At 46.4% G+C, this 72,089-nt stretch overlaps 1 protein-coding gene across 4 annotated transcripts; it reads left to right on the forward strand.

Annotated features, from left to right (window-relative positions):
• The first annotated feature begins 27,574 nt into the window (after nt 1-27,574).
• On the forward strand, nt 27,575-43,741 carry LOC132387115 (natural killer cells antigen CD94-like). Of its 4 annotated transcripts, none has more exons than XM_059959466.1 (9): nt 27,575-27,647; nt 32,990-33,138; nt 33,414-33,485; nt 34,887-35,006; nt 38,287-38,403; nt 38,968-39,045; nt 39,464-39,606; nt 42,454-42,518; nt 42,839-43,741. In XM_059959466.1, exons 2-9 carry the CDS (start codon nt 33,072-33,074, stop codon nt 43,026-43,028), a joined length of 852 nt encoding a protein of 283 aa, XP_059815449.1. In that variant the 5' UTR covers nt 27,575-27,647; nt 32,990-33,071; the 3' UTR covers nt 43,029-43,741. The 4 variants fall into 4 exon arrangements, with proteins under 4 accessions (XP_059815449.1, XP_059815452.1, XP_059815450.1 ...); XM_059959467.1 differs by lacking the exon at nt 27,575-27,647 and adding an exon at nt 28,566-28,662; XM_059959468.1 differs by lacking the exon at nt 27,575-27,647 and adding an exon at nt 30,992-31,088.
• Nucleotides 43,742-72,089: the final 28,348 nt, after the last annotated feature.

Raw genomic sequence — 72,089 nt, forward strand, 5'->3', positions numbered from 1 at the left:
TTTAGGAAAGATGTCAACAAAATAGAGAGAGTGCAGAGGAGATTTACTGGAATATTAACAGGATTTCAGCACCTAAGTTACAGAGAAAGGTTGAGCAAGTTAGGTATTTTTTATTCTTAGCGTAGAAGGTTGAGGCGGGTCTTGATAGAGGTATTTACAATTATGAAGGGGATAGATAGCGTTGACGTGGATAGGCATTTTCCTTTGAGAGTAGGGGAGATTCAAATAAGAGGACATAAATTAAGAGGTAAGGGGCAAAAGTGAGTTGGTATCACGAGAGGGGACTTGTTTACACAAAGAGTGGTAGCTGTATGGAACTAACATCCTGTAGAAGTGGTGGAAGCAGATTCATTATTGTTGCCTAAAAAACTGGACATGAAAGGAATGGAGCGATATGGGCAGAGTGCCGGTCTGTGGGAATAGGTGAGTGTAATCGTTCGGCAAGGACTAGAAGGGCCGTGGTGGCCTGTTTCCGTGTTGTAACTGTTACATGGTTATACATATAAACGACCTGAATGACAATATAGGTGGGTGGTTTGGTATGTTTGCTGATGATAGGTTGATGCGTGTTGTGGATCGCTTAGAGGACCTGCAAAGAATTGCATCAGTTTCTGATATGGGATGGATGAATATCAGATGGTGTTTAACCCGGACAAACGTAAAATGTTGCACGCTGTTAGTCGAAATGCTCAGAGGTAGCACTCTACTAAAGCCAAAACACTAAATGTGTTTTTAGCAGAGATGTTCTTATACTCCAATGTCACTGTTCATGCCATGGTTTATGATAGGATGGCTCAGAATGCCATTCCTGCCATTATTAGTTGGGGTACTGAGTTATAAAACAACTTTACAAAAATTTCTAGTCAGCATGAATCAGGCGTATTGAATAGAGTTCTGATCAGCCCGTTATCGGAAGGATGACAAGGCCTTTGCTGTCATCCGGAGAGGATAAACGGGCTGCTGCCTGGTTTCGATGGCTTGGGCACGGGGTTGTTTCCCCTGGTGCGGAGAAAAATGAGGTTGATCAGATCATAAGAGTTACAGGCGGTGTCATTCACAAATGTGAAATGTCTGACACCAGAGGGAATGCATCCTGGACAGCACTGCCGGCCGAGGGGCCTGTTCCTCTGCTGTACTGGCTGGTCTACGATGCAGGATGTTCGAAACACACAAATCCTTGTTAAATCTCCAGGTTCTCACAGGTCTTGGCCACAGACATTAGAGGTCCCGTGGGTAACACCACCAGTCACGGACGTCCGCCGGCCTCTGGAATCTGTGGACAGGCCAGTACGGAAACTCAGTTCCCAATTCACTGTGAATCCCAGTCATCACAATCTTGTGAATGGATCTCCCATGAGAGAGACTTTGTCAAAGGCCCATCTGCAGTCAAATCTTTATCTCTCCATTGAACCGCGTAATCAACCCAAGATTCCTTTCCCCGTCGAGAATTAAGGGTTCTGTCGTGAACAGTCTCCTGCCCCTTCACATTTAACGCGCCAAAGGAAAATACCTCACATTTAGCTGAGCTAAACTCCGTTTGCCATTTTCCACCCAGATCAACAACTGATCGATTCCCCACCGAATCTATTGGTGATATTCTGTTCTGTCCACAACATCACCAATCTTTGTGTCGTCTGAGATTTTACAACAATCCATCCCTATTTTCATCCAGGTCAATCACACCCATCACAAAGACCAGATGATCCAGTTGTAGTTGTATACCATTTCCCACCATCTTTTCCCTTTTTTACTCAAAATATATTTTGTTTTACTTTTTATTGAAAAACATTTCGGAGCAGGCACTTCCGGCCATGCAGACCTCGCTGCTCAGCAATTCTCCGATGTATTCCGTTTTCTAATGACTGTTCAATTTACAATAACCAATTAACCAACCTACCGGTATGTCTTTGTAATGTGGGAGGAAACCAGAGCACTCGGAGGAAATCCACTCGCTCCTGGGGAGAAATTGGAAACTCCTTACAGGCAGCGGCGGGAATTGAACCCGTGTCCCTGGTACTGGAAAGCGCTGCGCTCACCATCACGTGCCCGTACCGCCCTTCTTCTTGTCAGCAGCCACAAAACAAAGAAACTAATGGAGTTCTCGAAAATCCCCACAGCATGTTCATCCCCACAAGTCCGTCAACGATCTCATGCGTGAAAAAGGAACAAAGCGGGCATTGTGTCTTCCCCCTCCCACTTTTTCTCCCCTCCTCATCTCTTTCCCACTCTTTCCCTGTCTCTGTCACATCCCACTCCTCATTCACACAGAACATCGCTTCCTTTTCTCACGCGGCTATTTCCCCTCCCCTTTCTCTTCTCGTTTTCTTTCCCCCATTCTCTCACATTATCGCTCCCCTCCCATCATCCCCTTTCCTCTCCCTCTGTTTATCTGAATGGTCTCTCCACAGGTCCGCATAAACAGGAGCCGAACGAGAACATCGGAAAGAGACCGGACCGTAAGATCTGTGTACTCTGCCTAGTTACGTTCGTCCTCTTCGCAACAATGATCGGGCTGTCGATCTATGGTGAGTCGAACGGACTCCGGTTGGAGTCAAAACGTAAAATAACAGAGTGGAATAAAACGTGATTGTAAAACCTCACAGTGCCCGGACTCGACTCAAAACGTGTACCTCACCACGTACATCACCATAACACTGACACATACCGTTCCGTGACGCTGTCAAGTACCTCACCGTGACACTATCACGCCCTTCACCGTGGAACTGACACTACCCTTCCTGGGCAGGGACATAACTCCCACCATGACACAGTTACGTCCACACCGTGATACCGAAAAAAAGCAACTCTGTATCCAGACGGCCAATTCTATGTGCATTCCATGTATCATAATCTTCTTGATAAGCCTTCCGTGAGAGATCTGTCAAACACCAACGGCTCTAAATTAATCGATCACATTCGGGAGAGGTGACAAAATCTCTGGAATCAGAGAGACACTTGTCGTCCCGGGGAAGTAAAGGGATTGGACTCTCAGTGATGAGGCTCAATGTAACTGAGATTGAGAGAGGGAGGGGTGATCGTGGTGGAAGGAGAGACCGCGGCTGGAGGGTGGAAGGGAGTCCCAGTGAAAGAGATCATAGGAAATAGATCGAACCGTAGGATCGGCCTACTCAGCCTCTTTACGTCCGCCGTTATCGTGATTATTTCCGGGCTCTCGACCAATGGTGAGCCGAACAGGGTCCGAATGTAAATAAATTGTTATTGTAAAACAGCACAGGGGCACCGAAACGCCCTTCACCGTGACCCTGAGGCACCACTCACTGTGACACCAATACACTCCTCAACCCGACCGGCCCAGCTCCACACCGTGACAAAGACTCACTCGTCACTGTAACATCCCTTACCGAGACAATATCACCCCTCATCATCGATGCACAACCTAGATTGTACACCCCGTGACATTATCCACACCTCAGCGTGACGCTGCCACACCCAACGTAGCCATGACATGCCTCTCACCGTGACACAGATACACCTCTCTCCGTGAGACCAGCGCATCACAGACCATGACACAGATACTCTACACACCGGGACACCCACAAGCCCCTGACTCTGAGATTTCCCTCGCAGTGACATCGAGAAACACTTCATTATGAACCGCCTCAACTCTCGACAGTGCACCTAAACTCCTATCACAGTGACACCGACACCTTCCTCAGAGCAACTCGAACATGTCCCGCACGATACTGACGCAGACCCCCGTTGTAACAGCAACAGAATCTTCACCGGGGCATTGATATACCCCTAAGCGTGACACAGATATCCCTCTCAATGTGGCGCTGACGCCTCTCACTGTGCCACCAGCACATCCTTCACTGTGACACCCTTCACCGTGACACTGACACCACACTCTCTGTGATCCGTTCGGTACCGTGACGCTGACTCACATGTTACTGTAAACGCTAAACATCCTTCACCATCTCTTTCAGTATTACAGATTCATCAGTCTAATATCACATCCGACAGGCATTACCATGAGTTAAACTCAACCCTTCAGTCCACATGCGACCAAAATTACCTGCTCCTTCGGGAAGAGTATCGCGAGATGAACAGGACCCAGAGCCAATGTCGACTTCAAGTCCTTGAGTTACACACAACCATTGAATCCTCAATATCCGATAATTCCCTCCTGAATCTGTCCCAGAGAAGCTGTCTCAACAATCTTTCTGCGCTCAAATCTAATCTGTCCGATCTTAAACGAATGCACAACGATCTCCGTCACCAGTTCACTGAGATGGAAACGAAGTACAGATCCGTCAACGAAACCAAGGCTCAAATCTGTGAATTGTTGACCAGCAGAAGAGGTGAGGCATCATCCCCCTTTATTCACCCGCTCCACATCGCAGGGCATGCATGGAGAGAAGAAGCGTCACTCTGTGCTTGATATCAGGACTGTGTGAAGAGGTGGTATGGAGGGTGATTCACTCTGTGTTTGACCTCGGTGAGTGTGTGATAGGGCTGAGTGGAGAAGGTTTCACTCTATCACTGAACCCAGGAGAGTGTGAATGGACGTTGCGGAGGTGGAGGTCTGACCTCGGGATTGTCAGACGTAACATTACAGCTTCACTCTATGTCTGACTCCGGGAATGTCTGAAGCGTCTGTATGTATCCAGCTTCTCTCTGTGTCTGACAGTGCAATTGTGTGATGACACACTGCCCAGAGAGATTCGCCCCATGTCTAATCCCTGAAGTGTGTTATTCACCGTGGAGAGAGAGTTTCACTCTGAATCCGGGAGTGTGTGACCTGACGGTGCAGCTGGGGCTTCACTCTGTGTCTGAATCAGGGAGGGTGTGATGAGACGGTGTGGAAGGAGTTAGCATTAAAAAACAATGACTTAAAGGAAGAAAGCAGAGTGTAGTTGTGGAAGGAAAGTATTTTGCCTGGAGGTCGGTGACTCGTGGTGTGCCGCAGGGATCTGTCCTTGGACCACTGCTATTTGTGATTTTTATTACTGATCAGAATGTGGAGGAAGAAAGATGGGTGAGTAAGTTTGTGGATGACACGTAGATTGGAGGAGCTGTGAATAGGGCTGTATGTTGTCGAAGGTTACAAGAGGATATAGACAGGCTGACGAGCTGGGCATATAAATGGCAGATGGAGTTCAATCCGGACAAGTGTGAGGTGATGTATTTTGGAAGGACAAACCAGAAGACTGAGTACAGGATTAATGGTCAGTTTCATAAGAGTGTGGATGAAGAAATGGACCTTGGGGTTCAAATCCGTAGATCCCTCAATGTCGTTGCGCAGGTTGATAGGGTAATTAAGAAGGCCCATGGGATCCTAGGCTTGATTAACAGGGGGATTGTTTTCAAGAGCAGAGAGGTCATGTTACAGCTCTACAAATCTCAGGTGAAACCGCACTTAGAGTATTGTGTTCAATTCTTGTCACCTCATTATAGGAAGGCTGTGGAGGATATGGACAGGGTGCAAAGGAGATTTACAAGGATGGTGCCTGATTGGCTAACAAGTCATATGAAGCAAGGTTAACAGAGCTGGGACATTTCTCTTTGGAGAGCAGAAGAATGAGAGGGGAATGGATAGAGTTGTACAAGATTATAAGAGACATAGATAGGGTGGTTAGTCAGTACCTGTTTCCCATTGCACCAATAGAAACAGACACCAGAGAACATAGGTACAAAGTTAAGGGAGGGAAGTTTCGGGGAGAAATGAGAGGTAAGTGTTTTTTACACAGAGGGTTGTGAGTGCCTGCAATGACTTGCCAGGGAAGTTGGTGGAGGCTAAAAGGGGTTCGGGTATTTAAGAGCCTATTGGACAGGCACATGGATGAAAGAAAAATGGAGGGTTATGGGGTAGTGTTTGTTTAGTACATTTTAAGGATTATATGGGTCAGCACAACATGGAGGTCTGAAGGGCCTGTACTGTGGTGTAGTGTTCCATGGTTTTATGGTACTAAGGAGTAACACAGAGAAACAGATCCCGGAGGAGTGCGACAGGACGGCGTGCAGGAAATTTCACACCACGTCTGAACGCTGGAATGAGTGATGAGGCCATGGCGAAAGAAATTCACTTTATGTCTGATCCAGGCAGTGCGTGACGAAACGTTGTAGAGGGAGAAAACTATATGTCTCTCTCCGGGAGTGTGTCATCGGACAGTGTGCAGGGAACTTAAAGCTTGTCTCACCCCATGTGTGTTTGATGGGACTCTGTGTTCGACCCAGTTGCGTGTGATGAGAAGCTACTGAGGAAAGGAGCGAGGGTAGGTGAGAACCTTTGGTGCGGTGGGGGGGGGGACGTTATGTGTTTGCCTCACACCTGGAACGGTGACGCGTGCCTGAATGGTGTCCCGCTTTGTGTCAGATATCTCTGTGATAGGACGGTTCGGAGGGAACTTCTCTCGTTTACTGACCCCTGTCATATCACAGGGTGGAAGGGAGCATCATCCTATGGCTGACCACGGGAGGTATGCGGTGGGATGAAGCAGAGAGTGTTTCATTACCTATCTGACTACGGGAGGTTGTTTTGGGGTAGTATGGAGGAAGATCTACTCTGTGTTTGTCCCCAAGACCGTGTGATGGGAGAATGTGCAGGGAGATTCACTCCATGTCTGGCCCAAGCAGTGTGCAAAATTGTGGATCAGGGTTAGGTTCGTGGTGATGGGACAGTGCGGAAGGAGCATACACTGTGTCTGACACCGGGAGGAGTGTGATGGGTCAGTGAGACAAGAGATTAATACTTCTTATGACCCCGAGAGTGTGTGACGGGTATTTGTGTGTGGAACCTAAATTTGTGCCTGACCGGTCAGAAGTGTGTGTTTGAATAGTCTGCAGGGACTTTGACTCTATAACTGATTGGACGGTGCAGAGGTAGTTTCATTGCATCTCTAATCTCTGGAATGTATGAAGATACGTGTGTGGCGGGAGATTCACTCTGTGTCTGATCCAGAGAGAGTGTGATGAGACGGTGCGGACGGTACCACACTGTTTATCACCCGCTCGTGTGTCGTGGGAAAGTGAAAAAGACCTTCACTCCATGCCTTTCTCCGGGTGTCCGTAATCGACGGTGCTGAATGAGCTGCGCTGTGTCTGATCGATGGAGTGTGCGATTGGACACTGTGACAGTAGCTTAACTCTATGTCTCACTCCGGGAATGAGTGATGGCACGGTGTGGAGGGAGCTTCACTCTGTGTCTGTCGTCCGCCAAGAGCGCGTTTTGATTTGACAGTGGACAGCGTGCAGTCTGAACCCATGTGTGTGTAAATCGACTGTGGAGAGAGAGAGAGAGGAGAGAGGGAGAGAGAGAGAGAGAGAGAGAGAGAGAGAGAGAGAGAGAGAGAGAGAGAGAGAGAGAGAGAGAGAGAGAGAGAGAGGAGAGAGTGAGAGAGAGAGAGAGAGAGAGGAGAGAGAGAGAGAGAGAGAGAGAGAGAGAGAGAGAGAGAGAGAGAGAGAGAGAGAGAGAGAGAGAGAGAGAGAGAGAGGAGAGAGAGGAGAGAGAGAGAGAGAGAGAGAGAGAGAGAGAGAGAGAGAGAGAGAGAGAGAGAGAGAGAGAGAGAGAGACGCTCTGTGTCTGTCCCCGGGAGTTTGCGCTGGACGGTGCGGAGGGAGGTTCACTTTCTGTCTGGCCGGAGGAGTGGCGTGAGGAGTGCGTGATGGGACGCTGTAAAAGCAGCGGCACCTGTCTCTAAATCCGATATGGGACGTTGTGGAGGGAGGTTAACAATTTCTGATCACAGTCGGTGCAATGGGAGTCATAGACGAAGAATCACTGTCTTTTGTTCCTGATTTGTAGGGCTGAAGTGTCCTCAGAACTGGATCGAAAACGAAAATCGGTGTTATTTCATATCCTCCTTAGAGAAATCTTATTACGGAGCCAGTGAACATTGTTCAAACTTTGATGCAAGTATCCTCGAAATAAATTCAAAAGAGGAAGAGGTAAGTGATACCCGGGGTCGAACACAGATCCAAACATTCCACATTCTCCCATCCCACATTCCCGGTCTCAGACATAGACTGAATCTCCCTCCACACCATCACATCACACACTCCCGGGGTCAGAATCAGAGTGAATCTCCCTCCACACCGTCCCATCACACACTGCCGGAGTCAGACACAGTGTGAATCCCCCTTCACACCGCCCCATCACACACTCGCGCGATCAGACAGAGTGAATCTCCCTCCACACCGTCCCATCCCACAGTCCCGGGGTCAGACACAGACTGAATCTCCCTCCACAACGTCCCATCACACATCCCGGGTCAGAGACAGAGTGAATCTCCCTGCACACTGTCCCATCACACACCACCGGGTCAGACACAGAGTGAATCTCCCTTCAAACAGACACATCACACGCTATCGGGGTCAGACACAGAGTGAATCTCCCTCCACACTGTCAAATAACACACAGCCCGGTCAGACACAAGATTGAATGAAACCCCACACCGTCCCATCGCAAACTCCAGGGGCAGACAGAGTGAATCTCCCTCCGCACTGTCCTATAACACACTCCCGGGGACAGACACAGCGCGAATCTCCCTCCGCACAGTCCCATCACTCAAATGCGGGGTGAGACACAGTTTGAGTGTTTTTGCATAACATCGCTTCAATCATTCCTTGGTTCAGCCACAGAGGGAATCTGCAGTGTCCCATCACACGCTAACAACATCAGACACAGAGTGAATTCAACACCACACCGTCCGGTCACCAAAATCCCCGCGAAGAGGCATTGTGTGAAGCTTCTTCTGCTGTCCTATCACGCACTAACAACATCAAACACAGAGTGAACTACACGCCACATCGTCCCGTCACCAAAATCCCGTGGAGGCATTGTGTGAAGCTCCCTCCACTGCCCCATCACACGCTAACGGCATCAGAGACAAGAATGAATTTCACACCGTCCCATCACCAAAATCCCCGCGGAGGCATTTTGTGAAGCTCCCTCCACATCGGCCAATGACAGCCTGCCAGTGTCAGGCAGAGAGTGAAGCTCCCTCTACCCTATTCCCTCGCACAATCCCTGAGGTACATGCAGAGAGAAAATTCTTCCACACCTTCCCGTCACACTCCATCACAACTCACACTCCCGGAGTGTGTCACCGAGTGAAGGTCCAGTACAAACACGCTGGGTGAACTCAGCAGGTCGGGCAGCATCCGTGGAAACTAGCAGTCAGCTTTCCAGGCCGGGTCCCTTCGTCAGGACTGCAGAGGGAGGGGGCAGGGACCCTGTAAAGAAGCCGGGGGTGAGGGTTGGAAGCTGCCAGGTGAATAACCTATCAGAGGAAAGATCAAGGGGTGAGGGAGTGAAAGCAGGGAGGGGATAGTCAGGAATGGTGAAAAAGGAATGTAAGGGGAAGGCACTATGGGTAGCAGAAGAAAGACTCATCAGAGAGGTGATAGGCAGTTGGAAGAGGAGGCAGAGTGAAAGTGGGATGGGGGAAGTGAGAGGGCGGGAATTGCCGGAGGTTGGAGAATTCGCGTTGCATATCAAAGGGCTGGAGATTACCCAGACGGTAAATGAGGAGTTTTTCCTCCAACCTGAATTTGGCCTCATCATGGCAGTAGAAGAGGCCATGTATGGACAAGTCCGAATGAGATTGTGAAGGGGTGTTGAAGTCGGTGACAAATGGGAGATCCTGTCTGTTGTGGCGGACGGAGCGGAAGTGCTCGACGAAGCGGTCTCCCAATCTGCGTCGGGTTTCGCCAATGTAGAGAATGCCGCACCGGGATCACCGGATGCAATAGATGACCGGAGCAGTCTCACAACTGAAGTATTGCCTCACCTGAAAGGACTGCCTGGGGCCCTGTATAGTGTTACGAGAGGAGGTGTTGTGACAGGTGTAGCACCTGCGCTTGCAGGGATACGTACCAGTTGAGGGATCTGTGAAGAGGGACGTGTGGTCCAGGCAGTCACGGAGGGAACGATCCTTGCTGAAAGCTGATAGGGGTAGAAAGGGAAAGATGTGCTTAGTGGTGGGGTCCTGCTGAAGGTGGTGGAAGTTGCTGAGGATAATATGCTGGATCCGGAGGCTGTTGGGTTGGTAGGTGAGGGCAAGGGTAACACGGTTCCTGTTGTGGTGCCGGGAGGATAGGGTGAGGGCCAAAGTGCGGGAAATGGAGGAGATGCCGCTGAGAGTATCATTGATGACGGCTGAAGGGAAACCACGGTTCGTAAAGAAAGAGGATATTTGGGATTTTCTGGAACAGAAAGCGTCCTCTTGGGAGCAGATGCGGCGGAGACGGAGGAACTGGGAATAGGGATTAGCATTTTTGCATTTGGCTGGGTGGGAATACATATAATCAAGGTAGTTATGGGAGTCAGTGTGATTATAGAAGATGTCAGTGGACAGTATGTCTCCAGAGATGGAGATCGAAAGATCGAGAAAGATGAGATAAAGTGTCCGAGAAGGGCCACGTGAATCTGAGTGCTGGGTAAAGTCGATGAAGTTGACGAGCTGAGCCGCACCAATGTAGTCGTCAATGTAGCGAAAGAAAAGTTAGGGAGCAGCACCGGTAGAGATTTGGAGCACCGACTGTTCCACATAACCCACGAAGAGCAGGCATATCTGGGGCCCATGCTGGTGTCCATAGCTGCACCCTTGTTCTGAATAAAGTGGGACGAGCCAACAGAGAAGTGATTAATTGTGGTACCAGTTCCGGCAACCGGAGGAGTGTGGTGGTGTTGGGGAACTGGTGAGGTCTATGGTAAAGCTCGCGGCCCGATATTCGTTCGTAAACTTCTGGTTTCTGACAGTGCATGAAACTCCTGTTATAGAGTTCCGTTACACAGTCCCTGGGATTTACCCTGAGTGAAACACACTCCACACCGTTCGATCACACGCTAACGGGTTTATGCAGCTTGAAACTTTCATTGCACCATAGCATTGCACATTCCCGAGGGCAGATAGGGAGTGGCCTTGCCTCAGCACCGACCCGTCACACACTTCAGGGTTCATTCACATTGAATCACACTCCACACCGCCTCCTCACACACTCCAGGGATCAGACACAGACTGAAGCCTCCTCGCTCCCAGTGTCAGACACAGAGTGAATCTCCCTCCTCACCGTCCCATCACACACTCCCGGGGTCAGACACAGATTGAATCACACTGCACACCGCCTCCTCACACACTCCAGGGATCAGGCACAGACTGAAGCTTCCTCGCTTCCTCTACATCCTCCCAATTCTCTCTCCCGGGGTCAGACACAGAGTGAATCTCCCTCCACACCGTTCCATCACACACTCCCGGCGTCAGACACAGAGTGAATCTCCCCCATACCGACCCATCACACACTCCCGGGATCAGACACAGAGTGAATCTCCCTCCACACCGTCCCATCACACACTCCCGGGGTCAGACAGAGAGTGAATCTTCCTCCGCACCGCCCATCACACACTCCTAAGGTCAGACGCAGAGTAAATCTCCATCTCTCTCTAGACCCACATTCCTCACACACCCAGATTCAGACATTAAGAGAGGGTCCTTCTTAATATTAATAAAATAAGTTTCATTTCGCAGAATGTTGTTTCAAATGCTCTCGTTCATCAAGACAGAACATACTGGATTGGAAAATGCGATGACGGGTGAGATTCTGAATTTTACTGGCCTGTGGCTTGGGACCGGGTCAGGGGGATTCGTTTGGAGACATACTGGAACTGCGGGAAGCGAGGGGCTCACAGTCGAGGTTCAGATTCTGACCCGGGGCTGTGGGGTACAGTGTGGGGCAGTAGTGTTTGTTTGGGGGACAATACGGTTCTGTGGGGATATAGTCGGTCAGGGGGTTTTGTTTGGCGTCCGACACGGGGCTGTGTTATAAGTGCGATGCAGTTGCGTTAGTTTTGTGACGGTCTCGGGTGACCTCCTGGAGCTGTTTCGACCCTGCTGAAATTATTTAACCTTCTTTGATAGGGAAGCGGTTTCCAGTCTGATGTACAAGCATGGGAATGGAAAGTCCGTCTGCGGTAACTGCGATTCGGAACTATGGAGGAACTATTGCAATCGTCAACACCATTTCATCTGCGAGAAGTCTGAACATTTGTTCAAGGATATTCCAGAAAAGATCCAGGATCTCTGTCAACAGACCCTAAGGCCAACTTGAATCACATTACAATCCGTTTTCCTTCTCCGTCTCTCTTCCCACTCTTATCGTCTTCATCCTCACATTCGCTCTATTCCCACTCTGTCCATCCCCCAACCATTCTCCTCCACAACTCACATCACCTTCCCCCAACACTCTCCTACATACCTCTTTCCCCACCAATGTCCTTCTTTCTCGCCAACTCTCCCACTCTTCTCTCCCTCTGCATTGTTCTCCACACCTCCTTCTCTGTTACATCTCTCCCTCCTCTACACCAACTTTCACCCTCAATCCCTTGCACTTTGGTTCACAGATCCCCCACCCTGGGATAAACGACTGTGTGTATTCACTCTATCTATGCCCCTCGGGGATTTATAGTCATCTATAATGTCACCCGTGCTCCCCAAAGAATAAACTCCTCACGCCAGCCCGGTCTCCATAACTCATCCACTAGAATCCCAGCAACATCCTCGTAAATCTCTCTCTGCACTCTTTCCAGCTCATCTTTCTTGCAGCAGGGCGACCAGAACCGAACACATTACTCCAGGTGTGGCCTCACCGATGTCCTGTACAACTGCAATGTGACCTCCCGACTCCTGTACTCAGTGAAGACCAGCGTGCCACATGTCCTGTCTATCCGTAACACGTGTTTGCCACCGGAATCACCATCTGATTTATTGTCTGTGACTTATACCGCCCGAGAGTTGATCATTTGCACGATCAGTATTGCGCAAAGATGTAACTTTAATGTAAGTTCCAAAAATTAATAAATACACCAGATAGGGGAATTTCGAGGTTGCTCATGGATTCAGGAAACGTTTAGTAACGTGCTGCTGGAAGGGAAGTAACTTGTTTTAAATCGTCGCCAGGCTCCTGTACCTCCTCCCCGATGGTACAAATGATGACAGGGCATTTCCCGGGTGGTGAGGGTCCTCAGTAATGGATGCGGTTCCTCTTGAAGATGTCCTCATTGTGGGGGGTGGGGGCTGCGGTTTTCCCACGATTGAGTTGGCTGAGTCTCGAACACTCTGCACCCTCTGGCGACCCTGTGCATCGCAACCTCCACACTAGGCGGCGATGCGACAAGTCAGAATACTCATCCGGAGAAACTCGTGAGTTTTCAATGACAGACCACATCATCTCAAACTCCTGACGTTGTAATCCCTTCTGTAAAGAGAGAGATATGGACGGTGGTGAAGGTACGTGCAGAGTCAGGTCTAGAATACACTCAGGCGCAGATTAGAAATAACCAAGACTAGAATAAATAAATCCAAAGATGAATTGAAACTCCTACGGTTGTGCACTGTGCTCAACACGAGTATTTAAACTACACATTCCACTGAGGAATGTGTAGGCAATGAATGGCAGTCACAGTCTCAAATGGAAAGTAACAGATCTCCATACTCCGGCGAATGGGACTGCCGAACTTGGATGCACGTTCCCTTGTAGGAACATGCTGTTCCGGAAAGCCATTACGGCTACAAACCATGAAGTCCTCCTCAAGAATGCTTCGAACAAATTCATTGTGCAAGTTAAAGTCCCCCATGATAACTGCGGTTCCATTCTCACATGCCTCAGATATTCCTCTGTTTCCTGTCTGTGACACTGTAATGATATTTTTCGCCGTTCAATTGACAACTCACAGCAGTAAGCTTTTCCCTTTACTATCCGTTATCTCGACCGAGATGGATTCAATATTCCGCTCCTTAGATCTTATATCGTCTCTCACAATCGCCCTGATCTCAGCCTTAATGAAGAGCGCTACCCGGCCACCTCGACCTTCCTGTCTGCCCTTGTATTACCTGATACAATTGGATATTTGCAATATTCTCCACGTTGAAACCACTTCTCTGCAATGCCCACTCAATCATTCCCCTTTGTGCCACAAGTTCACTGACCTTATGTGGAAAACTACGGGCATTCGGATAAAGTGCTTTTACACCCATTGTGCTTTTATTTCTCTCTTTACACTTCAATTCTCTTCGCTTCACTACAGTCCACTCTTAATTTTCTCTTTTTTATCTTTTGATTTTATTTCATCTTTCTCCACACCTTTCTCTTTTGTTTTATCCATACTCAGCCAATCTGTTGAACCGACCACCTAATTTTTAGTTTAAATCCACAGCTCGCGGGATCCAGGACCCATCACGGTTCAGTTGTAGCCTGTCCCATTGGAACAGCTCCCTCCTTCCCCAATGCTGGTGTCAATTTCTCATAAATTGAAACCCACTTGTCCCAAGCCAGTTCTTGAGCCATGCATTGAAGTCTCGAATATTCATTACCCTGTGCCAATTTGCTCGTGGCTCGGGCAGTATTCCTTTTCCGTTCTGCTTTTCAGGTTAGGCCCCAGCTGCTCAAATTCCCTCAGCAGAACCCCTACCTTCGCTCTTCCCTCTTAAATATTTGCAGTGATTTGGCCTCCACTGACGCCCGCTGCTGAGAATTCCAGAAATCCATTCCTAGTTTGCTGAAGAAATACCTCCCAATTTCCGCTCTAAATTGGAATCCTTCAATTCTGAATCTCCCCTGCAGGTATTAGTCTCCCTCAATAGAGAAAACCTCTCCCAGTCCTTCCACCGAGTACCATTAACATTCGATAGGTTTCAATGAGGTAAATTACTTAAATATTTTGTGTACGAAATGTCTAATTTGAAGGTATTGTAAAACAGTATTAGTGTGAAAGAGAATATTTATCAACTAATTGCTCAGAAAGACATCAGTCTATCTTTTATAAAATATCTAAAAAGAATACCTTTTTATTCAAAATAAAAATGGGTCAAAGAAGGCTTAAATATAATTTCGATGAATCAAACTACAACGTTTTTTTTAGGATTAATAAAAATACGGAACTGGAGCCAAATTTGTAAAGAAGATTTAATCACAGGATAAAATTTGAATTAAAAACTTTAGCTAAATGTATAGGTAGAGCAGCTCCTAATAACGAGGTTAAAGAAAACCTGTTTCACAACTTTCAATTCCAAATCTACCCAATTTGGCCGCTGGTTCTTATCAACCATGTGTAACCAAATGGACATATATCGCACATTAACAGCCCAGTAATACATTCTTAAATTAAGCAAAACAAGACCTCCATCCTTTTTTCAATTTTTGTAAGCGACATTTACAAATTATTTGTCTTTTATCCCAAATATTTATGTAATTTTCATTAGAAATCGTCTCCCGACATTTTAGATACTATTACGTGCAAGAACCCTTTGATGAAGGGTTCCATTGGAAGAATTTATAATTTACTATTACAATAGCATAAGCGTCCTTTATGTAAGGGTTACTTAAAATTGGGAAAAGGAACGTAATATTACTTTTATGACGGAGGACTGGATGCGGATTCAGAAGTTGGTTAACATTTGTTCGATTTGTGCTAGTCATTCGCTGAAACAATTTAAAATTGTACTTAGTTATACTTGTCTTTCTTGTCTATGAATTTTTAAAAGGAGCTGTGTTTCATTTTATATCAGCTCAATATTATACAATACATGATTTTGATAGTGTGCATTCTTTTCTTTTTTGTACTTTTATTGAAATAGGTATTTGAGATAATTTCTCCCCTGACTTGTATCTATCCCGTTTTTGTTTTCAAAATCAATAAAAGAAAGATTGAAAATGAAAATCTTTCCTATTGTTGATTGTCATTGTGAAGGACGTACAACAGAGACAGCTCCACTGACACACATGTTTTGGTCTGGTTCTATACTGGAACAGTTTGGAAGTCTATTTTTACCTACCATTTCTAAAGCAGTTAAAATTAATTTACAACCTAACAGTTTAACTGTGCTCTTTGGTAGAATTCCTCAAAATATCCGCGATATGTGTAAATCTTCCGTCAACCATTTTAGCCCTGGGAAAAATCCTCTGACTATCCACACGATCAATGACTCTCCTCATCTTATACACCTCTATCATGGCACGACTCATCCTCCGTCGCTCCGAGGAGAAAAGGCCGAGATCACTCAAACTATCGACAAAAGTTATGCTGCACAATCCAGGGAACATCCTTGTAAATCTCCTTTGCACCTTTTTTTATGGCTTCCACATCGTTCCTGCAGTGAGGCGACCAGAACTGAGCACAGTACTCCAGGTGGTGTCTGACCAGGGCCTTATAGAGCTGCAACATTACCTCTTGGCGCCAAAATTCAATTGCATGATTGCTGAAGGTCAATACACCATACGCCTTCTTAACCACTGAGTCATCCTGCGCAGCTGCTTTTCGCGTCTGATGGAATCGGACCCCATGATCGCTCTGATCCTCCACACTGCCAAGAGTCTCACGATTAATATATTATTCTGCCATCATAATTGACCTACCAAAGTGCCCTCTGTGGGCAAAGCAGTTCTGGATCCACAAAGCAAAGTCCCCTGGGATCCCATCCCTCCTTACTTTCTCAATAAGCCTTGCCTGGGGTGCCTTATGTAATGCCTTGCTGAAATCCATATACACCACCTCTACTGTTCCTCCTTCATCAATAAGTTTACTCACATCCTCAAAAAAATCAATCGGGCTCGTAAGGCACGATATGCGCTTGACAACCCCATGTTGACTGTTCCTAATCATATTATACTCTCCAAATGCTCATAGATCCTGCCACTCAGGATCTTCTCCATCAACTTACCAACCACTGAGGTAAGACTCACTGGTCTATAATTTCCTGGTCTATTTGTCCTCCTTTTCTTGAATAAAGGAAATCATTCGGAACACTCCAATACTCTATAACCTTTCCTGTTTCCCTACTGATGATGCAAATATCATCGCCAGCTGCTCAGCAATCTCCTCCCTCGCCTCCCACAGTAGACTGGGGTACATCTCATCCGGGCCCGGCGACTGGTGGTAACACTCATGGTACAGGACCGAGGAAACTGGGTGACAGCCAGGAAGGGGTAAGCGGTTAAGCAGCCAGTGCATAGTTCTCCTGTGGCTATCCTCCTGAACAACAGATATATCACTGTTGGATACTGGCAGGGTGTGAGCGGAGGACCACCTAACAGAGGAAAGTTCCGGTAGTCAGGTCCCTGGCAGTGAGTCAGGATTTCTAATTGTGAGAGTGAACAGCTGGAAGTCCTTTAACTGAAAGGGAGGATTGGACTCACACTTCACTCTGAGATGCAGAAGCATAAGTCACGGGTATCATACCACATGGAACAAAGGGAATTACTGAGGCATGAGAGAGGAGCTTGGACAGGTGGATTGGAGGGGGCTACTGGGGACGATCACGGCAGGGCTGAGGTGGCTGGAGTTCCTGGGAATAGTTCACAAGGCGCAGGAGAGATAAGCGCCATCGGAATAAGAAATTCTCATTTTGCACGGATAACTCATCGTGGCTGACGTGGGAAATTAAGTACTGAATTAAAGTCAAGGGCAGATACGTGGGGCATCAAATGTGAACGGGAATTCGGATGACGGAGACTTTCGTAAAAAATGGTAAGAGCTCAGTGGCTGCTAAAATATCCGTGTCTAATTTTAAGGCGAAGGTTTGCGCCCTTTTGAATGGAATGATCAAATTCTTCCTACAGTGGGAGGGAGAACAGCCAGAGGTCGCGGTACACATTGGTACCAATGACGTAGGTAGGATGAATATTAGAATGAGGTGGAGGATAAAAACGTAGCTGAGGGATTGGAGCAGGGGACAGAGATCATTCAGTGATTTCTTTTTTACCATATGCCAATTTCACGTAGCTCAGGCAGTAACCAGGAGATTACCTGTTTTTTTCCTTCTGCTTTTTACGTCCGTAGCTGCTAATTTCCCTCAGCAGAAGCATTTTCCTCGATCTGCCGATGTGTTAAATATACCCGGAGACTTGACCTACACCGCCGCCTGCTGGAAGGAATTCCTGAAATTCCCACCTCTTTTGCAGAAGAAATTCCTCCTAATTTGCGTTCAAAATTGTCACCCTCTCTGCGGAGGGATGTCCCCACTGACCTCAGTCTCCCCACCATCGGAAGCCTTCTCTCCCCATCCACTCTATAGAGGACTTTCAACACTCGATAGGTTTCAATGAGATCACCTCTCATTCTTCTGAATTCCATAGAGTACAAACCCAGATTCTTCAGATGCCTCTCATGTGGTAAGCGTTTCAATCCCGGAATCATTTTCGTGAACCCCCATTGTACCCTTCACTATATCAACACATCCTTTCCTGCATAAGGGAGCAAAAACTGTGCATAATACCATAGATTAGGCTTCGGAAATGCCTTGTATGCCTTGGAGTTAAACGATTGCCTTCGTATTCCAGTTCTCTGGAAAGGAATGCTACCATTGTAATTGTCTTCCTCATCACCGACTCCATCTGTAAATTAGCCTTCAGGGAATCCTGCACGAGTACTCCCAAATCCCTTTCGTATATTAATGAATTGTCTCTCCATTTAAAAAAAGAAATAACACGCACTTTTATTTCTTCTAACATAGTGCATGAGCACACACTTCCCGGCATTTTATCCCATCAGCCACTGCTTTTCCCAGTTCCCCAGTCGGTCCAAGCCCTTCGGTAGCATCTCTGCTACTCCAACACTACCTGTAGCTTGGAAATGTTATCAGCGAACTGCACTGACTGGATTCCCCGTGAGGAATTCAAACATTCTGTTGCAGAGGGAGATACATCGACCCAGGATGTCTAGGTTGTTGATTAGAGGTGAGGAAATGATTGTGTTGAGCTGTTGTCAGCCTGACGTAGCCTGACGTAGGTTTTGCTGTTGTCTAGACGGTCCAAGGCCCAGTGGAGAGCGAGAGAGTTTGTACCCGCCGCAGACCTGCTGTGGAGAGACACAAAACGCAGAGGGTCAACGTTTTGCGCTCAGTACGGTGTAGGACAGAGGAAACTGGGTGACAGCCAGGGAGGAGTAAGCGGTTAAGGAGCCAATGCAAAGTAACAGTTATTTCACTTTAGGTTCTACCGGGGTGGGAGGCGGGTGGACCAGCTAACAGAGGAAAGTCCCGGTGGTCCGGTCGCTGGCAGAGAATCAGCATTCTGAATTGTGAGGGTGAACAGCTGGGGTCTGTTCACTGAAAGGTAGGATTGAATTCATACGTCACTCTGAGATGTTAAAGTATAAGTCACAGGTATCAGTATCACAATGGAATAAAGGGAATTACACAGGCATGAGAGAAAAGCTTGCCCAGGTGGATTGGAGGAGGTCACTGGGGTCGAGCACGGCAGAGCTGAGATAGCTGGAGTTTCCGGGAATAGTTCACAAGGCGCCACAGAATGAGAATTTCTTATTTGACAGGGGTAACTAATCGTGGCTGACGTGGTAAGTTAAGGACTGAATTAAAGTCAAGGAAAGACATGTATGCTAGCAAATGCCAACGGAAAATCAGCTGAAGAAAACTTTCGGAAAAAAACGGCCTTAACTCAGTGGCTGCTAAAATATCCGTGTCTAATTTTAAGGCTCAAGTTTAGGCCCCTTTGAACGGAATGATCAAATTCTGCCGACTGTGGGAGGGAGAACAGCCAGAGGTCGCGGTACGCATTGGTACCAATGACGTAAGTAGGATAAATAATAGAATGTGGTGGAGGATAAAAACGTGGCTGAGGGATTGGAGGAGAGGCCAGAGATTTACATTTCTGGTTCATTCTTGTGGGGCAGGTGTGACCTGTACAAAAAGGACTGTTTGCATCTGAATCCCAGGGGGATAAATATCCCGGCGGTGAGATGTTTAAGGCTACTGGGTTTAAATTAGAATGGTCGGGGGGTGGCAACCGATCAGAAGAGACTGGGGAAGAGGAGGTTGGCTCACAAATAGAGAAAGCTTGTAGTCCGTGCGAGTGGCAGGATAGGCAGGCGATAGAGAAGGGGCGCTGACAGACCGAAGGCTTGAGATGAATCTATTTTAATGCAAGGAGTGTTGTGAACAAAGCGGATGATCTTAGAACGTGGATCAATACTTGGAGATATGATGTGCTGGCCTTTAGAGACTTGGATGGCTCAGGGACAGGAATGGTTACTTCAAGTGCCGGGTTTTAGATGTTTCCGAAAGGACAGGGTTTGAAGGCAAACGAGGTGTGGGCGTGGCACTGTTGATCAGAGATGGTGTCACGGTAGATGTCGTGGAGGGATTGTCTACCGATCCTCTATGGGTGGAGGCTAGGAACAGGAAGGAGTCAATAAATTTACTGGGTGTTTTTTTTACAGGCTGCACAATAATATCAGTGATAACGTGGAGCCCATAACGATACATATCCTGGAAAGGTGTAATAATAACAAATATGTGGTGTGGGAGATTTCGTCGATATCGATTTTCATCTCACTAGAGCGAGGGGTTTAGCTGGGGTGGAGTTTGTTATGTGAGTTAAGAAAGATTTCTTGACGGAATAAGTAGGTAACTCTACAAGAGGAGAGGCTGTACTTGATTTGGCATAGGGTAATGGCTCGCTGCAAACAGTTTTGCATCCCACTCCTCACTATCCGCAACACCTCCAAACTCGGTGTCATCAGCAAACTTACTAACCCAGCACTACACTTCCTCATTCAGGTCATTTATAAAGTTCACGTAGATTACGGGTGCAAGAACACCACTGAGGCACATCACTGGTCACCGGTCATTATGTAGAATATGACCCGTCTACTAACACTCTTCCCCTTCTGTGGGCGACAGGATCTTTGTATCCCTTGCCTCCTTACTTTCTCAATAAGCCTTGCATGGACCACCTTATCAAGTGCCTTGCTGAAATCCATATGCATAAAATCTACAGTTTAACAATCTACTGTTCCTCCTTCATCAGTATGTTTAGTCACGTCCACAAAAAATACATTGGGATCGTATGGAAAAACGTGCCGTTGACAAAGCCATGCTGACTATTCCTAATCATGTTATTCCTCTCCAAATGTTCATCAGTTCTGCCTCTCTGGATCTTCTCCATCAACTTGCGAACCAGTACAGTAAGACTCACTGGTCTATAGTTTCCTGGGCTATCTCCACCTTTTACTTGAATAAGGGAGATTCTTCGACAGAGGTTCAGCAATCTCCGCCCTCGCATCCCACAGTAGCCTACGGTACATCCCATTAGGTCCTGGCGACTTATCTGGCTCTCTTAATCTCCTTCGTAACCTGCAGAATAACAGGAAAGCTTAAGAAGGACATTAGGGGAGACGGATGGGGCTAGGAGAAGCCCTTGTCGGTAGGATTAAGGAAAACACCAATGCATTCGACAAGTATGTGAATATGTGAATAAGCTTGAGTGACCCATCGTTTTCAACGGATATTGGAAACTTGGAAAGGAAGAAGAGAGATGTCTGCAATAAGTGTAGGCAGCATGGAGTAAATGAGGCGTTCGAGTTATATTAAGGATGTAAGAAGAATCTTAATAAAGAAATTTGAAAAGCTAAAAGAAGATACGAGGTTGTTTTGGCATGTAAGTTGAAAATAAATCCGAAGGGTTTCTACAGTTATATTAATAGTAAAAGGTTGAGGGGGGATTTGATCGAGGTATTTAAAGTTTTGAGAGGGATAGATAGAGTTGACGTAAATAGGCTATTTCCATTGGGAGTAGTCGAGATTCAAACGAGAGGACATGATTTGAGAGTTAGGGGGTAGGTTTAAGGGAAACACGAGTGGGTATTTCTTTACTCGGAGAGTGATAGCTGTGTGGAATGAGCTTCCTGTAGAAGTAGTAGAGGCCAGTTCAGTTGTGTCATTTAAGGTAAAATTGGATAGGTATATGGACAGGAAGGGGGTGGAGGGTTATGGGCTGAGTGCGGGTAGGTGGGACTAGGTGAGATTAAGAATTCGACGCTGACTAGAAGGGCCGAGATGGCCTGTTTCCGTGCTGTGATTGTTATATGGTTATATCAAAGGATAGTGACGGATAACATTGGTCTCTTAGAGAATTAAATTGGACAGTCATCTGTGGAGCAGAAAGAGATAGGAGGGATTTTGAACTATTTCTTCCACTCTCACAAAGGAGAAGGATATTGAATTGTGTAAGGTAAGGGAAACAAGTAAGGAAGTTATGGAAACCATGACGATTAAAGTGGAAGAAGTACTGACGCTTTTAAGGAATAGAAACGTGAACCTTGAGGGAAGTAAGTATAGAAATGGCAGGGACTCTGACAGAAATATTTCAAATGTCATTAGAAACGGGGATGGTGGCGGAGGCTTGGCGTATTCCTCATGTGGTTCCTTTGTTTAAAAAGGGTTCTAAGATTAAACCTAGCAATTATAGGCCTGTCCGTTTGACGTCAGTGGTGTTTAAATTAATGGAAAGTATTCATAGAGATGGTATATATAATTATCTCGATAGACAAGGTATGATTAGGAACAGTCAACATGGATTTGTGCGTGCAAAGTTATGTTTGGCAAATCTTATTGAATTTTTTTATGAGGTTACGAGGAAAGGCGACGAGGGTAAAGCAGTGGATGTTTTCTCTATAGACTTCAGTAAAGCTTTTGAAAAGGTTGCGCCAGAAGGTTAGTTAGGAAGGTACAATCGTTAGGTATTAATATTGAAGTAGTAAAATGGATTCAACAGTGGCTGGATGGGAGATGCCAGAGAGTAGTGGCGGATAACTGTTTGTCAGGTTGGAGGCCGGTGACTAGTGGTGTAACCCAGGGATCTGTACTGGGTCCAATGTTGTTTGTCACATACATTAAAGATCTGGATGATTGGATGGTTAATTGGATTAGTTAGTATGCAGATGATATAAGGGAGGTGGCGTGGTGGATAATGAAGACGGTTTTCAAAGTTTGCAGAAATATTCAGGCCAGTTAGAAGAGTGAGCTGAGCGATAGTAGATTCAATTAATGCTGATAAGTGTGAGGTGCTACATTTTGGTTGGAATAATCTAAATGGGATATAAATGGTAAATGGCAGGGCATTGCAGAATGCAGTAGAACAGAGTGATCAATGAATAATGATGCATAGTTCCCTGAAGGTGGAATCTCATATGGATAGGATGGTGAAGAAAGCTTTTGGTATGTTGTCCTTTATAAATCAAAGCATTGAGTATAGGAGTTTGGATGTTAAAATTGTACAAGGCTTTGGTGAGGCGGAATTTGGAGTATCGTGTACAGTTCTGGTCACCGAATTATAGGAAAGATGAGAAATAGGAAATTATAGGAAATAGAGAGAGTACAGAGAAAATTTAGTAGAATGTTACTAGGGTTTCAACGCTTAAGTTACAGGAAAAGATTGGACAAGTTTGGTCTTATTTTTTAGAACGTACACGGTTGAGGGGGCACTTGTTAGAGGTATTTAAAGTTATGGGGATAGAATGCATTTACGTGGATAAGCTTTTTCCCTTAAGTGTAGGGGAGATTCAAGCAAGAGGACATGTGTTGAGACTTATGGGTAAAAGTTTAAGGGTAACATGAGGGGAAATTGCTGTTAGCAGAGAGTGGTAGCTGTGTGGAATGAACTTGAAATGGTTGAGACAGGTACGGTATTGGCATTGAAAGCAAAATTGGATAGGTAAATAGACAGGAAAGGAATGGAGGTTTATGCGCTGAAAGCGGTCAGTGAGACAGGCGAGAGTAAGCTTTCGGCACGGACTGTTTCCGTGTGTAATTGTTCTATGTTAATACAGTTATATACATATCAAGAGAATAAGCCGGAAATAATAAGACCTGTCTAGTGAGACAGTGGGAAAGTGTGTATGGAACCGGAGGAAATAGCAGAGGTACTCATGAATGCTTCGCTTCAGTGTTCACTATGGAAAAGGATCTTGGAGATAGTGACATGCAGCGGACTGAAAAGCTTGACTATGCAGATATTAAGAAAGAGGACTTGCGGGAGCTTTTGGACACAATGGTTGGAGGTGTTGTGGACAGTGTGGAGGACTGTCAGAGTTTACAGCGGGAAATCGATAGGATGCAAAACTGGGCTGGAAAGTGACAGATGGAGTTCAATCCAGATAGAGTTCAATCAGGATAAGTGTGAAATGGTTCATTTTTGTAGGTCAAATATCATTGGATAATATAGTATTAATGATAACACACTTGGTAGAGTTGAGTATCAGGGGTGTCTTGGGGTTCGAGTCCTCAGGACGCTGAAAGCATCTGTGCCTGTGGACTCTCTAGTTAACTAGGCTTTCATCAATCGTCGAATTAAATTTAGGAGCCGAGAGGTACTGTTGCAGCGAGATAGGAATCTGGCTAGACCCCACTTGGAGAACTGTGCTCAGTTCTGGTCGCCTCACTACAGGAAGGATGTGGAAGCCATAGAAAGGGTGCAGAGGAGATTTACAAGGGTGTGGCCTGGATTGGGGAGAATGCCTTATGAATCTAGTCTGAGTGGTCTCGGCCTTTTCTCCTTAGAGCGAATGAGGATGCGGCGTGACCTGATGGAAGTGTGCAAGATAATGAGAGACATTGATCGTGTAGATGGTGTGTGCCTTTTTCCCAGGGCTGAAATGGCTGCCACGAGAGGGCACCCTTTTAAGGTTCTGCGGTATAGGTACAGAGGGATGTCAGGGATATTTTTTTATTTACTCAGAGAGTGCTGAGTGCGTGGAAATGGCTGCCGGCAAAGGTCGCGGAGGCGGATACGATAATGTCTTTTAAAAGAATTCTGTATAGGTGCATGGAGCTCAGAAAAAAGAGGGCTACTGGTAACTGTAGTAATTTCTAAGGTCGAGACATGTTCATAACAGCTTTGTAGCCGAGATGCCTGTATTATGCTGCAGAGTTTTATTTTTATGTTTCTATGTTTCCAAGTCAGATCTTGTTGCATTTGGCTACCAATGGCATGGCTAGGACGTGTCACGAGAGAGTAGAGGGAGTTTGGTTAAAGGGCAGGATCAGCAGAGTAGTGATCCCAGTATTAAAACCAGAGCCACGTGCTAGTCAGGCGAGAACCTATGCTTGCTATTGATACCCAGAAGGAACACGATTTCACTTGCTCTGCACTGGGCCTTGGACCATCAGGACAATAGCAATGCTTACGTCAAGCTGCCGTTGACTGGCAACAGCTCAGCGTTCAGCACAGTCATTTCCTCATTTCTAAAAAAAGCAAGCTCCAAACCCCGAGCCGTTGCATCTCCCTTTGCGAAATAATGTTTGACTTCCGCATGGTGAAACCACAGTCCGTGCAGATTGGTCATAACATTTCCGATCCACAGTTAGTTTGCTGTGCTGAACGCTGAGCTGTTGCCATTAAACCGCAGTCTGACGTCAGCACCGCTGTTGTCCAGATGGTCGAAGGCCCAGATCAGAGCAAGTGAAATCGTGTTCCTTGTGGGTACCAATGCCATGGGTAGGACGTATGAGGAGGGGGTACAGGGATTTAGATTCTAAATTAAAGGGCAGGAGCGACCAATAGCTGGTGGGAAAGTGAGTAAAACCCGCATCAACTCTTCCCCATCCTCCTGATAAATGCCGCTGAACACAGAGAGGGAGATTTATGGAGGAGGGGTTTTGGTTGGGGACAGTGATGTGGATTGCTGCTCGTGCCGCGTGCCTGTGAGCCCAGAAACAGGAAACTGTACAGCTGACAGTTTCGGTTCGAACTGGTTGCAGAGGGATGGGAGCCAGATTGCCAGAACAGTTCATGCATAATTTTTGGAGGCAGGTGGTTGTACGACCTCAGAAGGTATTCAGAATCACATGATTGAGCTCAGTGCAACTTGTGTCCTGACCTGCATACATTTCAATACAAAAGAATTCTATGAAAGGCCGATAATAGTGCTGACGACTAGGTAACTGTTTTACAAATAGAGGCAATGTTTACTGAGGAGAGATTGGTGACTGGGGCAGAATGGCAGTCAATGGGCTGCACTACAAATTAAAAGGTGGACAAAATCGTAAAATGATAAAAGAAAAAAAATGAAAAGGGTGAATAAGGTACTGAATGTGTGGATTTTGAATGTACACTGTAACCAAAACAGACAGCTGAAGTTGCAGCACAGTTGCAGATTGGCAGGTCTGATGTTTCAGGCATCACTGAATCATGGCTGAAAGATTGCAGCTGGGCACTTAATGCCCAAGGAGACACATTCTGTCCAAGACACAGCCGGGAATGCAAAGAGGTCGTCTGAGCTCTGTTGGTCAAAATAGAATTAAGTCGTAAGAAAGAGATGACATCCAAGCAACAGACACAAAATGCTGGAAGAACTCAGCAGGCCGGGCAGCATCTATGGGAAACAATACAGATGACGTTTCGGGCCGAGTCTTTTCAGCAGTGACCTGGGGTCGCTCGGTGTTTGCATCATTAAGGTCAGGGATACGGAAACGCTGGGGTAAAATCATCAGGTCAGAACTGTATACAAAACATGGAAATAGAAGCGTAGCCGAGGCTGACACTGACAGGGACTTAGGAGTCCTTGTGCAGGATTCACTGAAGGTTATTTTGCGTGTTCAAGCTGTGGTCATGAAGTTCTGGGCCGCTAAAGGCTGCGAGGAGACTGGAGGCGGTTTAAAGGACGATAACGAAAATTCCTCCAGGATTAAAAGTCTTGTCATATGAAGAGCGTATGGTGGCTCTGGGCCTGTAATCAATGGAATTCAGAAGAATGAGGGGTGACCCCATTAAAATCTCTCGAATGGTGAAAAGGCCTGCGAGAGTGAATGTGGAAAGGATTTGTCCTGTACTGGGAGAGTCAAAGACCAGAGGATATTGCCTCAGGAGGGAAGGAGACCGTTTGAACCCGGAGTCATTCTTGTGAACCGCCTTTGAAGCTTCTCCAATGTAAGCTCATCCTTTCTTGGAAAAGGGTCTGGAAACTGCCCACAACGGTCCGAATGAAGCCTCAGCAGTGCCTTATAAAGTCTTAACATTACATTCCTATTTATATATTAAAGACCTCCAGAAATGAATCCTAACATCACATTTATCTTCTTCACCACCGTCACGACCTGAAAGTTAACCTTAAAGGACTCTGCACGATGTCTACCTAAAGCCTTTTGTACCAAATATATTTTAATTTTCTCTCACTTTAGATCCAGATTGTAGGTGGGCACGGCTCTGCAGATACCTTCCAGGTCATCATGGTGGACTGACGCCTGATCGATGTTCTGACGTTGTGCCCGAGACAGAGATCAAAGAAGATGGGGTGTCCAGTCGCCGAACCTCTCCCTTTCAGCACTGACCATCTCCTTGATCACCTGTCTCCGCTGCCATATACATCCACTCCAGAATACCCTACACCGGCGTCCCCGTCACCGACAACCCCTTCCTACCTAAAAATACTCCCTGTCGCTGTCACACCCTCCCTCTCCTAAACACCTCCCAACTCAGTCGCCTCTTTTCTTCACTGCACTCTTCTCCCTCACTCCCAACCTCCCCGACACAGCTCTCTGTTTGCGTGGACCGCTCCATCACCAACAGTCCTCCACATCACTTTCCACAACCCAAGCCTCTCCTCCACAAATCTCCCCCTCTGTGTTCACCAGGATTTATGAGAAGGATGGGGAACAGTTGAGGCTGATTTTACTCCATTTCCCACCGGCTATCGGTCGCTCGGTACTGAGCCTCTCCACAGTTCTGTGTGGATAGGCCTGTCATGTGGTTCCTGTCTTGTGCAAACTCTCCACCCCGTCTCCGCCCACTCCGCGCCTCCCCTTCTTTCCTCTTCCCTCCACAGCAGAACGGTTCGCTGACACACAAACAATCTCTTGAGGCAGATACGCAATTCAGGATTTCTGGAACGGCTAAAGGTAGGGAGGTGGTGGGGAAGGGAGGAATGATGAGAGAGAGAAAAGGAGCGGGAGAGGGATGAGAGTGGGTAATGAGTTACACGGAGGGAGCGGGAGAGAAGGAGGCGTGAAAGTCTGGAGTCAGGGAGAGGGTTGTAGTGAAGAGGGCCGGGAGGAAGTAGGCAGGGGAAGGTTGAAGGATGAAAAAAAGTGCTAGGATAGAAGGGGTGCGAGGAGGCGTGAGGAACGAAGGGGCAGAGAAAGTAATGAGGGAAATGGAGCGAGGAGGAGGGTAGGGAATTGGGAAAGGGAGAATGTGAGAGACGCTGGGTGTCCCGAGCGAAAAAGCTTCCATCCCCTTCACCGCCGTCGGAAAGTCGGAAGGAACGTGGGAAATCTCCAGAGAAACTGGGTTACGGCGATAGGGGTGCTGGAGAGGTAAAACAAGGTTAGGGCAGGCAGATGGTGGAGAGGGGGGTCTGGGAGAGATGAGGAGGGAGAGTGTTGGATGGTGGCTGGGAATGGGGAGAGGGTAGTATCTGCAATCGCACCCTATACACCACTGTGTGCACATACACACAGACTCTCTCTCTCTCCCTCTCTCTCTCTCTCTCTCTCTCTCTCTCTCTCTCTCTCTCCCTCTCTCTCTCTCTCTCTCCCTCTCTCTCTCTCTCTCTCTCTCTCTCTCTCTCTCTCTCTCTCTCTCTCTCTCTCTCTCTCTCTCTCTCTCTCTCTCTCTCTCTCTCTCTCCTGAAGATTAGGAGCGGGGGGACGCAGGAGGCACAGACTATAAAGGATGCAAAATTAGATCTCCTATTACGAAACGAGTTAGGACAGGGGACGGAAGTGTGCGTAGGGGGACACTTTGGTTCCTGTGATTATAACGCCATTACTTTCAACTCGATCATGGATCAAGATAGAATTTGTCCTTGCGTTGAGGTTCTAAACTGACAAAATGCCAAATTTGAAAAAAATATGAGGAAGGATCTAAAAGGCGTGGATTGGGACAGCTTGTTCTTCGGCAAGGATGTCGTAGGTAAGTGGGAGGCCGTCAAAGGGGAAATTTTGAGAGTGCAGAGTTTGCATGTTCCTGTCAGGGTGAAAGGCAAAGTGAATAAGAATAAGGAACCTTGGTTCTCTAGGGATATTGGAATTCTGATAAAGAAGCATAGAAAAATTTATGGCATATATAGGAAACGGAGCAAATAAGGAACTTGAAGCATCTAAAATGTGCAAAAAAAACAAGAAAAAATCAGGAGGGCTGAAAGAAGACATGAGGTATCTTTGGCAGTCAAGGTGTTGGATGATCCAAAGAGTTTCTACAGGTATATTAAGAGCGAAAGGATAGTAAGGAATATACTTTGTCCTCTTGAAGATCCGAGTGCTCGGTTATGTTTGGGAAAAAAAGAAATGGTGGAGGTCATAAATGTTTTTTTTTTTTGCGTCTCTATTTACAAAGGAAACTGGCATGGAGTCAATGGAAATAAGACAAACAAGTAGTGATTTCATGGAACCTTTACAGATTGAAGAGGAGGGGGTGCTTGCTATCTTGAGGCAAATCGGAGTAGATAAGTCCCCAAGACATGACAGGGTGTTCCCTCGAAACTTGAAGGAGAATGGTGTTGAAATTGCAGGGGCCATGGCAGATATTTTTAAAATGTCGGTATCTACGGATTGGGTGACCGAGGATTAGAGGATAGCTCAAGTTGTTCCGTTGTTTAAGTAATGCTCTAAAAGTAATCCTGGAATTTATAGGCCGCTACGCATGACGCCGGTAGTAGGTAAATTATTGGAATGTGTACTAAGATATAGAATCTACAAGAATTTAGATATACAGAGTCTTATTAGGGAGAGTCAACATGGCTTTGTGCATGGTAAGTCATGTATAACAAATCTATCAGAGCTTGTCGAAGAGATTACCAGGAAAGTGGATGAAGGGAAAGCAGTGGATGTTCTATACATGGACTTCAGTAAGGCTTTAGACAAGGTCCCACATGGGAGGTTAGTTAGGGAGACATGGTTAGTTATAGTCGCCAGGGATACATAGTGAGGTAGTAAATTGGATTAGACATTGGCTCAATGGGAGGAGTCAGAGAGTGGTAGTGGAGGATTGCTTCTCTGAGTGGAGGCCTGTGACTAGTGGTGTGCCACAGGGATCAGTACTGGGTCCATTGTTATTTGTCATCTATATCAATGATCTGGATGATACTGTGGTAAATTCGACCAGCAAATTTGTTGACGATATCAAGACTGGCGGTGTAGTGGACAGTGAAAAAGATTTTCAAACCTTTCAGGATTTGAACAAGCTGAAGAAATATGCTGTAAAATGGCAGATGGTGTTTAATACAGACACGTGTGTGGAATTGCTCTTTGGAAGGAAAAAACAAGGTAGAGTATATAAGGTAAATGGTAGGGCACAGAGGAGTGTAATAGAACAGAGGGATCTGGGAATACAGATACAAAATTTCCTAAAAGTGGCGTCACAGGTAGATAGGCTAGTAAAGAGAGCTTTTGGTACATTGGCCTTTATAAATCAAAGTATTGATTATAATAGCTGGAATGTTATGGTAAGGGTGTATAAAACATTGGTGAGGCCGAATATGGAGTATAGAGTGCCGTTTTGGTCAACGAATTACAGTAAGGGCATTAAAAAGGTTGAACGAGTGCAGAGAAGGTATACAAGGATGTTCCTGGGACTTGAGAAACAGTGTTGCATAGAAAGGTTGAATAGGTTAGGACTTTATTCCCTGGAGCGTTGAATAATGAGGAGAGATTTGGCGGAGGTACATAGAATTATGATGGGTGTAGTTAGAGTGAATGCAAGCAGGCTTTTTCCTCTGTGGCTAGGGGAGAAATAAAAAAAAACAGAGGACATGGGTTAATGGTGAAAGGTCAGAAGGCATCGTTCTGTGCTGTAATATTCTATGGTTCCATAGTTCTCAGAAGAGAGAAGGAGTGGCTGAGAGTTGAGAGTGGGGAGTAAGGTACACGGAGGGAGCGGGAGAGAAGGAGGCCTGAAGGTGTGGAGTGAGCTGTAGAGAAGAGTGCCAGGGCGGGAGTAGGCAGGGGAAAGGGAAAGATGAAAAGTGTGGCGGGATAGAAGGGGTGCGAGGGAGCGGGAGGAAGAAAGTGCAGAGAAAGGAGCGAGGGAGATGAGGCCAGGGGGAGTGTGGGGTATGGGGGAAAGGGAGAATGTAATAGACGCTGGTTGTCCCGAGCGAAAAAAGTTACTCGGTTCTGAGCAACTCCACAGTTCTGTGTGGATAGGCCTGTCATGTGTTTCCTGTCTTGTGCAATTTCTCCAGCCCGTCCCAGCCCCCTCCTCGCCGCCCTTTCCTTCCTCTTCCCTCCACAGCACAACGGTTCTCAGACACACACACACACACAAACTCTGAGTCAGACACGCAATTCAAGACTTCTGAAACGGCGAAATGTAGATAAGTTGTGGGAAGGGGATAAATGGTGAGCGGGACAGAAAAAGACCGGGTGAGGTGTGAGAGTGAAGAATGAGGGAGGGAGCGGGACAGAAAGAGGGATGAGGGTCTGGAGTGAGGGAGAGGGCTGCCGCGAAGAATGCCAGGGAGGAAGTAGGCAGTGGAAGGGCAAGATGAAAATTGTGGTGGGAGAAAAGTGGTGTGAAAGAGCGTGATGATGGAAGCTGCAGTGAAAGGAACGAGGGAGATGGGTCGAGGGGGCGTGCGGGGAACGGGGGAAAATGGGAGACTGTGAAAGACGTTTGGTGTCCCGAGAGAAGGAGCTTGCATCCCCTTCTCCACCGTCGGAAAGCCGGAAGGGACGTGGAAAATGTCCTGAGAACATGGGTGCGTTTGTGGGGGAAAATATCTCTTGGTCTCGCCGATAGGGGTGTTGGAGGGGTAAAAGAGAATAGGGAAGGCCGTTGGGGAAGAGTGGAGAAGGGAGAATGTTGAAACTGGGTGGGAAAGAGGAGTGTCTCGCGCTCTCTCTCTCTCACTCCCTCCCCTCTCTCTCTCTCTCTCTCTCTCTCTCTCTCTCTCTCTCTCTCTCTCTCTCTCTCTCTCTCTCTTTCTCTCTGTCTCTTTCTCTCTGTCTCTCTCTCTCAAACACACACACAGACACACACGCACACACACAGACACACACACACATACATACAAACACACACACACACACACTCACACACACACACACACACACACACACACACACACACGGAATCTCTGAGGCAGACACGCGTCAATAATTTGAAAACGGCTGAAGGCAGCGAGTTGGTGATGGTGGGAGGAATGATGAGAGAGAGAGCGAAGGATCGGGTGAGGAGTGAGAGTGGAGAGTGAGGGACAAGGGAGGTGAGGGATGGAGGGCAGGTAGCATGGAGGGAGGAGCCATGGGAGCAGGAATGAGGAGCGGTGTGGAAGTGGAGAAGAAGGGGAAGCGTTAAACGCTGTGGAGGAGAGGTAGGGAAAGGGTGAAGGGAGATGAGGTGAACGAGTGGAAGGCGGGTAATGGAGAATCGGATAATGTGAATGACGGCTGGGTGTCCCGGTCCAAGAAGCAACTAACCCCTGGTAAGAGACGTGGAAATTGTAGGGAGAACAGTGTGCTGTGGGACAAAGTGTGTTACGATACTGTAATTGGGAAGTTGATGGCGATGGGGAGAGAGGGGGAGAAGGGTAAGGTGGGTGTGGGGGAGGGAAGAGAGTTGGAAGGTGGATTGGAAAGGACAAAGGGTGGTGGGTGTAGTGGTAGTAGAGGGAGTGAGATAGGGAACTGTAAGAGTAATGCAGGGAAAGGGGTGAAAAGAGGAAAGGGGGATGGGGAAGACGGAGAACGAGAGAGGGAGAGCGAGGGAAAGTGACAGACAGAATGCCATAGTATAGTGAACGGAGATATAGAGGACGTAGAAGACAAAGAACCCCTTTGGAGGGAGCGAGTTTGGAGAGGGACTGTTTTCTTCACTCGGAGGGAGGCGGCTCACTCATCTCGGTCTGTGCTGGGCGTGTTTCCTGCAGCCGCCGTTTCTCGCAGACAGACGGTCTGGTGCCTGCAGCCCTGGTGATGAGCAGTTGCATTGAGACCGTCCAGGACCCAGTGATGGACGGGTTGGGGCTGGGGTGACGATCTCCAGGACAGTAGAGTTTCTATGACACAAATACGAATATCTTCCGCACTCCAGCCATCCCTCTGTAATCCCCTCCTTCCATTCCTTCACTCATTCTCTCTCTCCATTGTCTGCACTCTTCCCCAATTTGCTCTCCAAATCTGTCCTCCCCTTCTATTTCTCCGCTCCCGGACCTCTCATCCTTCTCGTCCTCCACCTCCCACACCAACAATCTCTCTCCTCCCTGCACATCCTCTTACTGCTATCGGTCTCTCTCCATCAGGTGTTGGTAGGCCACAATCCGCCTCCACGGGTTTCCTCTACCGACGGTTCCATCCCCTTCCTGATCTCGGAGACACGACACGATGGACGAGAACGAGACCATTGCGAGGAGGCATCTCGCAGGAACTGATTCACAGGCCCCTTCGGGAGGTGAGTGGGGAGGGAAGAGGGAGGGAGTTTCCCGCCGTTTCTATACCAGACAGTGAGCGCTGGGGCAGTGTGGACACTCACTCTGCCTGACCCCCGACAGGTTGGGAGGTGTGGTAGGCCGGCGCCGAGGGAGCGTTACGCTGTACTTTAAGCTAAGGATATCTGGTTTAACTGGCTGGGGAGAGCTTCACGCTGTCTCATACCCCCAGAGTGTGTGATGGGACGGTGTGGAGGGAGATTCACTCTGTGTCTGACCCTCGCTGCTCTGTCCCCAGATGAACCTGATGTATCGTACGTGGAACTTGATGCCACGTCCCTCTCGGCGCCCCGGGTTCGCAGAGATGAAGGTCTGTTTCATCTATGTTGGTTTGACGCTGTTTGGGTGACGTGTCCATTCCTGTCGACAGATATCAGGGCAAGGGTATAGTAAACCCCAGCGATTGCCTGGTGTAGAATAAGGCAGAAGGGACGCGTGGTGGAGAAGATGAGGCGGGGGCTCAGTGAGGGTCGGTGTTGAGGGTGCGCGCTGGGAGGTACGGTGAGGATGGAGCGCCGTTGAAGCGGGTGGCAGTGTTTGGTGCGGATGTTGTTTCCGTGATGGTAGGTGTGGGTGGACAGCTGTGTGATGGGGTGAGGGTGGGTTGCTATAGGAGGAGAAAGGCATATCGAGGAGAGAGCACTCTGTGTGGGGGTGGTCACGAAGTACTGGGAGCGCCTTGGGAGGAGTCTGTGAAGAGCGATCCCTCGGGGCGGGTCAATCGGTGCGGAATATTCTGGGAGGGGTGGTGAAGAAGGGGCGCAATTGAAGAGGCTTTTAGGAGAGGACGCTGATTAACATTTGAATGACTCCCTCCACCTTCTAATCCTCCTTCTCGTCTCTTTTTTCTTCCTCCCTCTCCTCCTCACCCTCCACCCCTCTCGTTCCCCTGTCCCGTCTCACAGTCCCCTCTCCTCTCAACCCTCTCCTCTTTTCCAGAACGCTTTACCAGTCTCTTCGTCCGTCCCTTCCCATCACACTGGCCACACTCTCGTAACCTCACCGTTTATCAATACTCTTCTCTCACTCCCCCTCTCTCTCTCACGCGCCCCTCTCATTTCCCTCACGTTCTCCATATCCGTACGTCTGCCCCTTTTCCCTACTCTCCCTCACTCTCCACTTCCCTCACAGCTCTCACTGTCTAAACTCACCGCTTTCATCTTCTCTTATTCCCGTTGTCTCCCTCGCTCTCGCCCACTCTATCTTTCCTCACTCTTTCACCTCCCTCTAAATCCAACCCTCCCCCTCTCTCCATCCTTCACTCTCTTCCTGTTCTCCCTGTCGCTGATTCTCCGGCCATCTCCGGCTCTTCTATCTCCGCTCTACCCCTTCTCTCCCTCTCACTCATGCTGTCTTGCCTCTCTCTTCCCCTCTTGTCTACCTCTGTCTCGCCTGCCTCTCTCTCCAACCTTTCCCCTTCACTCACTTTCCCATCTCTGCAATATCACTCAGATCTCTCCGTCCCCCCTCTAACGCCGCTCTCTCACCCCTCCCATACTTATTATCTCCTTCCTATTTTCTTTCTCACATTTACCCGCCCTTCCCACCTATCTCTTCCCCCGTTCCCTCACCTTCTAGCCCTGCCTTATCTCTCCCCCTTACTTCACCCTCTCACTCAGCTGTCCTTCTCTGTCATCACTCCCTCCATTCTCTGCCGATCGCTGCTGCATCTATTTCCTTCTCTCTCATCATTCCTCGCTCTCTCTCTCAGACGGCCTGACCTCCACCTACGCAGAGCTGAACTTTCCGAAAGACGAGCCCCTCATCAATGAGGATGACTCTCCTCCAATTGCCTCGGAACCCCGAAAGCTGCCAAACAGTGGCCAAACAGGTCAGAGTTCACATTACTGACGTCATTGTGGAGAAGGTCACAGGTTATACTCAGAAGTGCATGTGCGGTTATTTAATGATTCAAATTCATCTCCCTCAATCACCATTATCTGTCAGCTCGATCCACATTCAGACCATCACCGAGGTTGAAAGGTTTGTCACTAGGGGATCCGATCACATTTATTTCCTTTCTAATCTGAGACCCTTGCGCTCTCGTACTCGATTCAGCTAGATGTGCTCCTTCGCCCTATTTGTGCCCCTCTCAGTTTCATACACCTCTGTATGGTTCTCCGTACACTGTAAGTAATAAAGGTCCGACCTGCCTGACCTCCAGTCCTGGGAACATCCTGGTAAACCTCCCTCTGGCCTCTTTCCATCCAGCCCATGGTGTCTTCTCCACAGCAGGACGAACAAACCTGAACAAAGCTCGACCTCCAGTCCTGGGGACATCCTCGTAAACCTCCCTCTGGCCTCTTTCCATCGAGCCCATGGTGTCTTCCCCACAGCAGGACGAACAATCCTGAACCAAGCTCGGCCTCCAGTCCTGGGGACATCCTCGTAAACCTCCCTCTGCACTCTTTCCATCGAGCCCCATGGTGTCTTCTCCACAGCCGGACGAACAAACCTGAACAAAGCTCGGCCTCCAGTCCTGGGAACATCCTCGTAAACCTCCCTCTGGCCTCTTTCCATCCAGCCCATGGTGTCTTCCCCACAACAGGACGAACAATCCTGAACGACCTGCTCCAAGTGCGGCGTCCCCGACGTCTTGAAGAACTGCAACGTGACCTCCCGGCTCCCGTACTTAGCGCGTATCAAGTCCAGCGTATCAAACGCCTTCTTCACCGTTCAGTTCACCTGTGACTCCATTAGCAATGAACCGTGTGTCTGTATACCCGGGTCGCTCTGCTCTACCACACTCGCCAGTATCCGTGTCTAAACAACAAAATACAACTGCAGAAGCTGTTGATTAAACTGTACGTACACAACGCTGGAAGAACTCAGCAGGCCAGTCAGCATTCGCGAGAAAAGAGGAGCCAACGTTTCGGACAGAGACCATCCATCAGAAATGGGAGAGAAGAGAGGGCCGAAGCCCAGTAATAGAGATAGGGGAGGGTGTAGGGCCTAGGGCCGCCAGCTGGAAAACCAATCTGAGGAAAGATTAGCGGGGGAGGGGAAAAGCATGAAAGAACTGTAGAGATAACAAAGCAAATAGTTGAAAGCGGAAAGAGGCAGGGAGGGACCTGGGATAGGGGAAGGGGAACGGGGAGGGAATTACCGGAAATTGGAGAATTCAAAGTTCATACCACCAGGCTGGAGTCTACCCAGATGAGGTGTTGCTCCTCCAACCTGAGTTTGGCCTCATCATGTCGGTAGAGGAGGCCATGTATGGACATACCTAGTTGGGAATGAGAGGCAGAGTTGAAGTGGGTGGCAACCGGGAGGTCCTGTCTATTGTGATGGACGGAGCGGAGATGCTCGAAGAAGTGGTCCCCCAACAACTTCAACAGGAGCACAAACTCCGCCCCCACCCAGCACAACTTTCCCTCTCTACCACTCTCAGCTTTTCGCAGGGATCGTTCCCTCCGCGACTACCTGGTCCACACGTCCCTCCCCACAGAACTCCCACCTGGAACTTATCCCTGCAAGCGCAAATGCTGCACCTGTCCCCACACCTCCCCTTTTACCACCATTCCGGGCCCCAGACCGTCCTTCCAGGTGATGCAGCAATTCAACTGCGAGTCTGCCGGAGTCTTCAGTAGCATCCGGGGTTCCCGGTGCGGCCGCCTCTACATCAACGAGACCCGACACAGATTGCGGGACCGCTTCGTCGAGCAACTCCGCTCCGTCCGTCACAATGGACAGGATTTCCCGGTTGCCACCCACTTCAACTCTGCTTCACCTTCTCATTCCGATATGTCCACACACGGCCTCCTCTACTGCCATGATGAGGCCAAACTCAGATTGGAGGGGCAGCACCTCATATACGGTCTGGGTAGTCTCCAGCCTGGTGCTATGAACATTGGATTCTCCATTTTCTGGTAAATCCCTCCCCCTACCCCTTCCCCTACCCAAGGTTCCTCTCTACCTCTCTCCCCTTTAAACTTTCTGCTTCTTTATTTCTACAGTTCTTTAATGCTTACCCTCTCCCCCTTTATCTTTCCTTGGATTGGTTTTCCACCTGGCGCCTCTGGATCTTCCCCCTCCCCTATTTCTATTACTGGGCTTCGGCCCTCACTTCCCCTCCCCCCCCCCCCATTCCTGATGAAGGTTCCCGGCCCGTAACGTTGGCTACTCTTTTCTGACGGATGTTGCCTGGCCTGCTGAGTTCTTCCAGCGTTGATAACGTATTCTCAGTATCCGTGTCTACTTGACACCACGTGACTCCACTTGCAGGGAATGGTATACCTGTACCTCTGGGTATCTCTGTCGTACAACACACCCCAGGGTCCCTGTCTACCCGTGATCCCACTTTCAACGAACCTTGTCCCTGTACCCCTTGGTCCCTCTTCGACAAGACTCCCAAAGGTTCCTGACTAACTTCGACTACACTTCCAGGGAATTTCGTACCCGTATCACTGGGTCGTTGTAAACCTTCTCTGCACTCTTTCAGTCTTATTAATACCCTTCATATCAATAGAACTTCCTGTAAATATAATAGAATTTTTAATGTTTGGGTCGCCTCCGTTCTTACCAGCCCACTCACCCCATTTTTATTCATGTCATGAACCCGCGTCTCTGTTATTGTGATGCGCTGTGCTAACCACTGCGTTACCGTACCGCACTCCTGCCTGGCGCAGGCACAATACAAAGAAAGACAATGATTCCACGAATATCCCCACAACATGTTAGTCCAGCAGTACAGTCATATATCCCATGTGTGAAAAAAATTACAAAGCTTGCAAACAATAATACATTTGTGAAAAATAGAAACCTCTGGATCGAAACGGCCGTTTCCCCGTGGATCCCATGTATCATGATCTCTCTGGGTAAGGCTCCCCTGAGGGATATGGTCAAACGCCCCAGTGAAGTTCACGTCAGCAACATTCACGACTACAGCTTCATCGATTACCTTCGAGAGAGAGAATAAAATGACTCTCGAATAAGTTAGACATTAGACAGACTTTGCCAGCACAAGGAATTTGGGCTGCGAACAAGGACGGCTGTAAGTAGATTTGATTGAGGGAGGGAGGGTGGAAGGAGAGAGCGCCGATGGTGGGTGCAACGGATCCCAGAGCGGGTCACTGCTGAATTCACACACACGCTGAATGTTCGCTCCACAGGTCCACATAAACGGGAGTCGAAAGAGAACATCGGAAATAGACCGTACCGGAAGATCTGCCTATTCTGTCTCGTTGCATCCGCCCTCATCGCGATAGTGGGCGGTCTCTCGATCTATGGTGAGTCGAACGGGCTTCGGATGGAGTCAGAACATAAACTAACTGAGTGGAATGATGAGGTAGCGTAAAACTTCGGAGTGATGCCGACACCATCCTCAACGTCACACCGACACACACATCACCGTGACAAAGACACACCCCTTAACCGTGACAATAATACGGCCTGTACCGTAACACAATCCAGTCTCACAGTGAAACCGAGATACCATTCACAATAACACCAACAATACCTTCACCGTAACACCGACACGCCTCTGTACGCGGCACAGATACACCCCTAACCGTGACACGAACACAACCCTCACAGTGACACAGACATGACACTCACAATGACAACAACATACCCCTCACAGTAAGATCGACATACCTCTGTCCGTGCTACTGATACACTACTCAAGGCGACACCAGAACACAACTCTGAGAGACACTGACACGCCCTTGAAAGTGACACTGTGTCACCACTCACTTTGAAACGTATACGCTTTTCAACATGAACCGAACCGCACCGTGACAATATCTTAGAAATCACTGTTAACGATAAAAGTGGTTCACCATCTCTCTCAGTGTTACAGATACGTCAGTCTCAAATCACCTCCAACCGAAACCAACAGATACTCTGCCAATTCCTGAAAACTAGTAGAGGTGAGGCAACAACGGACTCCTACCTGCCTCGGCATCACAGAGACCCGAGGAGTGTGTGATGTGACTGTGTGGAGGGAGATTCACTCTGTGTCTGATCACAGACGTGTGTGATGTGACTGTGTGGAGGGAGATTCACTCTATGTCTGACCCGGGAATGCGTGATGCGAGGGCGCGGAGATAACTTGACTGTGATTCTGAGCCTAATTGAGCAATTAGATGGCGAATCGAGAGCTTCCATCTTATTGTGATTGCCTCCTTGTCTGAGTAACCTGAGATTGTGAAGTGAGCTTCTTACAGTGTTTTGACCATCGGAGTTTGTGATGTAATGTTGTGCAGGCATTTTATGTTGCATCTGACTGCGGGGCTGTGTGATGGGTCGATGTGCTGGGAATTCACTTTACTTGATCCTGATTTCCAGAGCAATCGTGTTCCCAGGACTGGATCAAAAATGAAGACCGCTGTTATTTCATATCCACATTGGAAACATCTTACGATGGAGCGAAGAAAAATTGTTCAAACTTTGATGCAAGATTGCTGGAAATAAATTCAAAAGAGGAGGAGGTATGTTTCACACCGAGAGGGCCATTTTTCGCAACAATCTCAAACGTGCCGGATCAAGCACAGAGTGAATTTCCCTCCACACTGTCCCCTCACACACACCCGGAGTTAGATACAGAGTGAATCTCACACCACACCATCCCGTCACACACACCCGGAGTCAGACGCAGAGCGAATGTACGTCCACACAGTCCGATCACACATTCCCGGTGTTAGACAGCGTGATTCTCCCTCAACACTGTCCCCTAACACACACCCTGAGTCAGACAGAGTGAATCTCCCTCCACACCGTCACATCAGACACTCCCGGGGTCAGACACAGAGGGAATCTCCCTCCACACCGTCCCATCACACCCTCCCGGGGTCAGACACAGAGCGAATCTCCCTCCACACCGTTCCATCACACACTCCCTGGGTCAGACACAGAGTGAAGCTCCCTCCACAACGTCCCATCACAAACTCCCTGGGTCAGACAAAGAGTGAATCTCCCTCCACACTGTCCCATCACACTCTCCCGGTGTGAGACACATAGTGAGGTTTTCTTCATACCGTCGCTTCAAATTTTCCTTGGTTCAGCCACACAGTGAACCTCCACTTTCCCATCCCACGCTAACGGCATCAGACACAAAGCAAATTGAACACCACACCGTCCCATCAACAAAATCCCCACGAAGAGGCATTGTATGAAGCTCCTTCCACATCGGCCAATGACGCCCTGGCAGTGTCAGGTACAGGGTGAAGCTACCTCTGCATAATACCGTCACACAGTCCCTGGGGCACATCTGAGTGAAGCTCCCTCCAAACCCTCCCATCACACATCATCCCATCTCACAATCCCGGAGTGAGTCACCGACTGAAGTTCACGTACAAACACGCTGGAGGAACTCAGCAGATCGGGCAGCATCCGTGGAAACGAGCTGTCAATTTTCCGGGCCGAGACCATTCCACAGAACTGAAGAGGGAGAGTGCAGGGGCCCTGTAAGGAAGGTGGGGGGGGGGAAGCTGCCAGGTGAAAAACAAAACAGAGGAAAGATCAAGGGGTGTGGCAGGGGAAGCAGGGAGTGGATAGGCAGGAAAGTTGAAGAAGGAATGTAAGGGGAAAGCACTATAAGTAGTAGAAGACAGAACCCTGAGAGAGGTGATAGGCAGTTGGAAAAGGAGGCAGAGTGAAAGTGGGATGGGGGAAGGGAGAGGGAGGGAATTACCGGAAGTTGGAAAATTCCATGATCATACCAAAGGGCTGGTGATTACCCAGACGGTAGATGAGGTGTTGTTCCTCCAACCTGAGTTTGGCCTCATCATGGCAATCGAGGAGGCCATGTATGGTCACGTCCGAATGGAAATGTGAAGGGGAGGTGAAGTGGGTGGCAAATGGGAGATCCCGTCAGTTGTGGCGGACGGAGCGGAGGTGCTCGACGAAGCGGTCCCCTAATCTGCGTCGGGTCCCGCCGCTGTAGTTAAGGCCGCAACGGGAACACCGGATTCAATCGATGACGGCAACAGACTCACAAGTGAGGGGTTGCCTCACCTGGGAGGACTGTTTGGGGCCCTGAATGGTGGTAAGACAGGAGGTGTTGTGACAAGTGTAGCACCTGCACTTGCAAGGATAAATGCCAGGTGGGAGATCTGAGGGGAGGGACGTGTGGACCAGGCAGTCGCGGAGGGACCGATCCCTGCGAACAGCAGAGAGCGGTACAGAGGGAAAGACGTCCTTAGAGCTGGGGTCCTGTTGAAGGTGGTGGAAGTTGCTGAGGATAATATGTTGGATCCGGAGGCTGGTGGGTTGGTAGGTGAGGACAAGGGGAATACAGTCCTTGTTGTGGTGACGGGAGGATGGGGTGAGGATCGAAGTGCGGGAAATGGAGGAGATGCGGGTGAGGACATCATTGATGACGGCAGAAGGGAAACCACGGTTCTTAAAGAAAGAGGATATTTGGAATGTTCTGGGACGGAAAGCGTCCTCTAGGGAGCAGATGCGGTGGAGTCGGAGGAACTGGGAATAGGGAATAGCATTTTTACATTTGGCAGGGTAGGAATAGGTATAATCAAGGCTGTTATGGGAGTCATTGGGATTATAGAAGATGCCTGTGGACAGTCTGTCTCCAGAGATATACCATGAGTGAAACTCTCTCCACACCGTTCGATCACACGCTCCCGGGTTCATGCAGCGTGAATCTTCCACTGCACCTTCGCATTACACACTCCCGAGGTCAGGCAGGGAGTGGACATGCCTCTGCACCATCCCATTACACACTTCAGGGATCATTCACAGAGTGAATCTTACTCCACACCGCCCCCTCACACACTCGATGTATCAGACACAGACTGAAGCTTCCTCGCTTCCTCAACATCCTCCCAACACACTCTCAGTGTCAGACGCAGAGTGAAGCTCCTCCACACCGTCCCATCACACACTCCCGGGGTCTGACACGGAGTGAGTCTCCCTTCACACCGTCCCATCACACACTCCCGGGGTCAGACACAGAGTGAATCGTCCTCCACACTGTCCCATCACACACTCCCGGGGTCAAACACAGAGTGAAATCACTCCACACCGTCCCATCACACACTCCTTGGGTCAGACACAGAGTGAAGTTCCCTTCACACCGTCCCATCACACACTCTACCGGGGTCAGACGCAGAGCGAAGCTCCCTCCACACCGTCGGATCACACAATCCCGTGGTCAGACACAAAGTGAATCTCCCTCCGCACCGACCCTTCACACACTCAGAAGGTCAGATGCAGATTGAAGATCCCTCTCTCTCTAGACCCATATTCCTCACACTCCCAGATTCAGGCATTAAGCGAGTATCCTTCTTAACATTAATAAAATAAGTTTCATTTCGCAGAATGTTGTTTCAAACGCTCTCGTTCATCAAGACAGAACGTATTGGATTGCAAAATGCGCACATGGGTGAGATTCGGAATTTTACTGGCCTGTGGCTTGGGACCGCGTCAGTGGGATGCGTTTGGACTGTGGACTGTGGGAAATGAGGGGCTCACAGTCGTAGATCAGATTCTGACACGGGGCTGTGGGGTAGAGTGAGTGGCGGTGGCGTTAGTTTGGGGAACAATACGGTTCTGTGGGGATATACCGGGTAAGCGGGTTTAGTTTGGAGACCGACACGGAGCTGTGTTAAAAGTGCGATGCAGTGGCGTTAGTTTGATGAATGTCTCGGGTGACCTCCTGGAGCTGTTTCGACCCTGTTGAAATTGTTTATCCTTCTTTGATAGGGAAGCGGTTTCCAGTCTTATGTACAAGCATTACAGTGGAACGTCCGCCTGCGGTAACTGCGACTCGAACCAATGGAGGGACCTTTGCAATGGTCAACACCATTTCATCTGCGAGAAGTCTGAACATTTGTTCAAGCATATTCCCGAAAAGATCCAGGATCTCTGTCAACAGTCCCTAAGAACAACTTGAATCACATTACAATCCGTTTTCCTCCCCCGTCTCTCTGCACCACTCTTATCCTCACAGTCCCTTTACTCCCACTCTGTCCCTCCCCCAACCATTCTCCTACACAACTCGCATCTCCTTCCCCCCAACACTCTCCTACATTCATTTTTCTCCACCAATCTCCTTCTTTCTCGCCATCTATCCCACTCTTCTCTCCCTCTGCACCGTTCTCCACACCCCCTTCTCTGTTACCTATCTCCCTCTTCTCCACCCACTCTCACCTCACTCTTGGGCACTCTATTCCACAGATTCCTCACCCTGGGGTAAACGACTGTGCGCATTCACTCTATCTATGCCCCTCGGGGTTTTATACCCTATAATGTCACCCTTGCTCCCCAAAGAATAAACTCCTCACGCCAGCCCGGTTTCCACAACTCAGCCACACGAATCCCGGCAACATCCTCGTTAATCTCCCTCTGCACTCTTTCCAGCAGCAGGGCGACCAGAACCGAACACAGTACTCCAGGTGTCGGTTCACCGATGTCTTGTACAACTGCAATGTGACCTCCCGACTCCTGTACTCAGTGAGGACCAGCGTGCCACATGTCCTGCCCATCTGTATCGCGTGTTTGTCATGGAATCATCATCTGATTTATTGTCTGTGACTTACCCCACCGTAGAGTTGATCATTTGTACAATCAGTACTGCGCAAAGATGTAAATTTAATGTGTTCCAAAAATTAATAAATACATCAAATTGGGGAATATCGAGCGTGCTGATGGATTTAGTAATCTAATGGTGGAAAGTTAGTATATTGTTTCAAATGGTTGACTGCGGGTCGCCAGGCACCTGTACCTCCTCCCCTATGGCACGAATGATGGCAGGGCATTTCCCGGGTGGTGAGGGTCCTCAGTAATGGATGCGGTCCCTGATGAAGATGTCCTCGTTGGAGGGGAGGGTTGTGCCTGTGATGGAGTTGGCTCCATCTGGAACCCTTTGCACCCTCTGGCGACCCTGTGCGTTGCAACCTCCACACCAGGCGGCGATGCGACAAACCAGAATGCTCTCCGCCGTACATCAGGAGGAACTCGCGAGTTTTCAGTGACAGACCACATCTCCTCAAACTCCTGACGATGTAATCCCTTCTGTAAAGAGAGAGATTTGGACGGTGGTGATGGTACGTGCAGAGTCAGGTCTAGAATACACTCATACTCAGATTGGAAATTACCAAGACTAGAGTAAATAAATCCAAAGATGAAATGAAACTCTTACGGTTGTGCACTGAGTGCTCAACACGAGTCTTTTAACTACAGACATTCCACTGAGGAATGTGTAGGCAATGAATGGCAGTCTGAGTCTCAAATGGAAAGTAACAGCTCTCCATACTCCGGGGAATGGGACTGCCGAACTTGGACGCACGTTCCCTTGTCGGTTAAACAGCATGCTGTTCCGGAAAGACATCACGGCCGCAGTCTAGGTAGTCATGCTCAAGACTGCCTCGAACAAATTGATTGTGCAAGATAAAGTCCTCCATGATAACTGCTATTCCATTCTTACAAGTTTCAGATATTCCTCTGTGTCCTGCCTGTGACACTGTATGATTTTATTCGCTGATCAATTGACAAAACACACCAGTGATATTTTTCCCACTAATTATGTTATCTCTCACAATCGCCCTGATCTCATCCATAATTAAGAACGCTACCCGCCCTCTTTGACCTTCTGCCTATCGCTCTGTATTAACCGATATAACCTGGATATTTAATTTGCTATCCTCTCCACCCAAATGCCACGTCTCTATAATGGCCACTGAATCATTCACATTTGCACTGATTTGTGCCATAAGTTCATTGACCTTATTTGAATAACTACAAACTTTCAGATAAAGTGATTTTACACTCATTGTGCTTTTGAAATCATATCAACTTTCTCTCCTTACACTTGAAGCTTCTTAAACACTTACGTTTCTCTTATAACCATATAACAAATACCGCACGCTTACACTCACCTAGTCCCACTCGCCCGCACTCAACCCATAACCCTCCATTCATTTCCTGTCCATAGAGCTGTCCAATTTTACTTAAATGACAATACCGAACCTGCCTCTACTACTTCTACTGGAAGCTCATTCCACACAGCGACAACTCTCTGAGTAAAGAAATTCCGCCTCGTGTTACCCTTAAACGTTTGCCCTCTAACTCTCAAATCATGTCCTCTTGTTTGTATCTCCCCTACTCTCAATCGAAAAGGCCTATCCACGTCAACTCGATCTATTCCCTCATTATTTTAAATTCCTTTATCATGTCTGCTCTCAACATTCTACGCTCCAAAGAATAAAGAACTAGTTTTTTTCAGCCTTTTCCTGTAACTTCGGTTTCCCTGTTACTTGGAAATTCAGAAGGAGTTTAATGAGGTGTCACACAAGAGGCTCCTAAACAAGACAGAATCCTGTGGCGTTCCGGGTAGGATACTGCCATGGATAGAGTCAGGAGTCAGCGAGAGGGAATAACAGTGGCCTTTTCTGTTTACCTGCCGGTGACTAGTGGTGTTCCTCAGCTGTCAGTATTCGAACCACTATTTTCACATTGTTTGACAATTATTTGGATAATGATTTGGACGCTTTCTTGCAAAATTTGCTGATGATACAAAGATAGGTGAAGCGGTAGGTAGTACTGAGGAAGCAAAGCTATTGCAACAGGAATTAGACATACTGGGAAAATGGGAAGAAAGTGCCGTATGGAATACGGTGTTGGGAAATGTATGATCATGCCCTTTGGGAAAAGGAGCAATAGGTAAGAATATTATACAATTGTGGAGTCCCTCTGCACGAGGGACTTAGAATCCCTTGTTCAGGACTCCAAAAAGTTTAATTTATTGGATGAATCTGGGGTAAGAAGGCAGAAGCTATGCTGACGTTTACTTCAAGGGGAAACGAATAAAAAATACAAGGAGATAACGGGGAGGGTATATAAGGCAACAACAAGGCCGCACTTGGAGTATTGGCAACAGATTTGGGCCCCACATCGCAGAAAGGACGTGTTGTCGGCGTAAAGAGTCCAGACGAGTTTCAAGAAGATAATTCTGGAAATGAAGGGGTTAACCTATGAGGAGCGTTCGGCTACTTTAGTCCTGTAACTACTGGAATTTAGAAGAATGCGTGATGATCTTGTTGAGACTACCGAAGGTTGAAAGGACGAGACAGGGTCGATGTGGAAAGGATGTATCCATTGCTGGGAATGTCCAGAGCCAGAAGGCGCATACACAGAATTGCGGAGCGACATGTTAGAATAGAAGCAACGAGGGTATTTGTATCCAGAGAGAAGCGAATAGGCGGAGTGCTCTACCACAAGCCATTTGACAGTTTTCTGATTGGTCAGGGCATCTAGTTATACTGCGAGGCGTATGGGATTATCTGTGGTCCGGGATCAGCCATGAACGGAATAGCAAAGCAGTTTCGGTGGGTTGAATGGCCTAATGTTTAGCATATGTCTTCTGGTGGTGTGATTTCCAATTTCAGCAAATCCATTTTATATAAGGACAACAACGTTGCTCATAATGTCACACATGAACCCTCTGCATTGCCTTGTAAAACTTAAATAAATACATCTTCACTCTTATATTCTCGTCATGTGGAAGTGAATGCGAAAATTGCATTCGCCTTCGTAACTACCGAATCCCCCTGTAAATTAACCTTGAGGGACTCCATCAGGACTTCCAAATCCCTTTGCGCCGTAGATCGTTGATTTTCTTTCAGAAAATAGTCTATACTTTTATGTCTTCTAGTAATTTGCATGACTATACACTTCCAGGCACTGTATTCCATCTGCCCTTACTTTGCCTATTTTACCTTTCTGTGTAAGACCTGCAGCCTCTCTGCTAATTCAATAGTACCTGTACCTGATCGGAAATGTTATGACCGATCTGCACGGACTGTGGTTTCACGATGAGGAAATCAGACGTTATTTTGCAGAGGGGGGTGCAACGGCTCAGAATTTGGAGCTTGTTGCTGAGAACGGAGGAAATGATTGTGCTGAACGCTGAGCTGTTGCCAAGAAACCGAAGCTTGACTTATCATTGCTGCTGTCCAGATAGTCCCAGGCCCAGTGCAGAGCAAGTCAGATGGTGATACTTGTGGGTATCAATGCCATGAATAGGACGAATGAGGAGGGAATGCAGGGAGTTATGTTCTGAGTTAAAGGGCAGGATGTCCGGGGTATTGATCTCCGGATTGCTGCTCATGCCGCGCGCTTGTGAGCCCAGAACCAGGAAAACTGTACAGTTGACTGATATGGGTTCGAACCAGTTGCGGAGGGATGTGAGCCAGATTGCCAGAACAGATTATGGAGAATTGGTGGAGGCAGATGGTTGTAACACCTCAGACGATGTTCGGAATCATATGGTTGAACTCAGGGCAACTCGTGTCCTGAGCTGCATAGATTCCATTGTGAAAAAAAAACATGTAGGGAAGGCCGATAATAGTGCTGGCGATGAAGTAACTGGTTTACGAACAGAGGCAATGCGTGGTGAGGAGAGCCTATTGATTGGTGCAAATGGCAGTTAATCGGATGAGCTGCAACGTATAAGGTGGACAATATTGAATAGGAATACTGCAGGTCAGAAGGTGTTGAATTTGAATGCGCACTCTAACTAAACCACAAAGATGAACTTGCAGCACATGTGTAGGTAGGCATGTACGAAGTTGCAGTCATCACTGAATCGTATTTGAAAGATTTTGGCTGGGAACTTACTGTCCAAGAATACACATTCTGTCGAAGGCCCAGGCCCGGAATGCAGACTGAGCTATGTTGATAAAAACGGAATTAATTCGTAAGAAAGAGATGTCATCCAAGCAACAGACACAAAAAGCCGATGAACTCAGCAGGCCGAGCAGAATCCAAGGGAAAGAATACAGACGACGTTTCCAGCCATGTCCATTCATCAGTAACCTAGGTTCGCTAGGTGTTGAATCATTGAGGGCAGGGATACGGAAATGCTCGAGTAAAAATATCTGATCACAATTCTATACAGAACACAAACACTGGTAAGGATCTGGCCTCCAAATCATAACGGGACGCAGAAATAAGAAAAGGGCAATGCTTCAGTCGACATAGGGGAGGCAAAATACGTAGGTAAATTGGGAAAATCTGGCTGGTGCTGTATTCCAGGAGGGGTATTTATAGAGTGCCTAAATTTTAGCTTTTCAGAGCAGCCCGTGGTTGAACCCAACTGGGGATCAGTTATTCTGGACGGGATGTTGATCTGACAGCCAGATCTGATTAGAGAGCTTGAGGTAGTATGACCCTCAGGGTCAAGTGGCTCACTTTCTAATGACATTTCAAATATTTCTGTCAGAGACCCTGCTATACGTAAAATAATACCCGTCAATGTCCCAGGGAATACCTTGGCAGGGCTTGGAGACTAAACCACTTCTGTATTCTTTAAAAGCGCCAGTACTTCCTCTTCTTTAATCATCATAGTTTTCATATCTACACTACTTGATTCCCTTACCGTACACAATTCAATATCCTTCTCCTTAGTGAATGCCGAAGAAAATAAATTGTTCAAATTCTCCCCCAGCTCTTTTGGCTCCAAATATAGCTGTCCAATCTGATTCTCTAAGAGACCAATTTTACCCCTCAACTATCCTTCTGCTATTAATATAACAGTAGAACCCCTCTGGATTTATTTTTACCGGACTTGACGAAACAACCTGGTATCTTCTTTTAACTTTTCTAATTTCATTCTTAAGGTTCTATTTACATTCTTTATATTCCTAGAGATCCTCATTTACATATTTATTGTAGATCTCTCTTTTCCGAACCAGTTTCCAATATTCCTGGAAAACCATGGTTCTCATAACCTTTTAACCTTTCCTTTCAACCTAACAGGAACATAAAGATTCAGTACCCTCAAAATTTCAACTTTAAATGACCTCCGTTTCTCTATTGAATTCTCCCCATAAAGCAAGTCGTCCAAATCCACTCCGTCTAAATCCTTCCGCATCGCCGCAATGTTAGCCTTTCTCCAACCGAAAATCTCAAACCTGGGTCCAGTCCTATCCGTCTCCATAATTGTATTGAAACTTGTGACAATGTGTGATCACTGGACTCGAAGTGCTCCCCAACACATTCCTTCGTCACCCGACCTATCTGCTACCCTAAAAGGAGATCCAACACTGCTCATTCTCTAGTTGATACCTCTATGTATTGCTGCAAAATCTATCCTGCACACATTTTAAATACTCGAAAACCATCGAGCCCTTCTACAGAATGGACTTTCCAGTCAATACGTGGAAAATTAAAATCTCCCACAATCAGAACCTTGTGCTTACTACAAATACCTGCTATCTCCTAACAGATTCTCGATCCCCATTCGGTGGTCTATAGTACACCCCTATAAGGGTTACTACACTTGCCACATTCCTCAATTCCATCCAAATAGCCGCTCTAGCCGAAATATCTAATCTATATTGCCAAAGCACCGCTGGAATATTTTCTCTGACAAGCAATGCAAAACGTCCTCCTCTTGACCCTCCGATTCTATCGCACCTGAAGCAACGAAATCCAGGTGTATTTAGAAGCAAATCGCACCCATCCTGTATTCATTATTTCACTATTAGCTAAAACATCATATTTCGAGGTATCAATCCATGCTCAAAGCTCATCCACCTTTGTACAATGCTCCTGTCATTAAAATAGGTACATTTAAGAAACTCTCTACCTCTTACTCTCACTTTATCCCTTACGTTGCAAATTAATTTATTATGTTTTTTCTTTCTTCTCCCCTACATTTTCGATCTTAGCCCTCCCCATCTCTGTCACCCGTCTATCCCCACTCACACACTGTCTACTAGCGTTCTCTATTTGTGAATTAACCTCCTCTCTCCTAGCCTCTTCAATTTGATTCCCACCCCCAACCATTCTAGTTTTAAGTCTCCCCAGTTTGTAAGAACTGGAGCTTGTTTTTAAGAACTGAGGAAATGATTGTGCTGAACGCTGAGCTATGGACCATAAACCGCAGCCTGGCGTAACTATTTGTTGTTGTGTAATGGTCCAGGGTCCAGTGCAAAGCAAATGAGATGCCACCCGTGTGGACCTATCTTGGAGAGAGACAGCTGATCAACGTATTTGGCCCTCTATAGATCCTCTGAGATGCTAACATCCGGGATATTCAAATAATTCTAGAGGCTTTCCGGGTGATAGGTAGGAGATATACCCAAGGTAGGACACCTTGGGTAGTTACACCCAAGGTGGAGGACACAGGAAACTGGTTGTCAGCGAGACAGGGGAAAGCGGTTAGTGAGCCAGTGCAGAGTAGCCCTGTGGTCATCATCATTAGTAGAATGTAGAACACTTTAGATACAGTCTCGCAAACAAACTAACAGAGAGAAATCCCAGTGGTCGGCCATTTAGTAGTGAGTCTGCCTGTTGACTCAGAAGGGAAAGGGGAAAAAGAGACACAAGAGTCACGCTGTGGTGACAGGGGATTCGTTTGTTAGGGGAACAGACTGGAGGCTCGATGTGCCACAATCAGATTCCCGGATGCCATGACGCCTCCCGCGTGCCAGGGTCCGGGATATCTCAAACCGAATCCTCAGCATTCGTAAGTGCGAGGGTCAAAATCCAACAGTCTGCTTACTGAGGAGATATGATTAAATTCATTCTACAGTTTCTGAGGGAGAAGCATCAGTCACATACATCAGTATCTCAAAGGAATAATGGGACTTGTAGACGCATAAGAGTGGACCCCTTGTTCAAGTCTCCCAAAAGCTTTACAGATTGAGTCTGGGGTAAGAAGTCAAATGCAATGGGGTATTTATTTCAAGGGGAAATGAATAAAAAAGAGACAAACATATCATACTGAGGCTTTATAAGGAAACAAGAAGGCCGCACGTGGAGTACTGGCAACAGATCTGGTCCCCAAATTGCATAACGAATGTGTTGTCATTGGAGAGAGTCCAGACGAGGTTCACGGGGATAATTCTGGAAATGAAGGCATTAACATATAATGAGCGTTCGGCTACTTTGGGCCTGTAGGCATTGGAAATCAGATGAATGCGTGGTCATTGAACATAGACCCTTAGAACATAATAGCACAGAAACAGGCCCTTCGGCAATTCTTGGCTGTGCCGATCTATTTTTGTGCCTACTCCCACTGACCTGCGCCCGGATCATATCTCTCCACACCCTGCCATCCATGTGCCGGTCCATGTTTTTCTTAAATTTTATAAGAGAACCTGCAGTTACTACTTCTTATGACAGCCTATTCTCCCACAATTCTCTGTGCGAACTCCCCCCACCCACCATGTTTCCTCTAAACTGCTCCACCTTCACCCTTAACACAGGTCCTCTGTGTTTTCTTTTCACTCCCCTACCTCAGTTGAATGAACATGCTTGCATTCACTCTATCTATACTCATCATAATTTCATGTAGCTCCTCAAAAGACTCATCATTCTTCTATGCTCCAGACAATAAATTCTTAACCAATTAAACTTTTCTCTGTAATTCAGTTTCTCAAGTCCTAGCGACATCTTTCTAAACCTTCCCTGCTCTCTTTCAACCTTATTATGTCCTACCTGTAGTTAGGTGACCAAACCTGGACACAATACTCTAAATTCGGTCTAACGAATGTAATATAGAACCTCACTGTAACATTCCAACTCTTATACTCAATACTTTGATTTATAAAGACCAATATACTAAAAGCTCTCATTAAGACTCTATCTGCCTGTCACGTCACTTTTAGGGAATGATTAATCTGTATTCTCAGATCCCTCTGTTCTACTACACTCCTCAGTGCCCTACTATTTACCTTGAATTTTCTACCTTGGTGTGCCTTTTCAAAGTGCAATACCTCACACTTGTCTGTATTAAACTCCATCCGATATTCTTCAGCCCTTTTTTTCCAGCTGATCCAAATCCTCCTCTCAGCTTTGAAATCCTCCCTCACAGTCCACTACATCTCCAATCTTTGTATCATCAGCAGATTTGCAGATCCAATTTACCACATGATCATCTAGATCATTGATATAGATGACAAATAACAATGAACGCAGCACTGATCCCTATGGCACAACACTAGTCACAGATCTCCATTCAGAGAAGCAATCCTCCACTACCACTCTCTGGCTTCTTTCATTGAGCCAATATATAATACAATTTGCTGCCTCATCATGTATCTCTTTAACTAAGCTCCCTCGCGGGTCCTTGTCAAAGGCCTTACTGAAGTCCATGTAGAAAGCATCCACTGTCTTCCCTTCATCCACTTTCCGGGTAACCTGCTTGAAAAACTGTAATAGATTGGTTAAACAATCCTGCTTTACAATCTCGTGATCTTGTTGAAACTACCGAATGTTGAGAGTGGCGAGATACGGTGGATGAGGAGAGGATGTTTCCTTCGGTGGGAATATCCAGCACTGGAGGGCACATATCAAAATTAAAGGGCGGCCTTTTAGAACAGAAACAAAGAGTTGTTTTTGTAGCCAGATAGAAGCGAAAATGCGGAATGCTCTGCCACAAACCAGACTGGAGCCCAAGGCAGTGAGTAGAAATAGGCGGAATATGACAGCTTTCTGATTGGTTAGGGCGTCGAAAAAAGAGAGAGACAAAAAAACAGCGAGAAGGTAGGTTGCGTGGGAGCCGGGATTAGCCATGAATGGAATGGCAGATCAGTTTTGATCGACTGAAGAGCCTTATGATTCGCACTGTCTTCTGGTCATATCAACTTCAATGTCAGCAAATCCATTATTTTCTAAAGGGACCAACATTGCTCATAATACAACAAATGTGACCTCTCCAGTGCCTTGTAAAACCTAGAAAAAAAAACCTTTACTCTTATACTCTGGTCATCGGGAAATGAAAGCGAACATTGCATTTGTCTTCCTCACCACAGACTCCACCTGTAAATTAACCTCGAGGGAATCCTGCAGCAGGAGTGCCAAATCCTTTTGACCCGAGGTTTCGTGTTGTCTTTAAGGAAATAGTCCGCTCATTTATTACTTCTGCCAAATTTCATGATCGTACACTTCCAGGCACTGTATTCCTTCTGCCAGTACTTTGTCTACTTTTCCTAAATGACTTGCAGCCTCTCTGTTAATTCAAGACTGCCTGTAGATGGGAAATGTTACTACCGATTTGCACGGACTGTGGTTTCCCGATGAGGAAGTTAATCATTATTTTGCAGAGGGTGTTGCAACAGCTCGGGATTTGGAGCTTGTTGATTAGAACTGAGGAAATGACTGTGCTGAACGCTGAGCTGTTGCCAATACACCGCAGCGTGACGTAAGCATTGCTATTGTCCTGATGGTCCAAGGCCTAGTACAGAATAAGTGAAATTGTGTTCCTTGTGGGTATCAATGCCATTGGCAGGACGCATGTGGAGGGAGTATAGGGAGATAGGTTCTAAGTTAAAGGGCAGGATGTCCAGGTTGGTGTATACGGACACACAAACAGTGGTGAAGATCTGGCCAATCCTCCGGCACTATCCCCGTTTCTGATGACATTTGAAATATTTCTGTCGGACCCGGAGATTTATCCGGGACAGAATTCCAGACGACTGGGATGACGGAGCGCTGGGGATTGCTGAGACGGGAGAGTGGAGGACGCAGGGGGTTTAGCTCTCCTATTGACTTGGGTAGTGTGTGCTGCTTTTGAGCTGGGGAGTTGCAGTTGAACTAAACAATATCTGAATCGTGAGTGTGTGAAGGGATGGGGAACAGGGATTTCCCTTTGTGTCTGTACCCGAAATAATGTGATGGGACAGTGTCGATGGAGCATCACGTTTTTGATCCCGGGGTCTGCTATGGAACGGTGTGGAGGGAGCTGCTCTCTGTGACTGCTCCGTAAAATGTGTGATCGGACGGTGTGGAGGGAGTTTCGCTCTGTGTCTGACCACGAGAGAGTGTGATGGGATGCTTTGGAGTGAGATTCACTCTGTACGTGACCAGGCAGTGTGTGATGGGACGGGTTGTTGCGATCTTCTGTCTTTATGTGAACCCGATAGCACGTGATGCGAAAGTGTGGAGGGAGTTTCATTCACTGTCTGACTCCGGAATTCTGTTATGCGACTGTGAGTGCGAGATTCTCTCCTTTTCCAAAACGTTGGGATAGCGCGGAAGGAGCTTCATTCCTTGCCTGACCCCGAATTTGTGTGATGTAATGTTGGTGAGGGAGCATCTCTAAGTGTCTATCTCCGGGAGTGTGTGAATGGATGGCATGGAGTCTTGCTCTGGGTCTGACAGTCGGTGTCAGAGGCTCATATATATTTTCCCCTTGGGACAGCCTCCAATCAGAGTTCGGAAGCGGGAGATGTGTGTATTATAAACCAGTGCCTCGCGTTTGTTTGAACAACAACGGTTCAGCAAGGCGGGTTCATCAGCAAGACAAAATAAAGATAGAAACATAGGAACATAGAAAACCTAGAGCACAATGCAGGCCATGCAGGCCATGCGGCCCACAATGTTGTACCGAACACGTCCCTACATTAAAAAAATTACTAAGTTATCTATAGCTCTCCAGTTTTTCTGAGCTCCATGTACCTATCTAAAAACCTTTTAAAATACCCAATTGTATCCTCCTCCACCACAGTCAGCGGGAGCCCACTCAACGCACTCACCACTTTCTGAGTAGAAGACATCTCCTGACATCTCCTCTGTACATACTCCCCAGCTCCTTAAAACTGTGTCCTCTAGTGGCAACCATTTCAGCTGCGGGAAAAAGCCTCTGACTATCCACACGATCAATGCCTCTCATCATTTTGTCGTTATACGTTGACTCTCTGTCAGGTCGTATTGGGAGGAAAATAGACCGAATGTTCAGTTCGCTGGAAACTGGGTGACAGTCCGGAGATTCAAAGAGGTTAAACATGCAGACCCAGTACAGCGTCCCCCTGTGGCCAAGCGGCTCAGTGACAGGTTCACCAGTTTGTATGCCTCTGGGCGGGAGAGACGAGTTAAAATGGCCAAGTGGAGATATGCGTAACAGGTCAGAACGACGCAAGAACATCCATGAAAACAGCGAAAGATGATAGCGTTACTCCTGAAACAAGGTGCAAAACACAATAACAGCATTGAAACACGGCAGAAAGCACAAATAATATGCATAAAATAGAAAACATACCATTGCAGTTGGAGGCCTTGAGCCAAATTAATACCACTGATATCAGCAGTCGGCCGCAACGGAGACTGTCTTCTGCCAAGCGACCACTGGGGGGCAGCACAGACACCTGCTTGGATGCCACGCCACACCGGCCTACGGTGCGCAGCTCCTTCACTTCATCAGCCAGCAAGCAAATCTTCAGTTCACACAACTATTTCTAACTGTTCAATCCTGCCCTGTAACGTAGGTGCTGAAACCCAGGTAACATTCTAGTAAATCTCCTCTGTACTCTCTCAATTTTATTGATATCTTTCCTATAATTCAGCGACCAGAAATGTACGTAATACTCCACATTCGGTTTTACAACTGCCTTATAAAATTTTAACATTACATCCCTAGTCCTATAGTCAATGCTCTGATTTATAAAGGCCTGCATACAAAAAGCCTTCTTCACCAGCCTACCCACATGAGATTCCACCTTCAGGGAATTATGTACCATTATTCCTGGACCACTGTTCTACTGCATTCTTCAATTCCCTACCATTTAACATGTATGTCCTATTTGGATTATTCCTACCAAAGTGTGCCACCTCACACTTATCAGCATTAAACTCCATCTGCCATCGTTCAGCCCACTCTTCTAACTGGCCTAAACCTGTCTGCAAGATTTTTAAAACTACTTAATTATCAACAACACAACCTTTCTTAGTATCATCTGCATACTTACTAATCCAATTTGCAACCCCAACATCCAGAACATTAATATATATGACAAACAACATTGGACCCAGTACAGATCCCGGAGTCACACCACTAGTCAACGGTCTCCAACCTGACAAACAGTTATCCACCACTACTCTCTGGCATCTTCCTTTCAATCCACTGTGGAATCCATTTTTCAAATTCAATATTAATACCGAATGATTGAACCTTCCTAACTAACCTTCGTGTGGAACCTTGTCAAAGGCCTTACTGAAGTCCATATAGAAAACATCCACTGCTTTACCCTCGTCAACTTTCCTCGGAACCTCTTCAAAGAATCCAATAAGATTTGTCTAACATGACCTTCCACGCACAAATCCATGCTGACTGTTTTAAATCAAACTCTGCCTATCCAGATAATTATATACACCATCTCTAATAATACTTTCCATTAACTTACCCACCACTGATGTCAGAATGACAGGCCTCTAATTACCAGGTTTACTCTCGGAACCTTAGAACCCTTTTTAAACAATAGAACCACATGAGCAATACGCCAATCCTCCGGCACTATCCCCGTTTCTGATGACATTTGAAATATTTCTGTCGGACCCGGAGATTTATCCGCTTTTATATTCCTTAAAAGTGCCTGTACTTCCTCCTTTTAAATTGTCATAGTTTCCATAACTTCCCTACTTGTTTCACTTACTTTACACAATTCAATATCCTTCCCCTGAGTGAATACCGATAAAAATACATTGTTCAAAATCTCCCCCCTCTCTTTCGGCTCCAAAAAACAACAGTCCACTGTAATTCTCTAAGGGACATATTTATCCCTCACTATCCTTTTGCTATTAATATAACTTTAGAAACCCTTCGGATTTATTTTCACCTTACTTGCCCATGCAACCTCGCATCTTCTGTTAGCTTTTCTAATTTATTTCTTTGGATACTTTTTTATATTCTTCATATTCCTCGAACACCTCAGTTACTCCATCCTACCTATATTTATTGTAGCTCTCTCTCTTTTTCCGAAACAAGTTTCCAATAGCATTTGAAAAACATGCCTCTCTCAAACTTTTGACCTTTCCTTTCAACTTGACAGGAACATAAAGGTTTTGTACGCTAAAAGTCTCTCCTTTAAATGACCTCCATTTCTCTATAACATCCTTCCCATAAAACAAATTGTCCCATTCCACTCCTTCCAAATCCTTTCGCATCTCCTCAACGTTAGCGTTTCTCCGATCAAAAATCTCAATCCTGTCCCCAGACCTGTGCTACTCCATAATTTTATAGAAACTAATGGTAGGTATTGTGATCACTGGACCCGAAGTGCCCCCCAGATCATACATCCTTCACCTGACCTATCTCATTCCCTAACAGGAGATACAACACTGTCCCTTCTCTAGTTGGCACCTCGATGTATTGCTGCAGAAAAAATATCCTGCACATATTATACACGCTCCAAACCATCCAGCCCTTTTACAGAATTGGCCATCAAGTCTACGTGTGGAAAATTAAAATTTTTCACAATAACAAACTTGTACTTACTACAAATATCTGCTATGTCCTGAAATAGTTGCTCCTCCAATTCTCGGTCCCCATTAGGTGGTCTATAATACACCGCTATAAGTGTTAATGTACCTTTCCCATTCCTTAATCCCACCCAAGTAGTCTCCCTGCACGAGCCCTTTAATCGATCCTGCCAACTCACCGCTGTAATATTTTATCTGAGAAGCAACACCTCTCCCTCTTGTGCTCTAGATTCTATCACACATGAAGCAACGAAATCCAGGAATATTTAGTTGCCAATCACACCCCTCCTGCAGCCATGTTTCACTAATAGCCACAACATCATATTTCAGTTATAAGTCCATGCTCTAAGCTCATCTACCTTTCTAACAAAGCTCCTTGCATTAAAGCAGATGCATTTAAGAAGCTCTTCACCTCTTGCTGTTTATCCCTAACGGTGCAAAACAACTATATTATCTATTTCTTCCTGCTCCCCTAGATCTTCGGTTTGAGCGATCCACTTCTCTATCACCAGCCTATCCTCCCTCACATTCTGTCTTCTACCTTCCTCTATTTGTGAACTATCCATTCGCTCCTAGTCTCTTCAGTTTGATTCCCACCCCCCAACCATTCTAGTTTAAAGTCTGCTCATTTTTTAAGAACTGGAGCATGTTTTTAAGAACTGAGAAAATGATGGTGCTGAACGCTGAGCTACGGACAATAAACCGCAGCCTGACGTAACTATTGCTGTTGTGCAATGGTCCAGGGCCCGGTGGAGAGAAAAAGGAGATTGCACCCGTGGTGGACCTATCCTGGAGAGACAAAATGTGCAGCTGGTCAACATTCTGGGCTCTCTATAGATACTCTGAGATGCTAACATCCGCTATATTGAAATAATTCGACAGGTTTGCCGGGTGACAGATATGACTTATAGAGAGGCAGTTACACGCAAGGTGGACACAGGAAACTGGGTGACAGCGTTCCAGAGGAAGGCCGTTAATGAGCCAGTGCAGAGTACCGCTGATATCATCGACATTAGTAGAATGTAGAACACTTTAGATACAGTCACGCAAACGAGCTAACGGAGAGAGGCTGAAGAGCGTGTGTGGGGTGGGGGATAAGCGTCATTGAAACCTACCGAATGCTGAAAGCACCAGACAGTGTGGATACGGAAGGTCATTTCCTTTGGTATGGGGGGGGTGCAGAACTACAGTGAACACCCTCAGAATTGAGGGGCACCCTCTCAAAACAGAGGTAGGGAGGAATTATGCCTTTAGACAGGGAGTCCTGCATCTGTGAATGTTCTGCCAAAGACCGGATGAGGCCAAATTTCAGGGATTATTAATGCCAGTTTTTGGTCGTTGCTTTATCTTCTCCTAAACTGGAATTGAATACTGACGTTGTATTTGCCTTCCTCACCACCCACTACACCTGTAACTTAATTTTGAGGGAATCCTGCACGAGGAAACGCAAATCACTTTTATCCGTAAACTGCTGAATTTTCTCTACATTTAGAAAATAGTCTCCGCCTTTATTTCTGCAACCAAATTGCATGACAGCCCCTCCAGACAGGGTAACGCATCGGCCACTGGTTTGCCCATTCTCCTAACCTGTATAAACCCCATTGTAGCCCCTCTGCTACTTCAACACTGTTCGTTGATCGGAAACTTTATGGCCGATCTACACTGAGTGTGGTTTCCTCATGAGGAAGACAAACATTCTGTTGCAGAGGGAGATGCTCTGCCCGGGATTTGGAGCCTATTGATAAGAACTGAGGAAATGATTGTGCTGAACGCTGAGCTGTTCTCAGTAAACCGCAGCCTGACGTAGGTATTGCAATTGTCCAGATGGTCCAAGGCCCTGTGTGGAGAGTGTCTGACCGTGTTATTAGCTAGCAATGGCATGGGTAGGATAAGTGAGGAGGGGATACAGGGAGTTAGGTTAAAAAGCAGGATCTCCAATATTGCCACCCGTGCCAGATACTAGTCAGGCAAGTACCAGGAAGGTAATACAGTTTACACTCATGGGTTTCTGTTAGTTACAGAGATATGGGAGACAGAGATCCAGAACAGTTATTGGAGAGGTTGTGGAGGCGGATGGTGGTAAGAACTCACACAAAGGTGGCAATCAGATAGTTGAGATCAGTGCAAATATTGTCCTGGACTGCACACATTTCAATGCAGAAGGATCTGCATTGGCTGAAAATAGTACTGCAGATGAGGAAACTTGTTGACAAACAGAGGTAATGTGTACTGAGGAGAGGCTGTTGAGGGGCAACATTGCAGTCAATTGGCTGAGTTGCAGCGTTAAATGTAGACCCCATCGATGCAGATGAATAGAGGTGTGAAGGTGATGAATTTTAATGTGCGGAGTATAATGGACAAAGCGGTGTTTCAGTGACAGGAGGCAAAGAGTGGGAATGAGCGGAGACCTTTTGATTGGCTGCCGGTGGCTCATCACTTTCCACAGGTGTCTGAGTTGGGACCAAAATGTTTTACCTTGTATGACAAACATTTGGATGATCGAACTGATCGCGTTGTTGCGAGGTTTGCAGAGGATTTGAAGATAGGTGGAGGGGCAGGCTGTTTTCAGTAAGCCGAGAGCATAGATCCTCTTCTTTAGATGGAGAGAAAATTCGGAAAAAAAATCTAAGGCTGAATGGGATTCCATAAATGTCAATTTGCAGTTTGAAGAAGGTAAGTAGAACATCAGAATTCATTTCAAGAGGGCTAGAATATAAAAGCAAGGATGTAATGTTGAGACTTCACAAAGCATTGGTGAGAACTCACGTGGAGTATTGTGAACGGTTGTTGGCGCTTTATTTAGTAAAGGATGTGCTGAGGCTGAAGAGGATGTAATGTTGAGACTTCACAAAGCATTGGTGAGAACTCACGTGGAGTATTGTGAACGGTTGTTGGCGCTTTATTTAGTAAAGGATGTGCTGAGGCTGAAGAGGGTTCGAAGGAGAGCAAGAGATTGATTCCATAAAAATCGTTTGATGACTCTGGGCCGACACCGGGATTAAGAAAATGAGTTGTGACTTCATCGAAACCTCTCGAGTGGTGAAAGGCTTTGCTCGACGAGGAGAGGATTTTCCCGCTGGTGGGACAGTGAAAGACCACAGGATACATCTCAGAATAGAGAGGCACCCTCAAGGCATCCCTTATTCGCTGATTTCCAGTGCACACAGGCCCGGAACCGTGAGAGGTTCCCCGTATATCAAGTCTTTCAATCACCGAATGATTATTGTGCATCTCCAGTGAACCCTCTCCAGTGTAAGCACGTCCTTTCCTCGATCAGGGGCCCGAAAATGCTCACAGCACTTAAACTGGGCCTCACCTGTGCATTATCCAGTCTTAAAATTAAGTCCTTGCTTATATATTCCCGTCCTCCAAAGTACAACTAACATCACATTTTCCTTCCTCAGTGCCCACTGAACCTGCAAATAAATCCTAACGGAATCCTGCACGAGTTCCCTGTGTCCCCTTGATATTTCTCCATTCAGAAAATAGTCAAAACTTAGATTTTTTTTCTATCAAAGTGCATGGCCATACACTCTCCAACACAGTAATCTATCTGCTGCACATTTGTCCATTTACGTAATGTGTCTTTCTGTAGCCTCTCTGCTACTTCAAAATTGGTGATGTTATTACTGGTGTACACTGACTGTGGTTCCCCGATGAGAACGGCTACTGTTGCAGACGGAGGTAACCCCTCAACTGTCCGTTGGTTTGGACGGGAAAAGTACAGGACGAATTCCTGTCAGAGTATCTTCCCAGGCCGAAAAGCGGGAATGCCATACGAGCTTTACTATTAGGTAACGGACCAGGTCAGACCACAGATCTCTCAGTGGGTGAGCATCTGGGAGACAGTGACCACCTCTCTCTGGCATTTAGCATTATTATGGAAAATGATAGAATCAGAGAGGACAGGCAATTTTTTAATTGGAGAAGGGCAGATCATGAGGCTAGGACTTGGAGGTGTGAATTAGAGTGATGCTATTGCAGGGAAATATACAATGGACATGTGGTCGATGTTTAGGAATCAGGATATTAAGGATAAATTGGTCCCGGTGAGGAAGGTAAAGAATGATAAGGTGAATGAACCATGGGTGACAAGTGAGGTGGAATGTCTAGTCAGGTAGAACAAGGCAGTATAATGAGGTTTAAGAACCAAGGATCATATTGGGCTATTGAGGCACATAGCGTAACAAGCAAAGAGTTTAAGGAGGGGCTGAGGAGAGTAATAAGTGAGAAAGCCTTGCCGAGAAGGGTAAAGGAAAAATCCCAATGAATCCTTCAATTATGTTGTTGTTCTGGAGCATGTTGGTTCTGGATCCCTACTTTTCGTGATTTTTATTAACCTCCTGGATGTGGCGCTGGAAGGGTGGGTTGGCAAGATTGCAGACGACGCAAAGGTTTGTGGTGCTGTGGATAGTGTGGAGGATCGTCGAAGATTGCACAGAGACATTGATAGGATGCAGAAGTGGGCTGAGAGGTGGCAGATGGAGTTCAACCCGGAGAAGAGTGAAGTGGTACACTTTGGAAGTACAAATTCCATGGCAGAGTACATAGTAAATGGCAGGATACTTGTGAGTGTGGAGGAGCGGAGGGATCTGGGGGTACATATCCACATATCCGAGAAAGTTGCCTCAAAGGTAGATGGGTACTTAAGAAAGTTTATGGGTTGTCAGCTTTCATAAGCCGAGGGATAGAATTTAAGGTTCACGAGGTAATGAGGGAGCTCTATAAATCTCTGGTTAGGCCACACTTGGAGTACTGTGTCCAGTCCTGGTAGCCTCACGATAGGAAGGATGTGGAAGCATTGGAGATGGTAGAGAGGAGATTTACAAGGATGCTGCCTGGTTTAAAGAGTATGCATTATGATCAGAGAGTAAAGGAGCTAGGGTTTTACTCTTTAGAGAGAAGGAGGATGAGAGGAGACATTTTAGAGCTGTACAAGATATAAAAGGAATAAATAGAGTGGACCGCCAGCACCTCTACCCCAGGGCACAACTGCTCAATACATGAGGACATGGCTTTAAGGTAATGGCAGCGATGTTCAAAGGGGCTATTGGAGGAAGGATATTTTACTCAGAGCGTGGTTGGTGCGTGGAACGCACTGCCTGAGTCAATATTCGAGGCAGATACACTAGTGAAATTTAGGAGACTACTAGACAGGAATTTACTGTGGGGGGGGGTGGTTATATGGAAAACAGTGTTTAAGGGCCTGTACTGTGTATTCGATGTTCTATGTTATTTTTACTGGCCCAATTTACACTGTGAATTTTGGGCAATAGCCAAAAGCCAAATATACACAGTGAGATATTTCAAGAAACACTTGTTAGATTTCAGACAGTCTAAAATGCTTCCGGTCGGTGCACAAAATTAGAACTGCACGTCTGCAATCAGTTCCTCTTTTCCCAAGACAGTGTCGGACAACGTTTAGCAATGCCTCATTCTCGACATGAAATGTTGCTAGCTTTTGTTAGCTCCCACAAGCAAGGCAGCGTCTGCATCTTATCCTGTGACCTTCGTGGCCTCAATCTTCTGCTAGTCAAGCTTGGCAACAACGTTTAGTTTTTCAACAATAAAACAAGTTAACATATCATAGGATCATAAGAGTTAGAAGCAGAATTAGACCATTTAGTCAATTGAGTCTGATCCAACATTTCATCGTGGGTGATCTAATTTACTTTTCAACTTCAGTCCCCTGCCTTCTTCCAATATTCCATCAATCACTCACCAATCAAGAACCTCTGGCCATAAATGAACGGGGAATTTAAATAAATAAATAAACAATCAAACAAACAAACAAACAAACAAATAAATAAATAAATAAATAGAAAGATAGATAAATAAATAAATAAATAGATAGATAAACAAACAAACAAACAAATAAATAAATAAATAGATAGATAAATAGATAGATAGATAGATAGATAGATAGATAGATAGATAGATAGATAGATAGATAGATAGATAGATAGATAGATAGATAGATAGATAGATAGATAGATAGATAGATAGATAGATAAACCATGGCCTCCACGGCCGCCTCTGGCAAATATATCCACAGATTCGCCACACTCTGGTTAAAGAGAATTGTCCTCCTCTCCGTTCTAAAAAGACACGCTGCTCCTCTAAGTTCTTGTCCTTTGGTCTCCGACTCCCAAACCACAGAAAACTTCCTCTGCACACCCACTGGATCAAGTGTTTTGATTATTCGATAGATTCCAATGCGGTCACCGCGTTACTTCTAAATTCCAGTGAGTACTGGCCTGGAGATACCGAGCACTTCTCATATGACGCTTTTCAACCATGGACTAATTTTTGTGAAACTTCTTTAAAACCTCTCCAGTTTGAGCACAACCTTCCTAGTATAACACGTACAAACAAGCTGGATGAACTCAGCAGGTCGGGCAGCATCCGTTGAAATGAGCAGTCAACGTTTCGGGCCGAGACCCTTCGCCAGGACTAAAGAAGGAAGGGGTAGGGGCCACATAAAGAAGGTGGGGGGAGGGTGTAAAACCAATCAGAGGAATGATGAAGGTTTGGGGGAGGGGAACTAGGGAGGGTATAGGCAGGACAGGTGAAGAAGAAATCTAAGTGGAAAACACTATGTCTAGTAGAAGAAGGCAGAATCATAAGAAATGTGACAGGCAGCTAGAAGAGGAGACATAGCGAATGTGAGATGGGGGAAGGGAGAGGGAGAGAATATGGACATGTCCATGCCGATCTGCCTATACATGGACTCCTTCACTGCCATGATGAGGCCAAACTCAGGTTGGAGGAGCAACACCGCATATACCGTCTGGGAAATCTCCAGCCCCTTGGTATGAACATCGAATTCTCCAACTTTCGGTAATTCCCTCCTTCTCCCTTCCCCCCTTCCCACGTTCACTCTGTCTCCACTTCTAGCTGCCGAGCACCTCTCTCACGATTCTGCCTTCTTCTACTACCTATAGTGCTTTCCCCTTAGATTTCTTCTTCACCTCTCCAGCCTCTCCCCTCCCAGCTTCCCCTCCCCCACCCCTTGATCTTTCCTTTGATTGGTTTTCCACCCTTTACGCAACTTCCTCAGTTCTGACGAAGGGTCTCGTCCCGAAACGTTGACTGCTCATTTCAACGGATGCTGCCCGACCTGCTGAGTTCATCCAGCTTGTCTGTATGTGTTGATTTGACCACAGCATCTGCAGCATACGATGTGTTTACTTTCTAATATAAGACGACCAAAACTGTTCACAATACTCCAGGTGATGCTGAAGAGGGTTCTAACGAGAGTCAAGAGATTGAATCCATGAAAACCGTTTGATAACTCTGGGCCTACACCAGATTAAGTAAATGAGTTGTGACTTCATCGAAACCTCGTCAAAAGTGATAGGCTTTGTTCGGGTGGATGTGCAGACTATTTCCCCGCTGGTGGGAGAGTGAGAGAGGATACATCTCAGAACAGAAAAGCGTCCCTTATGAACGCCCTGTTCTCTGAATTCCAGTGAGTGCTGGCCCAGAGCCGTGAAAGGTTCTCCGCATGTCAGAACTTTAAATCGCCGAATAATTATTGTGCAACTTCTGTGAACCCTCTGCAACGTAAGGGCATCCTTTCCTCGATCAGGGGCACGAAAATGCTCACATACGCTTAAACTGAGCCTCACCTGTGCCTTATAACGTCTGAAAACTGCATCCTGGCTTATATATTATAGTCCTAACATCACATTTGCTTTACTCACGACCGACTGAAGCTGCAAAATAACCTTCAAGGAGTCATGCTCGAGGTCCCTTTGCACGTAGGTTTTTTTTTCCATTTAGAAAATAATCTACACTTATAGTTTTCTACAAACGTGTATATCCATACACTCTCCAACGCTGTAATCCATATACTGCACCTTTGCACATTCTTCCTAAGTCCTGCTGTAGCCTCTCTGCTACTTCAAAACTGCCTCTAGATCGGTAATGTTATTATTGGTCTACACTGACTGTGGTTCCCCAATGAGAAAGTCAAACATACTGTTGCAGACGGAGGTAACCCCTTAACCGTCCGTTGGTTCAGACGGGGCAGAGTTTCTTTACTGTTCCCGGGACGGATTCATGTTACAGTCTGTTGACAGGCCGAAGAGGGGGAATGCTATTCTAGTTCTCGTATTAGGTAACGGACCGGATCAGATCAGGTCACGGATCTCTCAGAGAGTGAGCATCTGGGGGACAGTGATCACCGCTCCCTGGCCTTTAGCATAATCATTGAAATGGATAGAGGCAGAGACGACAGGATTTTTTTTTAATTGGGGAAGGTCAAATTATGAGGCAATAAGGCTAGAACGTGCAGAAGTGAATTGGAGTGATGTCATTGCAGGGAAATATACTTTGGACATGTGGTCGATGTTTATGATTCAGGACATTAGTGATAAATTTGTCCCGGTGAGGAAGATAAAGAATGGTATGGTGAAGGAACCATGGGTGACAAGTGTGCTGGAAAATCTAGTCAGGTAGAAGAAGTCAGCATTCATGAGGTTTAGGAAGCAAGGATCAGATGGGTCTATTGAGGAATATAGGGTAGCAAGCAAGGAGATTAATGAGGGGTTGAGGAGAGCAGGAAGGGGGCATGAGATAAAGGTGGGAAGATGTGCCTGCTTACTCTCACCTAGTCCCATCTACCTGCACTCAGCCCATAACCCTCCATCCATTTCCTGCCAATATACCTATCTATTTTATTTTAGGACAAAATAGAATCTGCCACTACCACTTCTACTGGAAGCTCGTTCCACGCAGCTACTACTCTCTGAGTTTACCCTTGTCTTACAACTAAACATTTGCCCCTAAACTCTCAACTCATGTCCCCTTGTATGAATCTCCACTACTCTCAACAGAAAAAAGCCTATGCACATCAACTTTATCAACTCATAATTTTAAACTTTTCTATCAATTTCCCTCTCAACGTTCTACGCTCCAAAGAATAAAGACCTAACTTGTTCAACCATTCTCTTTAACTATGGTGCTGAAAAGCAGGTGACATTTAGTAAATCTCCTCTGTGCTCTCTCTATTTCGTTGACATTTTTCCTTTAATTCGGTGACAAGAAATGTACACAAAAGTCCAGATTTGGCCTCACCAATGCCTTGCACAATTTCAACATTACATCCCTACTCCTATACCCAATGCTCTGATTTATAAAGGTCAGCATACCAAAAGCGTTCTTCACCACCCTATCCACATGAGATTCCACCCTCAGGGAACCATACACTATTATTCCTAGATCACTCTATTCTATTGCATTCCTCAATGCCATACCATTTACCATGTATGTCGTATTTGGATTATTCCTACCAAAAAGTAGTACCTCACACTTAACAGCAATAAATTCCATCTGCCACATTTCAGCCCACTCTTCTAAATGGCCTAAATCTCTCTGCAAGCTTCCAAACACTACTTCATTATTTACTACGCTACCTGTCTTAGTATCATCTGCATACTGACTAATCCAATTTAAAACTCCATCATCAAAATCATTAATGAATATCAGAAACATTATTCGATCCAGTACAGATCTCAGAGGCCTCCAAACTGACAAACTGTTATCCGCCAATCCACGGCTTCTCCCACCCAGCCACTGTTGAATCCATTTTACTACTTCAATATTAATACCTAACGATTGAACCTTCCTAACTATCCTTCACTTCCCTCGTCAACTTTCCTAGTAACCTCTTCAAAAAATTCACTATGATTTGTCATACATAAACTTCCACACACAAATCCATCTTATTCAGACCCTGTCTATCCAGATAATTATAGATACCATCTCTAAGAATACTTTCCATTAATTTACCCGCCACTGACGTCAAACTGACTGGCCAATAATTGCCAGGTTTACGCTCAGAAATATTTTTAGCAATGGAATCGTATGCGCAATACGCCAATCCTCTGGAACCATCTCCGTTTCTCCTGACATTTGAAATATTTCTGTCAGAGCCCCTGCTATTTCTACACTAGCTTCCCTCAAGGTCCTAGGGAATATCCTGCAGGACCCGGAGACTTATGCACTTTTATTATGCTTAAAAGCATCAGCACTTACTCCTCTTTACTCATCATAGTTTCCATAACTACCTTACTCTTTTTCCCTTACACAATTCAATATATTTCTCCTTAGTGAATACCGAAGAAAAGGAAATTTTCAAAATCTCCCCCAAATCTTTTGGCTCCACATATAGCTGTCCACTCTGATTATCTAAGGGACCAATTTTATCCCTCACTATCCTTTTGCTATTAATTTAACAGCAGAAACACTTTGTATTAATTTTCATCTGACTTGCCAAAGCAAACCCTTGTTTTAGGTTTTCTAAATTATTTCTTAAGATTCTTTTTACATTCTTTATATTTCTCCAGCACCTCATTTACTCAATGCTGCCTATATTTATTGTAGATATCTCTCTATTTCCTAATCAAGTTTCCAATATCCCTTGAAAAACATGATTCCCTCAACCTTTTAACCATTCCTTTCGACCCAACAGGAACATAAAGATTCTGTACCCTCAAAATTACACCTTTAAATGACCTCCACTTCTCAAATACATCCTTCCCATAAAACAAATTGTCCTACTGCACTGTTTCTAAATCCTTTCGTATCTCCTCAACGTTACTCTTTCTCCAATAAAATATTTCAGCCCTTGGGTCCAGTCCTGTCATTCTCCTTAATTATATTGAATCTAATGGCATTGTGATCACTGGACCCGAAGCGCTCCCGAACAAATATATCCGTCACCTGACCTATCTCATTCCCTAACAGGAGATCCAACAGTGACCCTTCTCTAGTTGGTACCTCTATGTATTGTTGTAGAAAAAAAAAACTATCCTGCACACATTTTACAAACGCGAAACCATCCAGCCCTTTAACAGAATGGGCTTCCCACTCTATTTGTGGAAAATTAAAATCTCCCTCAATCACAACCTTGTGCTTAGTACAGATTTCTGGTATGTCCTTCCAAATTTGTTCCTCCAATTCTCTCTCCCCAAGAGGAGGTCTATAATAAACCTCTATAAGTGTTACTAGATCCGTCCCATTCATCAATTCCACCCAAATAGCCGCTCTAGACGAGCCTTCTAATCTATCTTGCCAAAGCATCGCTGTTATATATTCTCTGACAAGCAATGCAACCCTCCCCCCTCTTGACCCTCCGATTCTATCAAACCTGAAAAATCAAAATCCAGAAATATTTAGTTGCCATTCACACCCCTCCTGCACACATGTTTCACTGTTAGCTAAAACATCATATTTCCAGGTAGCAATCCATGCCCTAAGCTCATCCACCTTTGCTGAAATGCTCCTAGCATTAAAATAGATGCATTCAAGACACTTTCCACCTCTTACTCTCTGTTTATCCCTAACGGTGAAACAACTTTATTATAGTTTTTCTTCCTTCTCCCCTACATTTTCGGTCAGAGCGCTCCCCCTCTCTCTCATCAGCCTATCCTCCCTCACACATTCTCTACTAGCTTTCTCTATTTGTGAACTAACCTCCTCTCTCCTAATCTGTTCAATTTGATCCCCATGCCCCAACCATTCTATTTTAGTCTCCCCAGTTTTTAAGACTTGAGGAAATGATTGTGCTGAACGCTGAGCTATGGCCAATAAACCGCAGCCTGACGTAACTATTGCTGTTGTGCAATGCCCGAAAGCCCAGTGGAGAACAAATGAGATTGCACCCGTTGTGGACCTTTCGTGGAGAGGGACAAAGTACAGGTCAACGTTCTGGGTCCTCTATAGATCTTTTGAGATGGTAACATATAATTAGAGGATTACCCGGTGACAGATAGGACTTATGGGGAGGTAGTTAAAACCAAGGTAGAGGACACAGACCTGGGTGACAGTAAGGCAGGGGAAAACGGTTAGTGAGCCAGTGCAGAGTAACCCTGTTGTCATCCTCAGTAGTAGAATGTATAACACTTTAGATACAGTGTCGCATACAGAGAGTGGTCGCAGTGGTCGGCTGTTTGGCAGTGAGTCTGCCTGTTGACTCAAAAGGGATGGGGGAAGAAGACACACCCTTTTGGTGATAGGGGATTCGTTAGTTAAGGGAACAGACTGGAGGCTTGCAGTGCCACAATGAGATTCCCGGATGGCATGACGCCTCCCGCGTGCCAGGGTCCGGAATATCTCAAACCGAATCCTCAGCATTCGTCAGTGCGAGGGTCAAAATCCAGAAGTCTGTTTACTGAAGAGGTATGATTAAGTTCATTCTGCATTTGGTGAGGGAGAAGCATAAGTCACATGTATCAGTATCTCAATGGAATAATGGGATGTGCAGAGGCAGAAAATTGGATCCCTTGTGCAAGGCTCTCAAAAGTTTAATTTACAAGTTGTGTCTGGGGCAAGAAGGCAAATGCATTGGGGGCATTTATTTCAAGGGCAAATGAATAAAAGAAACAAGGATATCATGCTGAGGCTTTATAAGGAAACCAGAAGGCCGCACGTGGCGTATTGGCAACAGATCTGGGCCCCATATCGCATAAAGGATGTGTTGTCATTGGACAGAGTCCAGAAGAGGTTCACGAGGATAATTCTGGAAACCAACTGGTTAACATAAGAGGAGCATTCGGCATCTTTGGGCCAGTACGCATTGGAAGTGAGAAGAATGCGCGGTGATAGAACCACAGAACCATAGAACATTACAGCACAGAAACAGGCCCTCCGGCACTTGTCTGTGGCGAACCATTTTTCTGCCTAGTCACACTGACCTGCCCCTGGGCAATATCCTTCCATACCACTCTAATGCATGTACCGGTCGAAGTTTTTCTTAAATGTTATAAGTGAGCCTTAATTTATAACTTCATCTGACAGCTCATTCCACATATCCCACCATTCTCTGTGTGAAGAAACCACCCGCCCATGTTTCCTTTAAACTGTTCCCCCTTCATCCTTAACCTATAACCACTGTTGTTTTTTTCTCCCCTAGCCTCAGTGGAAAAAGCCTGCTGCATCTCACCATCTATACCCATCATAATTTTCTATACCTCTTCAAATCTCCCCTTATTCTATTCCGCTCCAGGGGATAAATTCTTAAACCATTCAACCTTTCTCTGTAACTCTGTTTCTCAAGTCCCAGTGACATCCTTGTAAACCATCTTTCAACCTTATTAATATCCTTCCTGTAATTAGGTGACCAGAACTGCACACAATACTCCAAATTCGGCTTCACCAATGTCTTATATAACAATATTATAACATTCCAACTCTTATACTCAATACTTTGGTTTATACAGGCCAATGTACCAAAAGCGTTCTTTTCGACCCGATCGACCTATGACGTCAGTTTTAGGGAATTATGTATCTGTGCTCCCAGATATCTCTGTTCTCCTGCACTCCTCAGTGTCCTACCATTTACCTTGTATGTTCTACCTTGGTATTTCCTTCCAAAGTGCAATGCCTTATGCTTGTCTGTATTAAACTCCATCTTCCATTTCTCAGCCCTTATTTCCAGCTGATCCACATACCTCTCTAAGCTTAGAAAACCTTCCTCACTTTCCAGTACATCAGCAGTCTTTGTGTCTTCAGCAAATTTGCTGATCCAATTTACCACATTATCATCCATTTCATTGATATAGATGACAAATGACAATGGAGCCAGCACTGACCCCTGTGGCACACCAGTAGTCACAGGCCTCCACTCAGGTAATCAATCCTCCACTATCTCTCTCTGTCTTCTCCCATTGAGCCAATCTCTCATGCAATTCACTACCTCTGCATGTATACCTAGCGACTGAATCTTCCTAACTAACCTCCCATGCGTGACCTTGTCAAAGACCCTACTGAAGTCCACGTAGACAACATCCATTGTCTTCACTTCATCCACTTTCCTGGTAACCTCCTCGAAAAACTCTATTAGGTTGTTTAAAAAATCTTGTGATCTTGTTGAACCTACCGAGTGTTGAAAGTGCTGTCTACGATGGGTGTGGAGGGGATGTTTCCTGTGATGGGGATATACAGAACGTGAGGGCACATGCTCAAAATTACGGGGCGGCCATTCAGAATGGAAGCAAAGAGGAGTGCCTGTTGCCAGAATGAAGCGAATATGCGGAACGCTCTGACACAAACCACGCTGGAGGCCAAGCCCGTGAGTAGAGATAGGCGGAATATGACAGTTTTCTGATTGGTTAGGGCATCAAAAATAGGCGAGAAGGTTGATTGAGTGGGATCCGAGATTAGTCATGAATGGAATGGCAAATCTGATTTGATGGGCTGATATACTTCGCAATATCTTTTGGTCGTATCAACTCCGATGTTGGCAAATCCATTATTTTCTAAAGCGACCCACATTGCTCATAATACAACAAATGTGATCTCTCCAGTGCCTTGTAAAGCCTAGAAAATAAACCTTTACTCTTATACTCTGGAATGAATGCGAACATTGCATTTGTCTTCCTCACCACCGACTGCACCTGCAAATTAACCTCGAGTGAATCCTGCACCAGGACTCCCAAATCCCTGTGAGCCTTACTTTGTTGTTGCTTTTTTAATGAAAATAGTACACACTTTTATGTATTCTGGCAAATTGCATGACCGTACACTTCCAGGCTCTGTATTCCATCTGCCAGTACTTTGCCCGTTTGTTTCTGATCTGTATAACACTTGGTAACCTCTCTGCTACTTCAACACTACACCTGGATCGGAAATGTTAAGACCGATCTCCACGGACTGTGGTTTCACGATGAGGAAGTCAAAGATTGTTTTGCAGAGGGAGAAGCAACGGCCCAGGGTTTGGAGCTTGTCGATGGGAACTGAGGAAATG

The sequence above is a fragment of the Hypanus sabinus genome, unplaced genomic scaffold (assembly GCF_030144855.1).
Source record: "Hypanus sabinus isolate sHypSab1 unplaced genomic scaffold, sHypSab1.hap1 scaffold_154, whole genome shotgun sequence".
Lineage (NCBI taxonomy): Eukaryota > Metazoa > Chordata > Chondrichthyes > Myliobatiformes > Dasyatidae > Hypanus > Hypanus sabinus.

Bases quoted from the DNA above. Each gene is read 5' to 3' on its own strand.
- LOC132387115 (XM_059959466.1), top strand. From the start codon at position 33,072: ATGGACGAGAACGAGACCATTGCGAGGAGGCATCTCGCAGGAACTGAT. The intron at 33,486-34,886 runs GTCTGTTTCATC...TCTCTCTCTCAG, and splicing joins CCGGGTTCGCAGAGATGAAG to ACGGCCTGACCTCCACCTAC. The intron at 38,404-38,967 runs GTGAGTCGAACG...CATCTCTCTCAG, and splicing joins GGGCGGTCTCTCGATCTATG to TGTTACAGATACGTCAGTCT.